This window comes from Zingiber officinale, chromosome 1B, assembly GCF_018446385.1.
Source record: "Zingiber officinale cultivar Zhangliang chromosome 1B, Zo_v1.1, whole genome shotgun sequence".
NCBI lineage: Eukaryota > Viridiplantae > Streptophyta > Magnoliopsida > Zingiberales > Zingiberaceae > Zingiber > Zingiber officinale.
The window spans coordinates 138,029,377-138,101,465 of NC_055986.1; the positions used below are offsets into that span (position 1 = coordinate 138,029,377).

Consider the following 72,089-nt stretch of genomic DNA (forward strand, 5'->3'; position numbering starts at 1 on the left):
TTTTTAAAATTAGCATCCCTTTCCTCTCCCATGTTGATATTTTATTTTTCTAAATCCAATCAATTCTCTTTCCTTCCCTTGTGATCGTAATCTCATGCTTTTCCCCTCCCTAATCAATGATTTTATTCTCTTTACCTTTCTAGTCAGTGATCTCACTCACTTCTACTTCCTTGTTGGTGATTCTATAATTTTAAAGGATGTTCGCCTCCTTCTTTGTTGGTGATTCTAATAAATAGAAAGTAGGAATTCTTCGTCCATTCAATACAAAATAATATTTTTTTTAAAAAAAAACTAAATTCATTCTCATGCTCTCAAGATCATCTTTTTCATTTTAACCTATACAATAAATTTTAAGCTATTTGTTTTTTTATTATAATTTATTATTTTTTATTGTTGATATCCTAACTAGTGTTGATCAAAAATCTAGGTGCTTTTATAGATGTTTATTCTAATTAGTCTAAATAAAAGTTTTATTTGTTTGCTATTTTATTATATTTGTCTAGGTAAGTAGCATCGGACATGATACCGATATCCTACTAGTGGATGAGCAAAGGAAATTAAGAAGAAGTCGAGAAGAGAAAATATCAAAAATAAAAAGAAACCTCCCATTCTCTAGGTTTTTATCAAAATATGAAAATTTTATTAAAAATAGAGAATTAATTTTCAAACAGCTAATTACCAAAAACATATTTTATAGACTTTAATAACCAAAGATAGGAAAAAGAAATCCTAATATATATATTACAATTTCTATTTTGTAAAGAATTGAAAAAAATCTAAAATAAAGAAAAAAAGTATTAACAGAGATAAAAAATAAATAAAATCTACTAATAGCTACTGTACTTCGAGTAGTCCTTTTTAACAATTCCATAAAAAACCACCACCAGACGTGACTCCAACTTGGCCAGAAGTCCAGCTCCTAGATTATCAACAAGAGCTTTAAGATTCTTATACAACAAGAGCTTAAGATTCTTATACATCTTCGAATAATTGCTACTATGGTCTGCTACATCTGACACATATTCCTTTATCTTGATATGGAGATTCAAAGTCTCCTTCTGTTGTTCATTAAGATCCAATCCCCGGCAAGCACTAAGCACTTTACTGACACAATCTTCTTCGAATCGTTGTCAATTTTTGTATATACGAAGGCATAGGCATCCTCAAGTTCATTACACCCATCGATTCCAATCACTTCTCCATCAATAGGAGGTTTATCCGAGATGATCTTTGCACCACCATCAACGAGGGAGAATCTGGCGGCTAGGAAGGAAGAGTTGACGGCAAAGATTACCTTGTCGACTTTATCATAGTTGTACACTGGCTTGTCAGGGCCGGTCCTGACTTTTGGGGCCCCTTAGGCGAAAAGAGAAAAGAGACCTCTATAAGAAAAAAAAATACTAATGTACAAGGGAAAATTTGCATGCAGTCCTTATTGGTAAACACAACTTTGCATGCATTCTCCATTGGAAAAAATCTTTCTTTTCACTCCCTAGTCTAATATACTTACCTAATTATATTGGCCCTGATATTTTAAGTATAAAAAGTCTAAAAATGAGTATAAATTCTCTTAAATTCAGTACATTAAATTAGAATCTAGTATATTTTTTATAAAATTGAGTACGATTCTTTTTCCACCTCAATTGCATGGAAAATATACTAAATTTTCTTTAAATGGTACTCAATTAGATGTAAAATATACTAGATTTTTTTTTAAATGATACTCAATTGGATGAAAAATATACTAATTTTTTTTTTTCCAAATGGTACTGAATTTAGGAGGAATTATATTAAATAGGAAAAAAATCGTACTCAATTTAATAGAAAATGTACTCGATTCTATTTTAAAATGCTGAATTTAATAGGAATTATACTTATTTTTAGACTATTTATACATAAAATATATGAAGGATAATTTTAATTAAACATATATTCTAATATACTAGATTTTCATTAAATGATACTCAATTGGATAGAAAATATACTAGATTTTCTTTAAATTATGCTCATTTTTGGACCCTTTGTACCTAAAAAATCTGAGGGGCAATTAGGTCACAATATTTGCATGAGGGAGTTGAAGCAAATAAAACTTTGCATGCAGGGAGTGGAAACAAAGTTTTTTATGAGTGGGGATTGCATGCAAAATTCAAATTGTGATTGGGGATTTTTCTCTACTTTCCTCAATGTACAATTTGAATATAGTTTAATAGAGAAATTTAAAAATGAATATATTTCATTTAAATTACGGTAAACTTCATACAAAATATATTTCTCGATATTCTTCAAAAAATGCAACACCATACAAAATATAGTTCCTAAGTTTCTCCAAAAAGTGTAATATCTATAAATACAAACAAAAGTATGAAATAATCATTGAAACAAATCTATATCTTCTAGCATTTTGAGAAGCAAAATCATCAATAAGGTCTTCAAAATCAAGTTTTTCTAACACCTCATTTTTAATACATGAAATTGTCAAGCCATTTACATTCAAATCATTATCATCATTTTCTCTCAATTCTTCCTGCTCATTCGTTGCATGATTATGATCATCATTTTCTTTCAATTCTTCCCGCTCATTAATTGCATGATCATTTAATTCTTCTTGATTACTCGATTGCTGCTCATTTGTTGCATGATCATTTAGTTTTTCTTAACTTTCTTCTTGTAATTCATCAACTGAATCTTCCATTAAAGAACTAACTTTAAAAAACTTACAAAGAACACCTTTGTGAGTTTTAATAATATGTTCTACTTTTTTCTTTTATTTTTTTTTTGACTCCAAGATTGATATCTTTTTTGGAAATATGTTTGTATTATAAATTTGAAGTGTAAAAATAAAACACATAAAACCAACAACAAAACTAACAATGAAACAAACACAAGCAGTGAAAATAATAGTCAAAGAACAATAAATCTTGGTTTATGCTAGAAGCAATCAATATAATATATTCTATGATAATTAAAATTGAGATAATTTATTTAAACTCTTTCAAATCTATAAGAAAAATCATAAAATATTGACTCTAATATAATATTAAAAATCAATATTGAATATTGATAATAAGAAAAAAAAAATAGATAAGTAGGTAACTTAAGTTGTAAGTTTATATATTGATGAAACTAAAATTTTAATTAGAGAATAAACTTTTCTAATTTAATTAAAAAAAAATCAAAGAAGAAAAAGGGAGAAAATTAGCGTTCAGGATTCATACTTTTCTCTTTATGGTCTTATGACTTGTGTAAATAAATTAATGAAAAAAGGGTTGTATAAAAAATAAAATCTTCGAAAGCAAAAAAAAGATCATTTACCTACCTTCATTTTTTTTTCTCTTTCTTTTCTTTTTTAGAATTCTTTCTATATATTTATTAAAATAATTCAACAATATATATATTTTTGGACCTTTAGTAAAATAATCCAATAAAATATATTTTTTTGATTTTTATTAAAAGAATCTAATTATATATAATATATATTATATATAAATATCAAATTTGGGGGCCCTTAAAAATCAGGGGTCATTGGCCGTCGCCCCCGGTGGCATGCCTCGGGGCCGGCTCTGTGGCTTGCTAATCTCTTCGGTCTTGTCTTCTAGGTCTTTCTCAGATGGCATACAATAAATTGCTTGATATAATTTGATAAAAGATTCATAATACATAACATGAATTATGAATAAATAAAGACATCAATAAATCAGCTAGTGTAGCAACAACATCCTGCTCGTCCACGATCATCTTCTTGAATTCATGGACAACAGAGAGGTTAGACATAAGACAATGTAGCAGCTGCATTCTTCACTAACCATTGCATGGTCGTCAACCTCTGCTTCTCTTTGTTCCATGCAGTCCTCTTATTGTTGGTGCACAAATTGAACCCTCCCACATAAACACTCTCCAACTTGAAGCTCCTCTCCTCCTCCACTATTTCACCCAGCTGATCCTCTGCGATAGTTGGCACCATGGCTCTCATAAGGAAACAGGGCTTCAGAAACAAAATTTTAAGACGGAATTAAAATTTGTTTTTGAATTAAGTCAATTAGAGACAGAATTAACAAGTGGCGGTGTAAGTGTACTACTCTACCGGCATTATATAAAGCAAGCATGAATCCGTTGGTTGCTCTTCAATCGGAACCGTTAACTTTAATTTTATTTAAATGGAAATTTTATGTCCGATCGTTCCAATCAAGCACGTGTTGCTCTCGAGGACAATGATAGGCAACTAGACCTATGATTTATTGTTATTTTAGGTAATTACGATGCAAATTACAGTTACAACTAGGTTAATAATTGCACTATATCTTGTCGGATCTAGAACAATGGTTATTTTAGTTATATGTAATTTGATTTTGATTCCAACAGCAATAACCCGGGTGAGAGTATACATCAACCGTCAAGCGGCGACATAATACATGTGTCTCCACCAACCATCAAGCGGCGACATTAAACGAGTGTCTCCACCAATCGTCAAGCGGTGACATTAAACGCGGGTCTACAGCCAACTGTCGAGCGGCGATGTTAAACGCGTGACTCCATCAACGGTCGAGCGACGACCTTAAACCCTCGTCTCCATCAACGATCGAGTGACGACCTTAAATCCTCATCTCCATCCACGGTCGAGTGGCGACCTTAAACCCTCGTCTCCATTCACGATCGAGTGACGACCTTAAACACGGGTCTCCGGCAAACCGTCGAGCGACGACGTTAAACGCGAGTCTATCTCAAACCGTCGAGCGGCGACATTAAACACGGGTCTACACTAAATCGTCGAACGACGACGTTAAACCCGGGGCTTCATCAAATAGCCAAGCGACAACGATAGACCCGGGTCTGCGCGGGCCGTTGAACAGCTAACTGCGAATAAGGGTTGGCCAAGCCCCCAAATTTGTAGATGAACGACCCATTCGGGAGAACGTATCAAAATACATCGAGCTTCACGACTTGAAAAGAAAGGCGAATCGAGCAGACACGCATACAAACCACGACCGAGCAGAGGAATTATGAGGCTACAATATGACCAAAGGAAGACCAAAAAGCAAACATAATAAGAAAAAGCTCCGTCGAACGACCAAGCATGCATTAATACTCTAAAATTTACAAAGCGGAGATTACAGAGATATCGATAGATCTCTTAGCCTCACTCTAGGCAATCTAGCACGTTGTCGGGCAGAGCGGCTGTCAGCTTATCCCATCTTATGACCTTACTAGTCACAATGGCCGGCAGGTGGCCCCCTCGCGAAGCTGACCGATCGTCCCTTCGATCGCCAAGTCGAACAGTTGAAGGGCCCCATCGGTGAATTTGTCACAGAATGCGCCTGAACGGAGGTAGACTTGCTTCATGGTTTCAAACCTACTCCCTTTAGCATCCTGGTAAATCCACAGCGCCGTGCGGGATCCCTCCAGCTCATCCTTGACGGCGGCTAGCGTGACATCCTTGGAGACAATTTGATCATGGAGGGACTTTTCTTCGGTCGAGCGACTGTTCCGCTTGGCCACCAAAAAATCTTTGGCCTCCTTGAGCTTCTGGGCGAGGCTCCGGGCCTCCTTGTTCTTCAATTCAAGGTCATTGATGGCTCGTTGCTTCCTGGCAGTGGTCGACTCTATCTTCTTGTCGAAGATGGTGACCTGTTCATTGAGCTGAGCCAGCATCACCTCCTGATCTGTGGATTTTTTCCACTCGACTTCCAGAAGTTTATTACTCTTCTCTAGGTCGGCCTTCAGCTTCTCGACCTCAGAGATCAACGACCCATGGGAGGAGGAGGCACCGCTCGAGACTTTGAGCTTCTTGAACTCATCCTCCAGGAATGCAAGCCTGTGGCACATGGCCAGGCTCTCTACCCAGTACTGTGGGTAAACAGGAAAAGGTTAGAGCCAAATGAAGGTAAGCCATGAGTTTACATTAAAAAACTTACTCCGGTGGCCATTTAGGTATAACTGTTAGCCAAGGAGTCCGGAGGTAGTATTGCCGCACAAGCCCGTGCATCCTCCCAGACTTCGGCGAGCGACCCCCGGATGATGATCTGGTGCTCGGGGTCCGGAACTAGGTGTTCGGCTCACTATAGTCCTCCGTTGGCAGATGGAGGATCGCTGTGACAGACCATCGGCCGCTTGGGGCCGAGTGAGCTGAGGCCTCCTAACTGGAGGCCGGTAGGATGCCGGACCGCATAACCTTTAGGGGTTTAGGTGGTGGTGGCATGAAGGCCATGGGCGATGCGACGACGGCCCCCTGCGGTAGCTTGGCCAGAGAGGGCGTCCGATCGGATGATGAAGCCTCCCAAGTTTTTGGGAGCAAAGTCGGAGTCGAAGTTTTGACCCTCTCGGCCGGCTGCGCGCCTAAGGTAGCAAAACGTGAAGATGGCTCCACTCGGCCCCTCTTGCGCCTGGTTAGTGGCACGTCAGAGGAGGCCGAGACCGATAGCTCCTCGACAGGTATGATGGGGCGTTGTGCGGACAGAGACTGTGATCCCGGGGCAGTTCCGTTGCTCGGTGCATGGCTAGCCTCACCTTCGCCCACCATCATGGGCGTCTCCTCGTTCAGGTCGAGCGGATCTTCGTGTGAGCCAACTGGTTGCAAACCTCGGCTCGTCAGCTCTTCGGTAGTTACTGCCTCGATTGCGTTATCCGTAAGCTTCGCCTTGCCAGCCATCCGCGTTGTAACGACCCGCCTCCTGGGTACTAAGCTGTGAGCCGGATCGCTACATTAACTACTGATGCTACTGTGCAGAAAACTGGGTAAAATAAAATTTTCGCTAACTGACTCTGTTGATCTGACAACTGATACACCCATGCTGTTATAAGGAAGGATTCAAGCCCCTCTCCGGTTGATGTACATGTGCTAAGGAGGATACTCGACCTCCCATCTGAGCTAGGAACTCGATCTAACTTCCCAGCTAGCTATTGATCGATCCACGGATCGATCAAACTTGCTGCGATTCTGTGCCCTGCTGGATCGGTCGGCATGACCGATCCAGGTGTGTCTGGATTGGTCTGCAGACCGATCCAGGCACCTGGAGACGCTGGGATGCTTCTGTTCGATGTTGGATCGGTCGAACGACCGATCAGATAGTATACAGTAGCATACTGTATGCCTCTGGATCGATCGGCTGACCGATCCAGGACCCTGATACTGCAACGGATCGGTCGGCAGACCGATCCAACTCTGATATGAAATCAGAGTTCCTGATTTCAGAACTTTCAGGCACTAGAACGTGCCACAACTCACAGACATAGGTTTTAGATACATGAAAAACATTCTAACATTAACCTACATGCGTCCTAAACTGGACAAACTGTGCATAGTTTTACTGGATTAAAACATTTAACAAGCTAAGGACTAAACCATAAGTAAACTAACAACGTAAATGCTGGAATTAAGCTGTTTAGACCCCTAGGATCTTTATTCCAAACCCCTTGCACACACACACCTCCATAGCATTGTCCTCCAGCCTCCGCTAGTCCACTTTTCTTTTACCTGTATCTGCAGTATAAGAAAAGTAGTACATGTAAGCTAAAGAGCTTAGTAAGAAACCATCTACCTCACAAAAACATGCAACGATGCATTTCATGACTTTTAAAACATGCTATTTGAAAACTGAACTGAGGATGGCAACATGGCATGGCATACAAAAGCATAAACTGGAACTGAAACATAGCATAGCATATAGATTGAACATGCTTTAAACTGAACATGGCATACTTATAAACTAAGCATGAAACTGAACTAGTCGTGCATATTTCTAAATCCGTACATGAACTCAAATCATATAAACGGAACCTGAACTGAACTGAAAGCTAAATTAGTGTTCTCATCATTGGTTTCAAATTTGAAAACTATACATATAATAGATGAAAATACTAAACATGCTGCTGGGGCCCTGACAACTATACTTACTGTGCGCGCATCCCTACGAGACCCGGGATTGCAAGTTCCGAATCCAGCATGGTTACTAGGTTATCTGAACCTAGGGACGACTGTGGGAGTCCAACCCATGTATATCTGATCCAAATACAGTGCCAACTGAATAAAAGTAAAATACTGAATACTGTTTTATTTTACTTTGCTGTTCTAGGTTATCTGAACCTAGAGCTAGGTTATCTGAACCTAGAGGCTACTGTGGAAGCCCACCCAATGGATATCTGATCCATATAGCTGTAATAACTGATAATAAACTGAGTAAAAATGTTTCTAATACGTTTTACATGCTGTTAGGACGCCTACTGGTGCATCCTTCTGAACTAGACATTCTACCGAATGCTTGGTGTGCACTGAGAGCACACCCTATAACTAAAAACTGTCAAACTACTAAACTAACGCCAAAACTAACAAGCGAGAGCAATTATACTGCAGGTGAGGGGTTTCTTACCTCAATCGCAAGGTTTTCTTACGATTCTAACCGCTAGGTTTTCCGGAAAACTGCTCCGTTCGACGAACCGCTTATGTCCTTGTGTTCCTCTCGCGGAGAAGAACCTTTTTCGTGTTGGAGTCGTCGCCGGATGGTAACCTTGGGACCCTAGGAAGAAAGCCCTAGCCTTTCCTTGATGTGGCGCCGAGAGAAGGAGAAAGAAAAGGAGGGGGCGGCGTGAATGGTCTCGGTGAAGAGGGATTTGCCGAACCAAAATAAAATAACCCAACTCCATCTTAAGTTTATTATTTATATTAAGTGGTTTAATGAACCCAACTCTAATATAAATATATTTGGTTCTCCTTTCTTTCAGCACGGCCCTGCTGGGTTCACCGGTTACTAAACTTATCCGTAAACCATAGGTCTCGGGTTCGATTCCCGCCTAAGCTATTTTACGGTTCCAATTATTTTTGCCACTTCCGCTACTCGGAAAATTCCGGAAAAATATCTAAAAATTCCACAAAAATCATAGAATAATTCTAAAATAAATTCGGGAATTTTTCGGGCTTTACAATCCCCCATACCTTATAAAAAGTTCGTCCCCGAACTTAAAACAATTCTGGGTACTTCTGTCTCATGCTGGCCTCAGTCGCCTCTGCTGCTGTGTGATTTTGCCAACCGACTTTGACTAATGGCACTTCCTTGTTCCGTAATTTCTTTACTGCTCGGTCTATTATCTGAATAGGCCGACTGTCATAGCTGAGATCATCACGGACCTGTACCAACTGGGGCTCAATCACCTGGGTGGCGTCTGGAATATGCTTCTTCAGCATGGAGACATGAAATACGTTGTGGACAGCTGACATCTCCTGAGGTAGCTCTAGCTCATATGCTACCTTGCCCACTCTCTTCGTGATAAGGTATGGTCCCACATATCTGGGAGCTAGCTTGCCCTTCTTCCCAAAACGCATGACTCCCTTCATGGGAGCTACCCTGAGGAAAACTGTATCCCCAACTGAAAACTCTAGGGGTTTGCGTCGTGTATCAGCATAGCTCTTCTGACGACTCTGTGCTGTCCTCCGCGAATGACCGCTGTGGTATCGATACTAGATCCGCTCAAGCTCTAGTTCCTTCTGTTCACCACTCTCATACCAGTAGATTGGTGATCTGCACCTCCGCCCATAGAGTGCCTCATAAGGTGCCATGCCGATAGTGGCACGATAACCGTTGTTGTATGCAAATTCTGCTAAACTCGGATATTTGCACCAACTTCCTTGAAATCTAGGGCACAAGCCCGGAGCATATCTTCGAGTATCTGACCATCTGTCTGAGGATGGAAGGCTGTGCTGAATTTTAACTGGGTGCCCATAGTTGATTGTACACACTTCCAAGTGTGATGTAAATCTCTGTCTCTGTTCGATATAATGGTTCGTGGGACTCCATGCACCGACAATCTCCTTGAGATACAACCGAGCTAGTTGCTCCATGGAATAGGATATTCGATAGCTAAGAAGTGGGTGATTTAGTCAACCCGTCGACTATTACCCGATGGCATCAAAACCATTCGTGGTTCGGTAATCCCACTATGAAGTCCATAGAGATATCCTCCCACTTCCATTCTCGAATCTGAATCGCAGAACTCCTCCTGTCGCCGATGTTCCGCCTTAACCTCCGAGTTAGGCAGATGTCGACGATTCTGGCGATATCTCGCTCATCCTGTGCCACCAAAATCGTTTCTTTAGATCCTGATACATTTTGGTGGAACCAGGATGCATCGCATAGGGAGTCCTGTGAGCCTCGTCTAGAATCTATTTTCGTAGTTCCTCCTGATCTGGAACACAAAGTCTGTCACCACAGTACACTACCCCACTGGCGGACACTCTGAACTCTCCACTTTCTGATTCTGCTAACCCTTGCTTGATTTTCTAGATTTCAGGATCCTGCTCCTGAGCTGTCTGGATATCATCAAGCAAGGTAGATGCTAAGGACATAGTGGAAAGCTGCCCGACTATAAGCTCGAGTCTAAAAGCTGTAATCTCCTTCCTTAGGGGTGGTGACATAGCTGCTAAAGATAATAAGGTAGCACTGGACTTCCTGCTGAGTGCGTCTGCTACCTTATTAGCTTTCCCTGGATGGTAGAGGATATCTATGTCATAATCTTTGACCAGCTCTAACCATCTGTGCTGTCGCATATTCAGATCCTTCTGAGTAAAGAAATACTTCAGACTTTGATGATCTGTATACACTCTGCACTGAGCTCCGTACAAATAATGTCTCCAAATCTTGAGAGCGAACACCACTGCTGCAAGCTCAAGGTCGTGAGTAGGATAGTTCCTCTCATAATCCTTGAGTTGTCTGGAGACATAGGCGATCACCTTGCCCTGCTGCATCAGTACTGCTCCTAATCCCAATTTAGAGGCGTCACTGTAGATGTCGAAGCTGTCTGTGTTTTCTGGTATAGCTAAAATAGGAGCACTGGTCAATCTCCGTTTTAGGTCGCTGAAGCTGTTAGTCCTCTGTCCACCGAAATTTCTTGTTCTTCCCGGTGAGAGTCGGTGGGGAGGCTATCCTGGAGAAGTCCTCACGAATTTCTGTAGTAGCTCGCTAATCCCGTAAAGCTTCGATTTCACCATGCCTCGGTCTCTTCCGATTACTTTATCGCTTCTATCTTGCTGGGATCTACCATAACACCATCCTTGGAGATGATGTGACCTAGAAAGGCTACATGATCTAGCCAAAATTCACATTTCATGAATTTGGCGTACAGCTGGTTCTGCTGAAGGATCTGCAAAACTGTCTTCAGATGCTCTGCATGGTCCTCCTGAGTGCTTGAATAGATAAGAATGTCATCGATGAACACGATGACAAACTTGTCTAAGTGTTCTTTGAATACTGCTCATGAGGTCCATGAAAGTAGCTGGAGCATTTCCGAAGGCATGACTACGAACTCATAATGTCCGTATCTGGTCAAAGCGGTTTTAGGTATATCACCTTTCTTGACTCTAACTCGGTGATATCCTCGATCCGAGGTCAATTTAGAGAACACGTGGCTCCTTTAGCTGGTCAAACAGTCATCTATCCCGTGGAGAGGGTACTGTTTAATTGTGACCTGGTTCAAGGCACGGTAGTCTATGCATAGGCGCATGCTTCCATCCTTCTTCTTCACGAACAACACAGGTGCTCCCATGGTGAGTGACTAGGGCGTATGAAACCCTTGTCAAGAAGCTCCAGTAATTGCTCCTGAAGTTCCTTGATTCTGCTGGAGCCATGCGGACGGTGCCTTGGAAATTGGATTTGTGCGGGAATGAGCTCTATCTCAAATTCAATCTCCCCATCTGTGCTAAGCCCGGTAGCTCTTCCGGAAGATCTGGTAGTCACAAACGACCGAACTTTTCTTTGGTCTTGTCCCGGCCGGTGTTGACTACATTTGCTAAAAATCTCATGCATCCCGAATCCATTAGCTGCTGTGCTTTCGGTCTGAGAGAAACTTCCGACTTTTCTCTTTGGTTTTCCCATGTACTCAAACCGTATTCCTTCAGTTGGAATATGACCTTGCTTCTGACTCTATAGAAGCGCCAGATCGATCGAAAATCCATTCCAAAGATGACATCGTAGTCATCATTTCTAACACTATCGATCATCAAAAGTTCTCTCGCTATAATGACCGGCACCGCCCGAGCCTGCGTAGATGCCATAATGTCTCCTGAGGGTAGTGTTGTCAGAAACTGGCTATTGAGTACCTCTGGAGGTGTTGCTAATTTCTCGGCAAATGCCCTGGATACATAAGAGTGGGTTGCCCCAGTATCGAATAAGACAGTTGCATTATGCTGTAAAATACTGATCTGACCTGTGACAACTGTCGAGGCATTTGCTACATCCTCTCTGGTCAGTGAGAAAATCCTGGCATTCGGGATAGCTATGGGGGCTTCTAATCTGCCCTGACTGATCTGTGGACCATCTAAGGCAGCATACATCTGGTGTAGCTGTGCTGGCTGAGCTCCATACTGTATCGGCTGAGGCTGAGAAAGGCTGTGCTTGTTCGGACACTGCTTAGCCATGTGCCCTTCCTGTCCACATTCAAAACAACCTCGCGTACCCTTGCGGCAAACTCCTGGATGATGTTTCCCACAAGTAGCACACTTGGGATGTCTGGAATGTTTTCCAGCTGGTCCTCCTTTTGGGTCACTGCTTGCCTTGCGTTTCCCTTTCCAGTTGGAGCTATGTCCCTGTTGTTTCTGCTGAGTACCTGAGCCAGCTTGTCCCTTGGGCTCTGTGGAAACCTGCTTCTGCTCGGTGATGCTGTGCTGATAGTGTTCGGTGATCAGAGCACTACTCACTAGCTCCTCTGTGGTTTGTGGCCTATGAACGCCACCAGCCACATTCATTGCGATCTCGGTCCGAGCATCTTCAGATCAACCGTACTCGTCCTTCTACGGTGACTAGTTCGGACACAGACGGCCAACTCGTTGAATTTCTTCACGGCCTCGAATCGATAGGTTGCCCGACGAAACTCGTAAACTCGCCATAGTGTCGGTTCGTGACTTGCATGTGAAAGAATTCTCAAAGAATTCTTTCTCAAGTTGGCCCATGTCATCTGATTTACTGGCCACTTCGATTTAATCCGCTCCCACCACATGCGTGCGTCTCCTGTTAAACAGAAGGAGGCACACTTCACCTTTTCGTGCTCTGGCCAGTCTAGAAGCTCTATTGTGCTTTCCAGTGTTTTAAACCATGTCTGAGCATTCCATGGTTCGCTGGTGCCTGAGAAGTTCTCGGGCTTAATTCTCTGCCACTGGATAAGGTAAGCTTCTCTCTTAGCCCCTGCTACTGGGGCTAGTGGGACTGGTACTGCAGGCTGAGCTGGTACAACCTCTGTGATTATTGGAGTCGTGAGGTTCGGTACTGGAGTGACTGGGGGAGTAGTCTGCTGGTTAGCCTTTAAGGAGGCTATCTCCTGTTATTGATCAGCTAGCTGCTGCTGTAGCTGAGCCACTAGTGCTGTAAGGTCTGGGCCTGCCTCATGCTGGGGCTCAGCCGCTGATGCTTTCTTAGCTGGACGTCCTCGTACTATTTTCTAAATAGCAGAGAACACATATATATAACTAGGCTATCATGTTATAGTTAACTACTGGTAACATGTTAAATACTATTACTGTAAACATGAATTAATTAACTACCAACATGAGAGCAAACATGAAGCACATATAACTGATATGAAAGCTGAAAACAAAACTGAGTGAGAGATGTTCTTACTTGGAAGCTGTAGGCACAATGCTGATGTGTGTGTAGGAAGTAAGGAACTTGCTCTGATACCACTCTGTAACGACCCGCCTCCTGGGTACTAAGCTGTGAGCCGGATCGCTACATTAACTACTGATGCTACTGTGCGGAAAACTGGGTAAAATAAAATTTTCGCTAACTGACTCTGTTGATCTGACAACTGATACACCCATGCTGTTATAAGGAAGGATTCAAGCCCCTCTCCGGTTGATGTACATGTGCTAAGGAGGATACTCGACCTCCCATCTGAGCTAGGAACTCGATCTAACTTCCCAGCTAGCTATTGATCGATCCACGGATCGATCAAACTTGCTGCGATTCTGTGCCCTGCTGGATCGGTCTGCGGACCGATCCAGCAGAGGCTGGATCGGTCGGCATGACCGATCCAGGTGTGTCTGGATCGGTCTGCAGACCGATCCAGGCACCTGGAGACGCTGGGATGCTTCTGTTCGATGTTGGATCGGTCGAACGACCGATCAGATAGCATACAATAGCATATTGTATGCCTCTGGATCGGTCGGCTGACCGATCCAGGACCCTGATACTGCAACGGATCGGTCGGCAGACCGATCCAACTCTGATATGAAATCAGAGTTCTTGATTTCAGAACTTTCAGGCACTGGAACGTGCCACAACTCATAGACATAGGTTCTAGATACATGAAAAACATTCTAACATTAACCTACATGCGTCCTAAACTGGACAAACTGAATAGTGCATAGTTTTACTGGATTAAAATATTTAACAAGCTAAGGACTAAACCATAAGTAAACTAACAACGTAAATGCTGGAATTAAGCTGTTTAGACCCCTAGGATCTTTATTCCAAACCCCTTGCACACACACACCTCCATAGCATTGTCCTCCAGCCTCCGCTAGTCCACTTTTCTTTTACCTGTATCTGCAGTATAAGAAAAGTAGTACATGTAAGCTAAAGAGCTTAGTAAGAAACCATCTACCTCACAAAAACATGCAACGATGCATTTCATGACTTTTAAAACATGCTATTTGAAAACTGAACTGAGCATGGCAACATGGCATGGCATACAAAAGCATAAACTGGAACTGAAACATAGCATAGCATATAGATTGAACATGCTTTAAACTGAACATGACATACTTATAAACTAAGCATGAAACTGAACTAGTCGTGCATATTTCTAAATCCGTACATGAACTCAAATCATATAAACGGAACCTGAACTGAACTGAAAGCTAAATTAGTGTTCTCATCACTGGTTTCAAATTTGAAAACTATACATATAATAGATGAAAATACTAAACATACTGCTGGGGCCCTGGCAACTGTACTTACTGTGCGCGCATCCCTACGAGACCCGGGATTGCAAGTTCCAAATCCAGCAGGGTTACTAGGTTATCTGAACCTAGGGACGACTGTGGGAGTCCAACCCATGGATATCTGATCCAAATACAGTGCCAACTGAATAAAAGTAAAATACTGAATACTGTTTTATTTTACTTTGCTGTTCTAGGTTATCTGAACCTAGAGGCTACTGTGGAAGCCCACCCAATGGATATCTGATCCATATAGCTGTAATAACTGATAATAAACTGAGTAAAAATGTTTCTAATACGTTTTACATGCTGTTAGGACGCCTACTGGTGCATCCTTCTGAACTAGACATTCTACTGAATGCTTGGTGTGCACTGAGAGCACACCCTATAACTGAAAACTGTAAAACTACTAAACTAACGCCAAAACTAACAAGCGAGTGCAATTATACTGCAGGTGAGGGGTTTCTTACCTCAATCGCAAGGTTTTCTTACGATTCTAACCGCTAGGTTTTCCGGAAAACTGCTCCGTTCGACGAACCGCTTATGTCCTTGTGTTCCTCTCGCGGAGAAGAACCTTTTTCGTGTTGGAGTCGTCGCCGGATGGTAACCTTGGGACCCTAGGAAGAAAGCCCTAGCCTTTCCTTGATGTGGCGCCGAGAGAAGGAGAAAGAAAAGGAGGGGGCGGCGTGAATGGTCTCGGTGAAGAGGGATTTGCCGAACCAAAATAAAATAACCCAACTCCATCTTAAGTTTATTATTTATATTAAGTGGTTTAATGAACCCAACTCTAATATAAATATATTTGGTTCTCCTTTCTTTCAGCACGGCCCTGCTGGGTTCACCGGTTACTAAACTTATCCGTAAACCATAGGTCTCGGGTTCGATTCCCGCCTAAGCTATTTTACGGTTCCAATTATTTTTGCCACTTCCGCTACTCGGAAAATTCCGAAAAAATATCTAAAAATTCCACAAAAATCATAGAATAATTCTAAAATAAATTCGGGAATTTTTCGGGCTTTACACGCGCTCTCATCATGACTTCGGCTGTAGGAGAAAAAGAAAAATCAGTTAGCATCAAAGGGAAAAGGTAAAATAGTTGCATACCTAGGCTGGTCGGGAGCCGGGTGCAGATCGGACTGAGGCCAAAGACGTAGAGAACACCCTCAAGCAGCAACTTGTGGATGTCGTACTTCTAACCGGACAGCATTGCCGCAGCATTTAGATAGTCTGATCGGCTCTTGTAGCTTTTCAGTGGGGGTTGAGGTGCCACTTCGAGCTGCCAGTGGGTTGAGAATTCCGACCGCTCGGGAAGACACATGAAAAAGAAATACTCCCACCAATGTTTATTGGAAGTTGAAATTTTATCAAAAAACACTAAACCAACCCTAGACTGGAAGAGGAAGGTCCCCGGCTCGGACAACTTTGGGTAATAAAAATAATGGAAGACTCGAGCCATAAGAGGGATGTCGTGCAGCCGAAACAAGATGACGACGTCGCACAGAAGATGGAAGGAGTTCGGCACGAGTTGAGTAAGAGAGATGCGGAAGTATTTACAAACTGCGATGATGAAACGATGGATAGGGAACCGTAGACCGGCGGTGAAATGGTCCCTGAATAGACAAATGCATTTGGTCAGCGGGGTATTTGGCTGATTGGATGAAGAAGGCAGAATGATCTCGTGGTTGGATGGAATTTCAAAGACATTTCTAAGGTCCTTAGCATCGCCCTCATCAAACCTAGACTCCATGGTGGTATACCAAAGTCCAGGGATGGGAGACGATGGCTACGAAGAGCTTGCCATCTCGAAAATAAAGGAAAAGGGGGGGGGGGGGGGGGAGTTGGGAGGCAGAAATGCAATCATAGGGAAAAAGGTCACTGGGGATCTTATCGGAACCAAAAACGAGTCAACTTCTGAAAAATGAACGTGAGGGGAAGATAGCTTACTGGGAAAAAGAGGGGTCGCCGGAAAAGGGAGACAGAGGATCGCCGGAGAGTAAAGTGCGCAGAAGCATAGAGGTCATTGGAAACACAACAACGAAAGTGTGGAGAAGGCGGCGACGCAACGAGCTCATACACTCCAGACTCGATCAACTGGAGCCGTCCGATCTAGGTCGCGGAAACCTAGGACGAGATCTCGTCATTGAATTCAAACTGCCAAGCGTTGCAATCAATGCCTGTCACGTTAGGCGTGCGATGGGCGTGACACATGGCATGCTACCACAGGTCGACAGTTAATGAAGGCGTGGGAACCTGTTCTGCCTTAATGAGAAGGGATTTGCACGATTCCCAAGAAATCGAGGTGATGTCAGCACAGCCCGTGCTCGCCTGAGATAGCCCAAGGAAAAAGTTCTACAAGTGCAAACCTTTGTCTATCCGATCGGATCGAGGGAGCATGCTTGTGACCTAGCGACAAACTTCAAAACATCGATCAGCGAGGATTGGGCCTATCCTGATCGGAGTCCATACAGTGACGAAGGTCGATCGGGAGAGAATCTGCTCACACAATGGTCCAGTCAGTCGGACTACAACCTCCTTCGACTAGACTTGAAGGGGAGGCTTGTCATACGGTGATGATGAGAGGCCCCACCCCGCTGTCACGGTGGAGGTCAATGGAGGTCAAAGTCAAGACGGTCAACGGATGGACGATCTTGGCCAGTCGGATGGATGGTCTTGGCCGATCAGGCGAGGCATATTCCGACCGTGGGTTAAGCACCGACCCACCGTCTTTGACACGAAGTAATCAAACCGATGCTCAAGGGACGCACAGAAGCCAAGCCGAGTGGCTCCTCCGCTCAGCCTAGCAGCAGACTCGACATCAGCCGAGCATGCGGACAGTGAACTGCTCACCGAGTGGATATCCCGCTCGGCCAAGCAATAGAGTATGTGGACAGTGGGCTTTCGGTCGAGCGGCCATCCCGCTCGGCCCAGCAATGGCCGGCACTTGGAAAGGGGGCTTTCAGCCGAGCGACTATCCTGTTCGGTGTGGCAACAGACACAAGGATATCAGAATCCTAACCGAGCGGCCATTCCGCTCGGCCAAGCAACAGACAACAGCGGGATATCCTTTGACATCCTTTTGACAGGCGACATGGTCAGATAGAGGATCGTACGGCGGAAGCTTCCATTGTCACTTCAGAGATACGCTCGGCCCGTTAAGGTACTGTGTCAGGGATACTTTACTGACATGTCTCTTCAGGGAAAGCTTGGGATAGTGTGCCTGCTTTAAGAAGCGTGCACACATGCTACATGAGCCCTATGTAAAGGGGGGTTCAGACATCGGCGAAGGGATGCTTTTCTCGTGATTTCTACTGTCGCGCTACAGTTCTCTTTACTTCTTCTTGCCTCGTCCGAAACTGACTTGAGTATCGGAGGGCCATCACCGGGGACCCCTTCCCTGTTTCGGCACTGACACTGCTTGTGTTATAGGCGGAAGCAAAGTCCACTGAAGATCAACAAGAATACCACATCCCTAATATCCATCTCCTCGACTTTCGAATAGGATCAATGTCATAATTGGAAAAAATATATCAATTTAACTCCATTTGCAAATTTATTAATTGGATTTAGTTGAAAGTTTTCAACAAGTCTGGTTCGATAAAAAAGTTCACCGTCTTAGCCAGCGAACAGATCCACTTTTGGGGAACAATTCTTTGTTTATTTGAGTGAAATTAAAGAAGGGGAAAATAAAAGTTAATTTGGTTTAAAATTTAAATCTTAAAATAGATCATTTTTTATTTTAAAATGCCTTATAGTAGAACGAAAAATTATTATCCGACCAACAATACCAAACTAAATCATATTAAATATAATATTTGATTTGCTTGCCCCATGTGTAAAACCTAGAAAAATATTAAATATTTTTTTAAAAAAATTAAATCAAGTTTGGAAAAATAGATTTCTCACACCATCACCATGTTACTCTGTTTGAGTAAAGGTAACACCAAGAAATCGATGATGAAATGTGAGAGACCAAACAGAATCAAATTGTAACTAAGAATCTACTGATCGATCAAGAAATATAGGCAACATTTACATCATCAAATTGATGGTCTTGCGTACAAACAACAATCGTATAGTAATCTAAAGCAGAGCATAACTAACAATCATCATCAAACCAACAAATAAGTGAATTGAAAAATTTCTTTCCTCGATTACAATAGATCCAGACGTTACTCGGCGTCCGGAAGTGAGAATCTGCAGAGGGGGCAAGAATTGCTCTGCTTCAGCCACTCCATCAGACACACTTCGTGAAACGGATGGCCGCAAGGCATCGCCAAAACCTGACTCATCTCATCGAAGTCATCGAGGCAGATGGGACATGAGCTATCTTCTCCCGTTGTAGTTACCATCTGAAGCCCCTCCACTGCCTCTGCAGACGCCGGCCACGACCCTCTGCCGAACTGGATGACGTCGACATCGTCGTCGTCCTCGAAAAAGTATTCATAGGTCTCCAGAGGAATCAAATAGCGAAGGTGGCTGTCAGAAGAGGAAGGAGCGTCGGGGATTTCAATGACGGAGAAGAACTCCACAAAGACCAACTCCGTGATCGGAAATAGGTCGAGCACCGCGTAGGTGTATGTGCGGAAAGCTTGAGCGAGAAGGTCGAGGTCGGCAGGGCGCACGTGATTCGCCGCGACGCGGTAGAACATCCGCTGCGTCTGCTCCTCCCAGGCGGCCTCATGGTTGATGTGGTAGTAAGGCTGGGGGATGGTGAAGTGGGAGTCCTCGGCGGCGACGTCGTCGGAAGAAGAAATTCTCCGCCGGCAAAAGTGCGAGATCAATTGGGGCGGCATCATGTCTTGGTCACCCGCCAAGAGCCGTAACACCACTCGCGCCTCAATGCGAAGAATAACGTCGCCTGCGTCGGCTGCCCACCCAGGAATCACCGTCGACGGGGCGGAGCTGTCTGCGTTGATTCTCCAAGTTAAAGGATCCATGAAGATGAAAAAGAAGAAGAAAGCGGTGGAAAGCTCTGCGACAAGTGACGGGGCATCGAGTTATCGATCGGCGGGCTGTCCGATATATAGAAGGCTAGCTCTAATGTCACGTGACGAAATCAAATAAAATCAGTTCTGTACGGAATTCTATTTCCAATTGGATTCCTATCTTCCGTATAATTAGAAATAGACAGCTGTAGTTAAAGAATTTTATTGGCAATCTGATTTCAATATCCTAATAAACTTAACATCTAAATGACATCAATTTAATAAATGTGTTAAAATTTCCGTTTACAGTTTCAATCTTTGACATAATATCTTGTACTTATTTGTAAGTTAGGGCATATAAATATGAATTAAATTTATTTAAGTGATCTAATTTATGATTATTAAATTTTATATTGTTGGATATGAATTTAATATATAGAATTTTTTAGTTTAACATGTTATCATCTATGCGCATGATTGAATTATTCATATAAGGGAGAGGTCCTTAAGAATGTGTTTGATTTAAGATTATCATGCATAATTTTAATTATGTGATTATTAGATAATCATATAATTATGTTATTAGAAATAAAACTTAACCTAATGTTATTTGATTGAATATTAAGTAATGCAATAAAAATTTATTTGTATGAAGATTTTAATGTATAACTTAGTATAGAGAATTGTATCAATCACTAACTAATAAAATAAAATAAAATATATATAATAATAGTATTATTATTATTATTAATGGTGATATATATAAATAAATAAATTTGGATAATATTTTAGAATTTATTATTATTTTAGAATTTTTTGGGAATAATTTTATTGGGCTTCTATTTAATTTAATCTAAGCAGTTAATTGCAATTAATAAAGTTTTAATAAAAACCTAAGTTTAAAAAAATCTCTATAGACCTTTTTTGTGAATAATAGGATCCTACTATGCTCAAAATCTTCAAATGTTTTTTTCTCAAATGTTGAATAGTAGCAACACAAGTCCGGCAGATAAGCTAAACAAGAAGGTACGTGCCTCCCGTCTTCTCAAGTAGAACCTTAGTTAACTATTAGATACACAATTGAAGATAGAGATTCTAAAGAATTTTATTTTTTTATAGATTTTGTATCAGTTTCGAGTGCAGAATCCACTTTTCTGGTTTCTGATATGAATAAAGAAGAGAGAAAAGAACCATCAGAAAAAATAAATGTCTTAACAAGAATATAAATACATATATTGCAATAAAACAAACAAACAAATAAACACTAGTTTAACAAAAGCATTTACTAGACAACCCTTCAAGATATCATTGGCAAATTTTGAACTATTGTAGAATGGAGAAGATGATTTAGCATCATCAAAAGTAACCATTGCTTCCAGCCAGTTATGCATGAAAGGCGTGCATCATTGAAGAGCAAGAAGTGCAATGAAAATGTTTCTTGATACATGAAGAGACTCAGCAATTTCCACCAATGCTCTCTCATATGCAACATGTACTTTCCGCAAATCCTGTAGTGCTAATATCTTCATGTATTTGTGCAAATTGTAGCACACCAATGGAATTGACAGGAGTGGAACAAAAGCATAAGGACTAAATTAAAGTGCTAATATCTTGCTGTATTTGTTGCTTGGGAATTCACTTCCTTGGGAGTAAAAACAAGGGTTGATAGAGCTGCACCTGGTAATTCAGCAGCTTCCAGCTTTCCTGGAATAAAATAAAAACTTAACCATGAACAAAAAGGATTCACTAGGTTCATAAATCCTTGATGTTGAACTATTTAAGCTTTTTCTAAAGGCAAAATCCATGTTCACAAAATCTCTATCAGAGAGAATGAATCCCAACAAACTATGTCTGCAGATGAAAACAGAGCAAAAATATGGATTCAAGGAAACCTAGGTGTTTGAGACAGAAATAGGACTTTAGACATTACCAACTCATGATAAAAGATCATAGCCACATAAATAAATGGAGAACTATTCTATGATCAGTGACCACTCTGGGGTTCATGGAAGGTATAGTAGGAATAAAATAAGTTATGGGTCAAACAATCAGACCAGTAGTCAGTTGGCCAACTGATTAGATGGTGGTTCAATTAGAATGGTATAGATAAATATATTAAAAATATAAATTAAACCACTTTAATCAATTACACATGATGCCTGGACGAATAGTGATAAAGTGGTTTCCTAGCAAAAAATGCTTAGCCTTAGAAACAAGGGATTTTAGGATTTAGATACATTCAATTCTACTACTAAAACCATACATAAGAAAGAAGATAAGGATATTCTAAATCAGATCAAACCATTAAACAATGAACAATAGAAATGTACCCAATCAGGCTGACTGGGGACAACTACATATAGAGGAACCATTATAGAGTTCAAAATAACCCAAAATTCACATCAGATGACCAAAAAAATAGCAAAGCTACCTAACCAAATTAGGAAAGAAATACAAATAGCAATCAAATGGTACTTTCAAGCAACACTTAACTATTTGTATACTATTCTCATTAAGCAATTAAATGCACTTTATTTTTCACTTTGCATATTGGTATTGTTCCTATATGTGCTCAATCCAAATGATTATAATTACATCAAAGGAAAAACAATTAAAAGAAGATAAAACTATGTTTGAACAATGTATATGAAGATTAATAGCAATCAAATGGCGCTTTAAGCCGACTTAAATATTTGTGTATTGTTCTAGTTAAGCAATTATATGCAGTTATGTAGTGGTGGATCAATCAAGAGAAATTAAGTCCAGGCTTTATCAAGAGAAAATAATTTCAAATCCTTGTATTGGTGGATATGTGAAACCATGTTATCCCAAAGATTGCGCAAACCATTCCTTGGAGGCCAGGAGAGTCACTTGGTCATGCTTAAGTTGGCAATCAGGTAAAAGCTAACTCAAAGACGGACCATAAGAGTATAAGTTAAGAAAGCCTCGCTTGCCTTGACGAAGGGGTGTAGTTCAACGGGGTAAAATTTGCAGCCCCAAGAGGGATCGGCGGAGGAGGCGAAACGGACTAGGAAGTCGATTCCCTTGACGAAGAGCGGGACGAAGCCAAGAGGGCAGCCTTCGAGCGCAGCGTGGAGCTCAATGAGGCCTTGGGATATCGTGAGGAGTCTGTTCTTGACGACGGGGCAGAGTTCTCGAACAGCCTGGTCGGCGATGGGGCGACAGGGGAGGCGAGGTAGGTGGCGATGGCATCGTGGGCCGCGGGGGCGTAGTTGAGGCTGAAAGGAGAAGATGCGGTGCGAAGATTGGGAAAGACGGCGGTGTTCGGCGGCCACGACGCTGTTGAACCCTGAGGGTTTAGAGGATCATCATTGAGATGTCTCTTTATTTCCCATTAGACTAAAAGGATTTAGCATCGTCAAACCTAATCCCCTTGAAAGACTAATCTTCTTTTACTTCCACTACTTCCTCAGGGGTTTCTAGATCGCTTAAACGGCGCTAAAGACAAAGACACTGACTGTTCAATTAGATTTTTTTTATCTTTTGTTTATGTTTTATTATGTTATGCCATGTTAATTGTTGAAATAAAGATTCATGATATTATGGCATCTTAGAATTCATATGATTTAGGTTTACACAATTTCCATCAATTGGTATCATATTCAAAAGTTCTGTACGTTTTCATAGTTTACAGTTAGGTTTTTCTTCGATGTATGTTTTTGTGTTGAAAGATCTTATGATAGAAAACCTAGGAAAGGCTTGTGTTTTCAAATTTGTAGCATTGTCGCGAAGAACATGAAGAACAACAAGCAAACTGCCACTTTCTTTGTTGAAAACTATCATGTTCGATCTAAGTCAAATTGCATTGGTGTGATCGATTGTCTTGGTCGGACAATTAATTACTAAGTCTTAAATAGAGAACAAGATCATTGGGAATTGATTAGCCTGATTGATCATTTGCAATCAATAGATTGGCAATTGAATTCGGACATTTGAATCGATCACTAGGCTGTCACTAATCAATTGACAATCTTGCCAATCGATCGATTACCTTGTCATGTGACACAAAATTATTCGGATTGCTTAGGTGAATCAATTACAGCCTTTAAATGGTGACAAAATTAATTGGAATTGATTAACCTAATCAATTGATGCAATCAATTGATTAGAATTTATTTCTAATCGATTAAAAATTAAAAATCATGACAAAATCAATTAGTCTAATCAATTGATTAGGAATTCGGTTTAATCAATTATCAACCTTATGATCATGATTGAGGTGGCCTATCAATTGACAATTTATGCCAATTGATTATCAACACTGAAATCAAATACAATTGGTTAATCAATTGGTTTTAACAAATCTATTACCATGGAATTTCAATCAATTGGAAAAGTCTGAAGTTGATCACAAAATCTTCTATAATCGATTATCAAGATCAATTGAGTGAAATCAATCGATTGACACACATTATCAATTGATTAGGGATCTTGAAGTTGCATACAATAAGTTTATGAATCAATTGTGGTAGTCAATTGGGTAACACCAATCGATTATCATATAGCATCAATCAATGGATAAACCTAATTGTTGAATAATTAAGGCTGATTAAGTGTGAATCTGTTTGAGTAAAGTTCCTAGGATTTTCTTAAGTCTCTCTACACATATGCTACTAAATTGAACTATTGTATCAGTCTAAAGGAAGACACTTTAGATACATCTAGTGTCTTTTGTGTAAATAGACGTATATCTATGTTAAAGGAAATTGACCAAAGGAAAATTATTTTTATGTCAAATATATGTTTCCGAGTAGCCTATAATTATAGAAAAAAATTATTTTATTTAGGTCATTGACAAAATTTATCGACCCAAAGGAAGACATATTGCGTGACAGATGAAAATTGTTATAATCTATGGACCAATTTATAGCTCATATAAAATGTCAAATTATGCAGATAATAGGTCAGCCCAAAGGAAGACTCATTTACAAGTGTCTTTAAGGCAATATGTAAGGAAACAGAGAACCATGACTTCTTGTCATTATGTTTATCTCCAAGAGCAAGATTTTGACATAGGGTTAGAAAATAATCCTACATCTTTCCAAGAGTTCAAACAATGCTCTTGTTGGTGCAGTTAGCACCAATGATTAAACTTAGATCTTGATGAATGCCAAATAAATTAAAGTTAGATGTTGTGTTATCTAATCTTGTTACCAAGTGTGCAGAAATTGACGAGTCTAGAGGACCTGCCACCAAGTTAAAGCCCAATTAGGTCTAAGGACTTGATAACTGACACAAAGTCCAGATAGGTCAAAGAGTGACCCGATATTTGGTGGAAAGTCTGGCTGGGTCTGCGAGACCTGATAGCTGGCCGAAGTTCAGTCAAGTTTGCGTACCTGACAAATGGCGGGAAGACTTGGTGGGTGAAAAGGTAAGTCAATTGACTACAAATGGTAAGTAAATGCAAGTCACTAGAATAGAGTGATCCAGTGAGAATGAGTCCTAGTGGGACTATAGGCACAGTCTAGCTTAGAGCCATTTTGAAAGTTGATCCGGTGGTAAGAACGGGGGACCCCCTGTTTGGGGAAGTCAACGCCACGGGGAGGTCAAAGTATCCGACGTCCGACCGGAGAAGCGGAGACCGGTCGGCCGAACGGGGTCACAGCTGAACCAAAGACGACCCGACGGGACTAGGGGTTCCGACGCTCGTTGAACAGAGGCATATGGCCGAGCGGACCCTCATGGGCGGAGGGTCAAAGACACGTGGAGGTCAACCCCAAGTTCGCGCCGAACGGAAGCATGCCGGGCCGAACGGAAGGATGCTGCGCCGAACGGAAGCATGCCGGGCCGAACAGAAACATGCAGGGTCGAACGGAAGCATGCAGGGCCAAACGGAAGGATGCCGAGCTGACCTGACATTCGGCCAGGAGCTTCCCGGGCCGGACAGAAGACAACCCGACCATGGGCGGGTTTCCGACGCTCATAGTGAAAAGGGTCACCTGGCCGAGCGGATAACCCGCTCGGCCGAAGCATAAAGCATCGTTGCTGTGGAACACTCTCAGCCGAGCACCTGGTCGGACCGATACCTACGCCCGGTCGGACCTATGCCTGCCGAGCGGCTAGCCACTCGACGCGGGAACAGAAGAGACAAGGACAAAGGAAACATCGGGGGAACATCTCCTGACAGCGAGTATGTTCAACGACCAGGCCATACGTAAGATCTTACAACAAAGGATCCCGCTGTCCCATCATAGATGTGCTCGGACTGTAGCAGTATGGTGTCAGGTAAGCTCTTCTGATAAGCCCATACCGAGGTATGGACAGAGGACACGTATGCACCTCGGTATGTGTGCCCGAGCCTCTTCACAGCTCTATATAAAGGGTCCTCACCCTTCGCCAGAGGTACGCACTCTCGGAGATTTGGAGCCACTTCTTCGTTGTTCTCTTACTTGACTTGAGCGTCGGAGGGTCGTCGCCGGGAACCCCTTCCCGGCTCGACTTCTTTGCAGGTTCGTCGGAGTGCCGTCCGACCGGCCGAAGATCTACGTCAACGACAAGGAGAGCACCACGTGCCCAGCGTCCGTTGATTCAGCGATTCTGACAGGATCAATTTGGCGCCGTCTGTGGGAACACACCTGCATCCGAGCGGAAGCAATGGACGAGGCTGGACGACCGCCCACGGTGATGCTCTCCACGAAGGAACTCGACGCTCTAATCAAGGCAAGAGCAGCTAAGCTCGTGGAGCAACAGAGAGAGAATGCGTAAGCCGAGAGGTTGAAGCAACAAACAACGTCAGCATCAGGTGGCCAGCGGAGGCAATTATCCCCGAGCGGAGGCAATGATCCTCGAGCGGACGCCTCCCGCAAGACAATGATCCAACCGACATTCAAGGGGGAGCACCGCCGAGCGGATGAAGATGGATTGGGACTTGGATCAACCATGAAGCGCAAATCATCTCCAGCCGTACCGAGCTGGGTGAGAGGTGCGCTGATGTAATTTTATATATATTTTGGTCGCCTATGTCCTTGTAATGCAGGAAGCAGAAATAATTAAAGGATGGCAAATAGTTTCGCCGAACGGCAGTGTCAAAATAGCGTCGAGCTCCGACGTTAAAAATCGAGAGACGAGCCGGCGTCTATAAACCCTCCGAGCGGAAGACCGTCGAGCTCCGACGTTAAAAATCGAGAGACGAGCCAACGTCAATAAACCCTCCGAGCGGAAGACCGTCGAGCTCCGACGTTAAATATCGAGAGACGAGCCGGCGTCTATAAATCATCCGAGCGGAAGACCGTCGAGCTCCGACGTTAAAAATCGAAAGACGAGCCAGTGTCTATAAACCCTCCGAGCGGAAGACCGTCGAGCTCCGACGTTAAATATCGAGAGACGAGCCGACGTCTATAAACCCTCCGAGCGAAAGACCGTCGAGCTCCGACATTAAATATCGAGAGACGAGCCGACGTCTATAAACCCGCCGAGCGGAAGACCGTCGAGCTCCGACGTTAAATATCGAGAGACGAGCCGGCGTCTATAAATCATCCGAGCGGAAGACCGTCGAGCTCCGACGTTAAAAATCGAGAGACGAGCCGGCGTCTATAAACCCTCCGGCGGAAGACCGTCGAGCTCCGACGTTAAAAATCGAGAGACGAGCCGGCATCTATAAACCCTCCGAGCGGAAGACCGTCGAGCTCCGACGTTAAATATCGAGAGATGAGCCGGCGTCTATAAATCATCCGAGCGGAAGACCGTCGAGCTCCGACGTTAAAAATCGAGAGACGAGCCGGCGTCTATAAACCCTCCGAGCGGAAAATCGTCGAGCTCCGACGTTAAAAATCTAGAGACGGGCAGGCGTCTATAAACCCTCCGGCGGAAGACCGCCGAGCTCCGGCGTTAAATATCGAGGGACCGGCGTCTATAAATCATCCGGCGGAAGACCGTCGAGCTCCGGCGTTAAATATCGAGAGGCGAGCCGCGTCTATAAACCCGCCGAAGCGGAAGACCGTCGAGCTCGACGTTAAAATCGAGAGACAAGTGGCGTCTATAAGCCCTCGAAGCGGAATACCGTTGAGCTCGCGTTAAAAATCGAGGCAGGGCGTCTATAAACCCGCCGAGCGGAAGACCGTCGAGCTCCGACGTTAAATATCGAGAGACGAGCCGGCGTCTATAAATCATCCGAGCGGAAGACCGTCGAGCTCCGACGTTAAATATCGAGAGACGAGTCGGCGTCTATAAACCTGCCGAGCGAAAGACCGTCGAGCTCCGACGTTAAATATCGAGAGACGAGCCAGCGTCTATAAATCATCCGAGCGGAAGACCGTCGAGCTCCGACGTTAAATATCGAGAGACGAGCCGGCGTCTATAAACCCGCCGAGCGGAAGACCGTCGAACTACGACGTTAAATATCGAGAGACAAGCCAGCGTCTATAAATCATCCGAGCGGAAGACCGTCGAGCTCCGACATTAAATATCGAGAGACGAGCCGGCGTCTATAAACTTGCTGAGCGGAAGACCGTCGAGCTCCGACGTTAAAAATTGAGAGACGAGCCGACGTCTATAAACCCTACGAGCGGAAGACCGTCGAGCTCCGACATTAAATATCGAGAGACGAGCCGGCGTCTATAAATCATCCGAGCGGAAGACCGTCGAGCTCCGACGTTAAATATCGAGAGACGAGCCGTCGTCTATAAACCCGCCGAGCGGAAGATCGTCGAGCTCAGACGTTAAAAATCGAGAGACGAGCCGGCGTCTATAAACCCTCCGAGCGGAAGACCGTCGAGCTCCGACGTTAAAAATCGAGAGACGAGCCAGCGTCTATAAACCCGCCGAGCGGAAGACTGTCGAGCTCCGACGTTAAATATCGAGAGACGAGTCGGCGTCTATAAATCATCCGAGCGGAAGACCGTCGAGCTCCGACGTTAAATATCGAGAGGCGAGCCGGCGTCTATAAACCCGCCGGCGGAAGACCGTCGACGTTTAAATATCGAGAGGCGAGCCGGCGTCTATAAATCATCCGGCGGAAGACCGTCGAGCTCCGACGTTAAAGAGACGAGGCGGCGTCTATAAACCCTCCGGCGGAAGACCGTCGAGCTCAGGCGTTAAATATCGACAGGCCCGGCGTTATATATCGGCGGAAGACCGTCGAGCTCCGGCGTTAAATATCGAGAGGCGAGTGGCGTCTATAAACCCGCCGAGTGGAAGACCGTCGAGCTCCGGCGTTAAATATCGAGAGCCAGGCGTCTATAAATCATCCGAGCGGAAGACCGTCGAGCTCCAGCGTTAAATATCGAGAGGCGAGGCGGCGTCTATAAACCCGGGCGGAAGACCGTCGAGCTCCGGCGTTAAAATCGAGAGATCCGGTGTCTATAAACCCTCCGAGCGGAAGACCGTCAAGCTTCGAGAGACGAGCCGGCGTCTATAAACCCTCCGAGCGAAAGACCGTCGAGCTCCGACGTTAAAAATCGAGAGACGAGCCGGTGTCTATAAACCCTCCGAGCGGAAGACCATCGAGCTCCGACGTTAAAAATCGAGAGACGAGCCGGCGTCTATAAACCTTTCGAGCGGAAGACCGTCGAGCTCCGACGTTAAAAATCGAGAGACGAGGCGACGTCTATAAACCCTCCGAGCAGAAAAAGACGATCAAGGGGACTCGTACTCGCCGTCAATATCGTTCGACCACCTACGTGTTCCGCTCGGCCCAGTACCCAAAGATACTTCACCAACATCCAGTGAATAACCTCTTCTGTCGAAGCAGAATATATTCGTCCGAGCGGATGGTATTTTCATGGCGCCGCTCGGCCGAACTGATGGTCCAGTCAGTTGGACTAATCGCCTCCTTCGACTAGACTTGAAGGGGAGGCAAGTGATCCGGTGGTAAGAACGGGGGACCCCCTGTTTGGGGAAGTCAACGCCACGGGGAGGTCAAAGTATCCGACGTCCGACCGGAGAAGCGGAGACCGGTCGGCCAAACGGGGTCACAGCTGAACCAAAGATGACCCGACGAGACTAGGGGTTCCGACGCTCGTTGAACAGAGGCATATGGCCGAGCGGACGCTCATGGGCGGATGGTCAAAGACACGTGGAGGTCAACCCCAAGTTCGCGCCGAACGGAAACATGCCGGGCCGAACGAAAGCATGTCGGGCCGAACGGAAGGATGCTGCGCCGAACGGAAGCATGCCGGGCCGAACGGAAGCATGCAGGGCCGAACGGAAGCATGCCGAGCCGACCTGACATTCGGCCAGGAGCTTCCCCGGCCGGACAGAAGACAACCCGACCATGGGCGGGTTTCCGACGCTCATAGTGAAAAGGGTCACCTAGCCGAGCGGATAACCCGCTCGGCCGAAGCATAAAGCATCGTTGCTGTGGAACACTCTCAGCCGAGCACCCGGTCGGACCTATGCCTGCCGAGCGGCTGGCCGCTCGGCGCGGGAACAGAAGAGACAAGGACAAAGGAAACATCGGGGGAACATCTCCTGACAGCGAGTATGTTCAACGACCAGGCCATACGCAAGATCTTACAACAAAGGATCCCGCTGTCCCATCATAGATGTGCTCGGACTGTAGCAGTATGGTGTCAGGTAAGCTCTTCTGATAAGCCCATACCGAGGTATGGACAGAGGACACGTATGCACATCGGTATGTGTGCCCGAGCCTCTTCACAGCTCTATATAAAGGGTCCTCACCCTTCGCCGGAGGTATGCATTCACGGAGATTTGTAGCCACTTCTTCGTTGTTCGCTTACCTGACTTGAGCGTCGGAGGGTCATCGCCGGGAACCCCTTCCTGGCTCGACTTCTTTGCAGGTTCGCCGGAGCGCCGTCCGACCGGCCGAAGATCTACGTCAGCGACAAGGAGAGCACCACGTGCCCAGCGTCCGTTGACTCAGCGATTCGGACAGGATCTGCGAGACCTGATAGCTGGCCGAAGTTCAGTCAAGTTTGCGTACCTGACAAATGGCGGGAAGACTTGGTGGGTGAAAAGGTAAGTCAATTGACTACAAATGGTAAGTAAATGCAAGTCACTAGAATAGAGTGATCCAGTGAGAATGAGTCCTAGTGGGACTATAGGCACAGTCTAGCTTAGAGCCATTTTGAAAGTCTAAGATGAGACCATGACTAGATCCTACTCTTGGTATGACAAGATCTAAGTTATAAATTGATCGTATTTTTAATGTGCTAACTTTATTTTATAGGGTAATTTTTGTTGCTTGAACCAACGTGTCTTGCAAGGAATCAAAGCTGCAAATTGACTGGAAAATTGTCTCTAGGCGCATGGGAAGGGTCCAAGCACCCGGAGGTTCGAGCGCCCTGACCGGGTCCAAGTGCCAGGAGGTCCAGGCGCCCGGATCGAGTCCAAGCGCCTGGACTGGCCTGAACCTAGGCACCCGAGCAAAGGAGTTGGTGCATGCTGATTGACCATCACATGTCAAAGTCCAAGTGCTCGGACCGATCTGGGAGCCCGGAGATGGATGAAGTTTCAGAGATAGAGCTTCGACTAAGCGCAGACACGTTAGCAGTCCGAGCGCCCTAACTGGGTCTAGGCGCCTGGACATGGATAAGTTGTTGATGAAGTGGGATTGGATAGGCTGTGATCCAAGTGCCCATAGATGCCTATAAAAGAGCACTCAAGTAGCATCCTTCAACAACAATTCTCTATGCTTGTACATGAACTTTTGCAATCATTTTGCTGCCTCAACTCCGCGCTGCTACCGTGTTACTATTCAACGACTTTCAGCTACTGTTGAAAGACCGACACCAACACACGAGCTCAACTAACTTCAAATCTTCTTGTTAGGACACTTCGACGAGCTAGAGAAGCTGATTAGCTCCAATCGCTTCTTCAATGATGAGTTGTAGTAGAAAACACTCGAAGCAATGCTAATATCCAGATTTACTTAATATCCACCTCAATAAGGTAACTAATACAAGGATCCACATAGAGTACACTCTCCACTATGAAAATACTCCTTCTTAAAAGTACTCTGGAAGTGGAGAAACCTCGCGTAAGCTCACATATAAGAAATGCAATGCAAACAGGAAGAAAATATGCAATACAAATGAAAACTTTGCTTGCTTTCTTGTAACTTGTAAACAACTCTTGATCGATTGACAAGTGTAGTAACACTTGTCTTCTAAAGCTTACGGATCGGTGATGAAGAGTGGAGAAGAAGAGTTGCATTTGAATTTTCATCGACGCCTTTATATCCCATGGATTAGGACTCTTAATTGATTGGCTTACCCCCAATCAATTGCCAAGTCAAATCCGAGGGCATCTAGCCATCTAAACCTCGCAACGGCTCTTTTCTTCATCACTTAATCGATTAGCTAATGGATTATAGGCTTTCTTAATCGATCACTCAATCGATTATGAAGCCCATAATTTTCTCACAATCAATTGCCCAATCAATCACACTCTCACGTGGAAGCTACCGTGCTTTGCAAAAAAACACCTCTTGATCGATCAGTCGATCGATCAAGAGCTCCTGCTTGTCGCGAAGAAATGTACCCAATCAATCACTTGATCGATTGGCGCAGGTCTTGATTTATTACCCAATTGATCAAACACCTTTCTATTTCACGAAGAAAGGCTCCCAATCGATCCACTGATCGATTGGATTTGGGCCAATTGATTACCCAATCGATTGGATTTGGGCCAATTGATTACCCAATTGATTGCTCCAACCCTAACTCCCTTAATTGAGTCTAGAGTTCCCTTGCCAACCTCTAGTTAACCATGACTTATTGGGACTTCTCCACCAAGTGTCCGACCAACCTTTTGATCCACTTGGAATTTGCCAACTTCCTCTTAGACTGCCAATCACCAAGTGTGGTCCTCCTTGATACAATTCGATTTTCCTCTCGCCTAACCATAGTTAGGACTATACCTTGTCAGCGTACGGTCCTCCTTGACTCACTTGGACTTCCCTTTACCTAACCACAGTTAAGGCTTTCTTTTGGCAATGTACGATCCTCTTTGATCCACTTAGACTTTGCTTGCCTAACCATAGTTAAGACTTTCCTTGACAACGTGTTGTTTGTTGGATCGATTACACACATGAGAGGGAGGGTGAATCACCTAGTTTTCAAAATTCTTTTTTTTTTTTTGCAGTTTTGAAATCACGAGTATGCATAGCGGAAATTAAAAATAAAATAATATAAAAAAAAACATAGGCTGTTTTACTTGGTCCGGAGTCTTCGGCGACTCCTACTCCAAGACCCAAGTCACGCGGACCTATCGATGGAGAATCCACTAAAAACCTCTTTTGGTACCTCTGGAAGAGGGAATCGAATACAAATAAATTTAGAACAAGTGCAACACCTTGTATTTATCCTTTTACAATAATTAAATACACAAAATAAATGTTACCGACACTTAGAGATTGATGTTGAAGTGCTCGTGTCGATGTCGGTTTGCCGGGTGTGATTGAAACTCCTTGGAGCAGTTATCGGGCGCAGTAGCTTCACAGCAAAGTCGTAGCAAGAGCCCAGAGCCCGGAGCAGTTGGAACTTCAAAAAGATGCATAGTAGCTCGAATAGTCGTTGTTGTTGAATGCCTTCTCGAGACAGCCTTATAAAAGGCATGGAAGGCACCTTCCATAATCATGGAAGGCACCTCCAATGAGGCAAGATCGATCCCGATCAGCTCGGTGCTTATCCATGAATTCGACCAAAATTTATCCTTCGGAAGGCGCCTTTCATAGCCATGGAATGTGTCTTCTATGAACAGTACGAAGACACCTTCGGACACTGTTTATCAGAAGGCAATTTTCTTCTGTTTTCCTTGTAAAACAATGTTAGTCCAAAATACCCTACAAAACCAATATTAGGACAATTTAATAATAATAAAAAGTAGTAATTAGTTCTTATCCTCTCATGACTAGGAACTAGTCAAGGTCTCAGCTTAGGGATCCCAAATGGACCTAAACTGGATCGACGCATACTGTCCCTTCAATTGGGACGTGTCCTCACTTGATCACTCTCCTCCAGTGACTTACCTTAACTTACCAGTTTGCCAGACATCCGGTCAGTCTGTCGACCTGTCTGGACTTCGTGCCTTGCAAAACAATGTTAGTCCAAAATACTCTACAAAACCAATATTAGGATAATTTAATAATAATAAAAAGTAGTAATTAGTTCCTATCCTCTCAGGATTAGGAACTAGTCAAGGTCTCAGCTTAGGGATTCTAAATGGACCTAAATTGGATCGACACATATTGTCCCTTCAACCGGGACGCGCCCTCACTTGGTCACTCTCCTCTAGTGAGTTACCTTAACTTACAGTTTGCCAGACATCAGATCAGTCCGTCGACCTGTCTGGACTTCGTGCCAACTATCCGATCTGTCCGTTGACCTAGCTGGACTTCGTACCAGCTATCCGGTCGACCCGTCAACCTAGCTGGATTCATGCCAGCTATTCGGTTACCCCGTCAACCTAGCTGGACTTCGTACAACTATCTGATCGGCCCGTTGACCTAGCTGGATTTCATACCAGCTATCCGATCGGACCGTCGACCTAGTTGGATTTCGTACCAGATATTCGGTCAGCCCATCGACCTAGCTAGATTTCCTGCACACTTGATCAAATAGTTAGATCACAACAAGGCCTAACTTAACTTGTCATTCATCAAAACTCGAGTTAGATAGTTAGTATAAATCGCACCAACAATCTCCCCCTTTTTGATGCAATGACAACCTGGGTTAAGTTAGAGGAAAAAAATGCAAGAATGAATAGACAAATGATATGGTTTTAAGTATTTTGAGTTTTGATTCGATTTTTTTAACTTTAACTTAACCCCTTTAATCCTCCCCCTTTGGTATTCATCAAAAACATGAATAGACAAAAGAAAAAAAAAATTGTTAGGGAAAGTAAGAAACTTTATAATAATTCTTAGGATTCCTTTGAGGGAGGAACAAGTATAACCATAAAAACTAGTAAAAAAAATATTTTACAAAATATGTTTAAAGATTGTTTTGAAACCACTTAGTCTTTCAAAATGATAAAGAGAACAACTTAAAAATTTCAAAATAAGTTTTGAAAAGAACCTTTTTCAAGGTGTGTTCAAGACATGTAAATCATATTTGAAAAACATTTAAAGATATTTTTCAAAATAAATTTTAAAACACTGTATGTTAGTATTTTCACAAGAGTAATAAAGTTGAAAATACTTTTAAAACCCATTAACTTTGGAAACTTTAATTGCTAAGTTTTTTTTTAAAAAAAATTAAAAACAAAAGGTTAAACTGCTAAGTGATGCAACATCTAAAATTGTTTTAAAGTAGAAAACAATTTTCAAAATAAAAGTTCAAGACATTTTAAAAATGAATATTTTCAAAATTTTGTTGGTTTATTTGTCCTCCCCCTGAACTTGAGATTACTTTATAATAATCTAATCAGCTATAAATTATCTTTAACTGTTTAACTGTTAGTTACTAACTAATTATTAAAAGATAGCAGTATTCACTTGATTAGTCAGGTTAAGTCTTTTTATCTAGTTATTGTTTGACTAACCTGAATTGCTTAACCCAATCACTATAAGTTTAGTATTTAATGCTCATACTTATGTTATTGTACTGATATAAGCATCTTAAGTCCAGGCAAGCTGCCTATGCATCTCACCCCTTTTCTAAGTTTGGCAATCACAAAGAAGGTAACCCTAATGTGTTGGTGAGATGCTCAAGTCCTAAATTTATAGGAGCATGCTTTCTATGAGTTCGATCTAGACTAAGGCTAAAATTGATTTGAGAATTCTAAAAATAAGGGAATTTTGAGAAAAATTGATAAGGAATTTTGCCCTAGAATTTAAATTTTTTGAAAAATGACGATCCTAGTCTACGAAACATATTTCTAATTTTAGCAATTAGACTAAAAGACAACTAACTGAAAATAGTAAGTCAAGTCATATACAATGCATAATAATGTAATATGATTAGGTCTGATAGTCATGCATAACATCGTCAGCAAGTGGTGTAGGGGTTGCTCAGGAGCACGCAGGGCCTGAACAATCTGCTCGAATTTGGTGGTCATATCATCTCGGAGGGAGGTAAATCCAGTGGTCATCTCCCTCCGGAGTGTGCTGAATCCATCCGAGACAGGCTGCCAAAGCTGCACGGAGGACTCCTTAAGTTGAGCAAGTCAATCCTCGATGGATAGAGAAGTCGAGGGTTGAGTCGAGGTCAAAAGCTGGTCCGTAGTCGGAGCATGCCCAAATATCTCCTCAGCCGTGAACTCTAGCCACTCCTCTCCCTCGACTGGAATAGGAAAGTCATCCCCGGTCTCGACTGGTATGGCTGGCTGTGGCCCACCTCTCCATACTAAAATCCCCTGAGCAGTGATGTCTATATGCACTAGGGCTAGCTGACGCTAACCAAACTTGTCATATGCACTAAGGGAGCTGGATGTACCCTGGGTCATATCTACTCCTATGGTCGAAAATATGTCTGTCAAGATGTGACTGTTAGAGTATATACTAAAAGTCTAGCTTTTTGTATAAACATTTATTTTGAAATAAGAATCACATTGGTCAAATGTCTGCATTTATATGCTAAGTGTAATTGTTCATTTAATTTATATTGAAGATAACATGGTGTGTGGTGTCACACAGAAGAACATATTATCAGCTCCTTATAAATTATAAATAGTTGTTCACAACCAAGATGAAATGAGATAAACTATTGGAATGGTTGTAGTGTAATTTGGTATTAGTTTATCTTGATTATAAAATTACACTAGTACACTGTAAGTGTATTGAGTAGGACCATTTGAGGTTGTTCTTTTTATACTGACTGATAAAAAGAACAAGACCTCAGTTATTATGGAAGTGTGTACTCTTAATCATGATATAATAACAAGCACGTATACTTAATATTTATTTCTTTAATTTATCAATGGGTGTGATTTAGTTTGTTAAATCAATAGGCCCGATAAGTTAGAAAATGATATTATTTATATGGTGTGTTGTTGATTATAGAATGAAACTGTGTCCTAGTATTCTAGGTTGATGATGCTCCCTTGAGGAGCTCATAAGGATTGTCATGTAAACCCTGTAGGTGGACTTAGTCCGATATGACAATAAGGTTGAGTGATACTACTCTTTGAGCTAGATATTAATTAAGTGAGTTGTCAGTAACTCATTTAATTAGTGGACATTCGATATCTTAAACACAGGGGAGACTAACACACTCATAATAAGAAGGAGCCCATATTGTAATATAGGATTGGTGCGATAGTGCAATAATAACTCTTTAGTGGTATGAGTTATTGTTGATGAAATTGAGTTGGGTGTTCGAGGCGAACACGGGAAGCTCAAGCTCATCGGGAGACCAAAACCAATTCCTCCTCTCGGTCCCTATTGTAGGCTCTTATTTATAAAGCCTTATATTCACTTAAAGTCAAGCTTCTTATCCATTTTATGGTGGCCGACCAAGCCAAGCTTGGAGCCCAAGCTAGGGTCGGCCAAGCCAAAGGATTGAGCCAAGTTGTGGCCGACCAAGTTTGGAGCCCAAGCTAGGTGGCCGACCACATTAAAATAAAAGGATATTTTAATTTTTAAAATCTTTCCTTTTGTGGAAGCCATGGTTTTAAAAGAGAGTTTTAAATTTTAAAAGCTTTCCTTTTATAGTTTTCTACAAAGGATTAAGAGAAAGGTTTGATATCTTTCCTTATTTGTAGTTAAAAGAAAGATTTTAATTTTTGATAAAACTTTCCTTTTTTGTAACCATCCACATGTTTTAAAAGAGAGATTTTAATTTATAAAATTTTCCTTTTATAACCAACAAGGGATTTAAAAGAGAAATTTTTCTATTAAAATTTTTACCGGAAATAAATAAGGAAGTTTTAATTTTGTGTTTAAAACTTTCCTTGTTTGGAGCACAAGTAGGTGGTCGGCCATGACAAGCATTAAAGGAAGTTTTACTTTTTTTGTTTTAAAACTTTCCTTTTTAGTCATTGACAAGGAATATAAGGAAGTTTTAATTATGTTTAAAACTTTCCTTTGTTTGCCAAGACCAATGATTATAAAAGAGATGGAGGGGTGCCTCATGAGATAACACATATTCTATTCCTCTCTTCCAATCCTTAGTGGTCGGCCCTTGTCCTTCTCTCATCTCCTTTTGTTTTCTTCCTTGGAGGCCGGCAACATCAAATTTAGTATTAGTTGAACCAAAAATTATATCATCTACGTAAATTTGGATTAGAAATATATCTTTTTCAAGGGTTTTTACAAATAGGGTTTGATCTATTTGACCTTGTTTAAACCCCTTAGATATTAGATAAGTTGATAAGCGTTCATACCAAGCCCTAGGTGCTTGTTTTAGTATATATAGGGCTTTCTTTAACCTAAAGACATGGTTTGGGTGGTCTAAGTCCTCAAATCCTTGGGGTTGACTTACATACACTTCTTCTTTGATGAAATCATTCAAAAATGTAAATTTTACATCCATTTGGTATAACTTGAATCTTGTATGTGCTGCATAGGCCAACAACATCCTTATGGATTCAAGTCTAGCTACGAGAGCAGGTCTCATCATAGTCTAACCCTTCTACTTGGCTGAACTCTTTTGCTATCAATCTAGCCTTGTTTCTTACTATTTCGCCCTTATTGTCTAATTTATTTCTAAATATCCATTTAGTGTCAACTATGGTTTTGTTTATGGGTTTAAGTACTAGTTCCCAGACCTCGTTTCTTTCAAATTGGGTTAACTCTTCTTGCATTGCTAATATCCAGTCTGGGTCTGGTATGACTTCTTCTATAGTTTTGGATTCAATTTTAGAGATAAGGGCTACCTGACTTAGGTTTCTATAAGATGATCTAGTTCAAACTCCTAGAGTTGGGTCACCCAAAATTTGATCAGATGGGTGATTGGTATTTATTCTTGATGGTCTTATATTAGGGTCAATATTAGGGTCAATAATTGGTTCTTGTGATTCACTAGGTTTAATTTGAACATCTTCATTATTTTGTATGTTTCTTGAATTAATATTTTCTATATTTTGATTAATATTTTCATTTTTTGAGTTATTATCTTCATCAAAAATTACATTAGTGGTTTCTTTAACTTTTAGGGTTTCTTTGATATACACTCTATAGGCCCTACTAGTTGTGGAATACCCTAAAAAGATCCCAGGGGTTGATTTTGATGTGAATTTTCCTAGGTAGTCTTTAGTGTTTAGAATGTGGACTTTACATCCAAACACTTTTAGATAATTTAGTATAGGTATTTTATTATAATATATTGCATAAGGAGTTTTATTATGAAATTTATTAATTAAAATTCTATTTTGAATATAGAAGACTGTATTAATTGCCTCATCCCAGAATTGACTATTTAAGTTATATTCATTTAACATGGTTCTAGCGGCTTCTTGTAGGGTTCTATTTTGTGTTCTACTAGACCATTTTATTGGGGGGTTCTAGGGCATGAGTACTCGTGTTTGTATCCATTAATTTCATAAAATTCAGTAAATTTATGGTTTTCAAACTCTCTTCCATGATCACTTCTAATCCTTTTAATTTTAGTATCTTTTCCATTTTCTACTAAGTTGCAAAAGGTTTTAAAGATTTCGTAAGTTTCATCTTTAGTTTTTAGAAATTTTACCTAGGTAAATTTTGAGTAATCATCAATTATAACTAAGCAATACTAGTTCTTGCTTAATTAGTGACTTGGCTCCATGTGAATCAAACAGGTCTAAGTGTAGAAGCTCAAGTATTGAGTTAGTTCTATTTAAGTTGGTTAATTTGTGGGTTGATTTGGTTTGTTTACCCTATTGGCAAGCTTTACAAATTATATTTTCTATAAATTTTAATTTGGGTAAACCTCTAACTAAGCCATTTTGACTTATTTTCAAAATGAGCCTGGTAGCCCCAGTCTTCTGTGTCACAACTTAATTTCCTCTTGTTGTGTCAATAGACACTTTAGTGAGGAGATTGGTAGGTCAATTATATAGATGTTTTTTTTCCTAATTCCCTTAAGTGTAATTTCAGGGTTTTCAACATTTTTAATTAAGCAATCAGTTTTTGAAAATGTGACCGAGTACCCTGAGTTACATAATAGACTAATACTAAGTAAGTTAAAATTCAGTTGATCAACCAATAAAAATTTTCGAATATAGAAATCGAAACTTAGTTGGATATTACCTGTTTTAATTACCTTAAGTGTTCTATCGTTGCTGAATGCAACTGACCCTAGGTTCTTGAATTTCAGCTTAGTAAATTTCAATCTGTCTCCAGTCATGTGTCTGGAGCATCCACTATCTAACATCTATTGATCTAAATCTTTATGCTCCTACACATAAAGTATTTGATTTGGTTCAATCTGACGGATCGAAAGATAGTTTGATTAAAATTAACCCTTTAATATTCCATCTCACCCATTCTAAATTATCAAACATGGTATTCCTATGGGTGATTCTGAGATGGTTTTGTATTTAATTAAGTTAATAATATTTAGGTTTAAGCTATGAATTGGTTGGGTCAATTTAGATTAGGTTAATTAATTGAGATTAATTTAATCAGTTTTATTAATTAGATTAGTTAAATTTATTAATTGATTAGGTTAATTAAGTGAGATTAATTTAATCAGTTTTATTAATTAGATTAGATTAAATTAATTGATTAAATTAAATTAGATTAGATTAATTGATTAAATTAATTGATTAGGTTAAATTAGATTAAATTAATTGATTAAATTAAATTAGATTAAATTAATTGATTAAATTAAATTAGATTAATTAAATTGATTAGGTTAATTGATCTAAATTTTACCTAAGTCTATCTCACCCTTTTCTAAATTATCAATCAGGGAACCTTATAGGTTTTTGTGAGATGATTAATTTAATCTTTGATTTAGGTTATTATCTAAAGATTATTTACATTTGAATTAGACTCAGGTTTTCCAATTAGTCAATTAAGTATTCATTTCAAAGATTGGTTTCCAGACTGTGGTGAGGCACTAGGCCTTCTTGGGTATGGGATCATCCATCACTTCTTGACAAAGCCTTTCAAAAAAATTGGATATTTAATTTTCCTTTAAAAATCCCTAGGTCTAACTAATCAAGTGTAAATCACGCTTAGGTCCTTATCTAGCCTAATCTAAGTATGTATAATAAAGGCAAGAAAAAACAAGCATCAAACAATTCTATTTATTAATAAAAATAGTCTTTCTATTGGCTCCCCCTGGATCATAGCCTCGATAGGGTCTATCAAGGTAATGAATTTGATCCTTGGGGACCCAATAATGTCCAAGTCCAACTTGATTGACCAAGTCTGACTTGGGGACCCATGCTTGGACTAATTTAGTTCTATTAACAAGGGATAAATAAAATTTATATTTTTGTTTAGCCTTAAATCCAAATCCGGATCGATTGTAAATGACTCGCTGTTTTCTAAGAATTAGATCAAGATTCTTAGAACCCAAGGCGAACTGTTCCAACGTATTCTTTAGTTCCTTAACTTGATTTTTTAGGCTAGAATTCTCTTCCTCAAGCTTTTGGACTTGAGTTGAGGTTCCAGTCTGAAGGAGGTCAGTCAAGGAGCTAGGGTTAGTCACTTCTTTAAGGGTTGTTACCTCCTTTTGAAGTGATTTGACCCAGACATTGGATTTAGCTAATTTACACATAAGGTAATTGACTAAATTATAAATTTTTTTTCTTGAGAAATACTTACAGTGGGTTTAGGTCGTTCGGAAATAGATACGGATCCGTTGCTTCTCTCGGACTCTGTTTTCGATTCACTCTCGGTCTCCGATTTGTCGATTTGTTCCCAGGCTGTCAGCGCAAGGAAGCTCGTCTGCCCGAGCTCTTCATCGGAATCTTCTGATGAGGACTCATCCCAAGTTGCTTGCAGTGTTTTCTTCTTCTTCTGCTTCTTTGCTTCCTTCTAGTTTTAACAGTTGACTTTGATGTGTCCCTTTTGATTGCAGTCATAGCAAGTTACTTCGAACTTCACCTTTGAACTTGTTTGTACTTTTTTGGATTGAATCACCTTTTTGATGTCCTTCTTTGTGAATCCCTTCTTCTTTTTGTAGAGTATGCGCACTAGGTTAACAAGTTCGGCTGCTATTTCGTCATCGTCTGAGTCTGGTTCTTCTTCAGACTCGGATTCAATCTGATGCTTCTTTCTATCCTCCTTTGCCTTGCTTGTACCTGCAATCAACGTAATACCTTTCTCGGTCGGACGTGCATTAGTCTGTTCATGCAATTCAAATTTGGAAAACAACTCATCTAGTTTAATTAAAGATAAATCCTTAGATACCTTGTAGGAGTCTACCATTGATGCCCACAACGCATTTCTTGAAAAAGCGTTGAGTGCGTACCTTATTACATCCCGATTCTCCACCTTCTGTTCGATTGTGTGGAGGTCGTTGAAAAGATCTTAAATGCGTGCATGAAGTTGGCTAGCCGTCTCACCTTCTTGCATTTTAATGTTATACAGTTTATTAAAAGTAAATAACGCTTGCTTACCTTCGTGTTGAAAGTGTCCTCGTGCAGCTCGATCAATTTTTCCCACAACTCTTTCGCGCTTGAGAACGGGCCGACTCAGTTCAGCTCCTCCTTGTTGGAGCAATCTAGGTGCCCTAGGTTTTGATGTTTGGGCAAAAGTTTAAGTTAGGTTTATTGTTGTATTTGATATGCATTGTGAGTGTGCAGGATACAGGTACAATAAGGAAAGTCCAAGTGTAATCTTGGCAGAGGAGAAAAGTCCAAGGATGAGTCTTGGCGATGTAAGTCCAAGTATGTAGTCTTGGAAACGTAAGTCCAAGTGTGACTTGGCAATGGATGAAGTTCCGGAGGTGAGGAGCCTCTTGACAAAGGAAGACCCGACAATAAGGACAAGGCCAAAGGAAGCTCCAGAAGGCAAGACATGAAGGATGGGGAGACATCCGAGGGATGCGATGTTGATGGAGGAGGCTAGAAGGCTAGGTCTAGGTTGGTCGGGCGAAGACGAGTGCTGAGTGATTGTACTCGGGGCGAAATCTTATGGTTTTAGGTTTCACTGTAGCAGCACTGTTATGACACTGTAGCAGCACTGTAGCAGTCGACTGGTACACTGTAGCAGTCGACTGGTAGTTGACCGTTGGGTAACGGTCTTCACTTAAAGGACCAGTCGACTGGTGTATACACCAGTCGACTGGTAGCGGGAAAACAACTTAGTGTTTCCCTCTCGAGCTCTATTTAATAGAGCTCGAGGTGCTTGGGCATGGTTGACGAAATAGACTTAGTTAAATCCTATTAGAGTCTCCCAAGCCTTCGTGTGATCGGTGTGCTTGTATTCAAATGTTTGTGGCGAGGTTTCTCCACCAACAAGGAGCTTGAGCTAGCCGGAGGTTTTCCGGGGAGTCATCCACCGACGGATCAGGATTGTCCACCTTACGGACAGCCGTGGAGTAGGAGTTTTATCTCTGAACCACGTTAAATCAACGTGTTAGGTTTGCTTTCTCTTGTTAGTATTTGTTTTTATATTTCCACTGTGCACTAACATTATAGGAAGCGATCAATTTGGGTGAGACGCTATTCACCCCCCTCTAGTGGGCGTCAAGGTCCCAACAAGTGGTATCAGAGCTAGGTGAGCTCTTGTTGGACTAATCGCCAAGGGAGCGAGTGCTAGAGGAAGAAGATGGAGTCGGAAGGTCCGCTATGATGGGACATCCGAATCCCACCTCCATACGAGCGCGAGGACTTCGACTATTGGAGGAAGCACATGGAGATGTGGTTCCAAATGAATTGGAACCAATGGATTGCGTTGGAGGAACCGTTTAAAGCTCCAGCGGACAAGAAGGGAAAGCGTCTTCGACGTCGATATTGGACCGATGAGCAAAGGGAGCAATTGGAGACGGACAAAGAGGTAATTAGAATTTTAATTAATTTATTACCTCCTAATGCGATATTAAATATAGGTGAATACGAGAACGCAAGTGACCTTTGGAAAAAGGTAATTGCGCTTCATGAGAGTCCTACATAAATCCAAGAAGAGAAGGAGCCCAAGGAGAAGAGTTCATTGGTCCAAGAAGAGAAGAACCAATCGAATGTTTGTTAGGATGTATACTAAAAGCCTAGCTTTTGGTATAAACATTTATCTAGAAATAAGAATCACATTGGTCAAATGTCTACATTTATGATAAATGTAGTTGTTCAATTAATTTATATTGTAAATAACATGGTGTGTGGCGTCACACACAGAGGATCATGTTATCAGTACCTTATAAATTATAAACAGTAGCTCACGACCAAGATGGAAAGGAACAAACCAGTGGAAGGTCGTAGTGTAATTAGGTATTAGTTTATCTTAACTATATAATTACACTAGTACACTTAGAGTGATTGAGTAGGACCATTAGAGGTCGTTTCTTTTATACTGACTTTATAAAGGAACAAAGACCTCAGTTATTATGGAAGTGTGTACTCTTAATCCTAATATAATAACAAGCACATATATTTGATATTTATTTCTTTAATTTATCAATGGGTGAGATTTAGTTCGATAAATCAATAAGCCCGATAAATTGAGAAATTATATCACTTATAGTGTGTGTTGTTGATTATAGAAGGAAACTGTGTCCTAGTGATCTAGGTTTATAATGTCCCCAAGAGGAGCTCATAAAGATTGTCATGTTAAACCCTGCAGGTGGACTTAGTCCGACATGACGATAAGGTTGAGTGGTACTACTCTTGGACTAAGATATTAATTAAGTGAGTTGTCAGTAACTCATTTAATTAGTGGACATTCGACATCTTAAACACAGGGAGACGTACACTCATAATAAGAAGGAGCCCAAAATGTAATTTGGGATTGGTGTGGTAGTTCAATAATAGTTCTTTAGTGGAATGAATTATTATTGATGAAATTAAGTTGTGTGTTCGGGGCGAACACGGGAAGCTTAATTTCATCGGGAGACCAAAACCAATTCCTCCTCTCGGTCCCTATCGTAGCCTCTTGTATATAGAGATTTATACCCACCACATACCCACCTTCTTACCCATCCAATGGGGCCGGCCAAGCTAGCTTGGAACCCAAGCTAGGGCCGGCCAAGACCAAGTGGATGAGCCAAGTTGGTGGCCGGCCAAAGCTTGGGTCCCAAGCTTAGGTGGCCGACCACTAGAATATTAAAAAGGATTTTTTAAAATTATTTCTTATGTGGATATCATGTTTTTAAAAGAGAGTTTAAAAAATTAAAAATTTCCTTTTATAGCTTTCTACAAAAGATTAAGAGAAAAGATTAATCTCTTTCCTTATTTATAGATTAAAAGGATGATTTTAATTTTTTGGTAAAAACTTTCCTTATTTGTAAATCATCCACATGTTTAAAAGAGAGTTTAAAATTTGAAATCTTTCCTTATTTTTTGAAAAGGTGAATTTTAAATTTTAAGAAAACTTTCCTTTTTTAACCATATTCATGATTTAAAAGAGAGTTTAAAAAAAAAATTAAATATTCTCTTTTATAAGTTTCTACGAAAGATTAAGAAAAGATTTGATATCTTTCCTTATTTGTAGATTAAAAGAGATTTTAATTTTTTAGAGATAACTTTCTTTTTATCCACATGTTAAAAAGAAATATTTTAATTTATAAAATTTCCTTTTTATTAACCAATCATGAAGGGATGAAAATTATTGGAGAAATTTTTTAAATTTCTGGAGACAACTTAGGAAGTTTTAATTAATTAAAACTCTTCTTGTTTGTAGCTTTAATATGGACGACCATTATAATTGATGAGAAGAAAATTATTTTTAATTAATTAAATTTTCCTTTTCAATGGCAAAAGAATTAAGAAAGTTTTTATTAAATTTTCCTTATTTGTCAAGACCAAGGATTATAAAAGAGAGGGTAGAGGAGGCTTCATGACTAACGACTCTATTTTATTTTCTCCCTCTTTTCTTCCTTGGTGTGGTCGGCCCTTCTCCTTTTCTCTCTTCCACTTGTGTGGCCGAAATCCTTTATCTCTTGGAGCTTGGAGGAGGTGGCCGGATCTAGCTTGAGGAAGAAGGAGAGAAAGCTTGCATCCCTTGGAGCTTGGTTGGTGAAAAAAAAGTTCTTCATCCTTTAGAAGATATGCTTGGCCGAAACTTGAAGGAATGAAGAAGAAGGTGCCTTGGTGGTTCTCGTCTCGGAAGATCGTTGCCCACACAACGTCCGGGATTAGAAGAGGAATACGGTAGAAGACCTAGAGGTTTTTGTTTGCAAAAGAAAAGGTATACTAATATTTAATTTCCGCATCATACTAGTTTTATTTCTTTGTAAAAATACCAAATACAAGAGGCATGCGATTCTAGTATTTCGAATTAGTTTTCGATGTTGTGTTCTTTTATTTTTCTTTTCCTTGTGATTTGATTGTTCTTTTTGGTTGACCTAAAGTTATTTAAGGAAATTAAATATTAGCTTTCCTTAAAAGGCTTTGTCTAGGCGGTGGTGGTTGTTCCCATATCCAAGAAGGCCATGTGCCTCGCCATGCAGTCCTGGAAGCCAATTTTGGAAATTAATATTTAATGGAATTAATAACCTAGGTGATTTGGATCGAACGTGTTAAGTTCCGCAGGAGATCCAAGTCTAAACCTAAAAGAACAAATAAATTAAACTTTGGATCAAACGTGTTAAGTTCCGCAGGCGATCCAAGTTTAATTTAAAAGAACACATGGTAGCTAGGAAAAGGTTCAGACCTTTGTATAAAATTTTTGTACAGTGGAATCATTAGGTTTTCCGAGTAGCAACCAACAATGTTGACACGAGTTCAACGTCCGAGGAGGAGAAGGAAGATGAGGAGGTATCATCCATATCTTCAAGGGAGGAAGAAGTGGAATCGTCCACATCTTCAAGTGAAGAGGAAGAAGAGCAATCCAAGGAAGAGGAGATCTTGGAAGCTCAACCCTCCACCTCAACTACCAAGAAGAGAACAAAGGACCACATCAAATGTTTTGAGTGTGGTAAGATGGGGCACTACAAGAGTAGGTGTCCTTCGCTCAAGAAGGTAAAAGAGGTAAACCCTAAACTCACTAAAGTTAATTTAGAAACTAATGTGAGTTGTAGGAAGAAAAAGGAGAAGAAACACATTAGGTGCTTTACATGTGGTGAGTGGGGTCACTACCACACTAAGTGCCCAAGGAGAGGAGAGCTCAAGAAATTGGTGCACTTGAAGAAGTGGGAGAAGAAGTGGAGGAAGAATGGAGGCTCATGTCAAGGGGGAGCTCCAAATGTAAAGGGTAAGGTAAACCCTAACTTGAATTCAAGTTCAAATTCAAATTCCTTCATGCATGTTAAAAATAATATGAATTATTTGCCCATACATATTTATGGTTTTAGATATAATGATAGGAATAGGGTTAATGTAGGTGATAACCCTAGGAAGTCATTTTCAAATGATAGACCTAAAAGGACCCAAACCACTTTGCCTAAGGGAAGGAAAGTGGGTGAAAACCTAAGCATTAATCCCAAGAAAGGGAGACATATGCCTAGGAAGGTGGGTAGGTCTAGGGATGTTCAAAATGGACATGTTGACTCTAGGGTTAGAACCCTAGAATTAGAAAATCAAGCCTTAAAGGTAAGGCTTGAAGAAATGGAGAAAGTTCTAGAGAGATTCATTATTGGACCTAAAGGACTTGACATGTATTTGGGTGGTAAAAACCCCAAAAATGTCAAATTAGGTCCCTCTCATGTCAAGAGGAGGTCAAGTGCTAGGGTGACACATGAAAATGACAAGGGAGGAGTGACAAAGGACAACGGAAAATCATCCAAGGTCTGTCATAAGAAATATGCAAGGGTGACATATAATTATGGCAAAGATGAGGTGTCCAAGGTTAAGGACAAGAAGAAATTAACCAAAGACAATGTGTCTAAGGTTAAGAAGGTGAGTTTTGTAGGCCAAGTGTCACCCGAGGTGCACCGAAGTGGCCTAGCCATAGTGGATGAGTCACCAAGGGAGGTGACTAAGGTTAAGATTCCTAAGGTGAGGAAGAGCCTTTGGGACCCATGGTAGATGGATTATCAAATGTGTCAAGTGGTTAGGAAACGGACTTAAGTCTCTAACCTAGTGGGTTGACACAATTGGGATGATATCATGCATGAAAATATGACATTGGGGGTCATATTGCATAAAAAATTAGTTTTTGATGTATAAATGCCATATAAACCCATGCTAGGGAAGTATTGTGGTTTAGTATGGGCAAATACATCAAGAGGAAGCCAAAACTAGGACTTTAGGTCAATGTTCAATTGAACTATTTAGCTAGTTTTGAATTTTATGTCAATCTTGGGATCTGTGATAAATATATTTTATATATATATTTTTCCCAAGTATACATGGATAAAATAGACCTCTCCACGAAATTTGAGATTTTTTGGAGGTCTGTAGAATTTTTGGTGCATTTCTGAAGTTGGTCAGAAAAGGTTAATTTTTACAGAAATATGGTGTCAGTCGACTGGTAACAATGTTTTTGAGCACAGAATGTCTTTGTAAGCTCATTTTGATGAGGGCAGTCGACTGGTTCCGATACCAGTCGACTGGTAACAGTGTATTTCGAACACAGAAGGTTCTGTGAGTGGAAATCGAAGGGGGCAGTCGACTGGTACATAGTGCAGTCGACTGATACCAGCCTAAAAGTGTCTTTCAACACTGTTCTTGACCGTGTCAACTAGTTTAAATGTATGAGATCCATGGGAGATAAATACATGAGTTTAGAGTCAATTTGGATGACATGTTTTAACAATTGGGATATTGTTGGAGCTCTTTTTGATGTATGGCAAAAGGGGAGAAGTTTAGGTTTAAGTGGGATACCTATACACCTTTGCAAGAAATCCTAGCTCGAGGGGGAGCTTAGGTGAAGGGGGAGCGATTGTTTAGGCAAAGGGGGAGAAGTTTACCTTTGCGGGAAATCCTAGCTCAAGGGAGAGCTTAGGTGAAGGGGGAGCCTAGGGATTTAGGTTACATTATTTATGCATGAGTTGATTTGCATATTTATTTGCATATGTATTGCATTTATGTTTCCTAACTTAAACAAGTTGCCAAATATCAAAAAAGGGGAGATTGTTGGAGCAATCTAAGTGCCCTAGGTTTTGATGTTTGGGCAAAGGTTTAAGTTAGGTTTATTGTTGTATTTGATATGCATTGTGAGTGTGCAGGATACAGGTACAATAAGGAAAGTCCAAGTGTAATCTTGGCAGAGGAGAAAAGTCCAAGGATGAGTCTTAGCGGTGTAAGTCCAAGTATGTAGTCTTGGCAACGTAAGTCCAAGTGTGACTTGGCAATGGATGAAGTCCCGGAGGTGAGGAGCCTCTTGGCAAAGGAAGACCCGACAATAAGGACAAGGTCGAAGGAAGCTCCAGAAGGCAAGACATGAAGGATGGGGAGACATCCGAGGGATGCGAGGCTGATGGAGGAGGCTAGAAGGCTAGGTCTAGGTTGGTCGGGCGAGGACGAGTCCTGAGTGATTGTACTCGGGACGAAATCTTATGGTTTTAGGTTTCACTGTAGCAGTAATGTAGCGACATTGTAGCAGTCAACGGGTTACTGTGGCAGTCGACTGATACACTGTAGCAGTCGATTGATACACTGTAGCAGTCGACTGGTACACTATAGCAGTCGACTGGTAGTCGACCGTTGGGTAAGGGTCTTCACTTAAAGGACCAGTCGACTGGTGTATACACCAGTCGACTGGTAGCGGGAAAACAGCTTAGTGTTTTCCTCTCGAGCTCTATTTAATAGAGCTCGAGGTGCTTGGCCATGGTTGACAAAATAGACTTGGTTAAAGCCTATTAGAGTCTCCCAAGCCTTCGTGTGATCAGTGTGCTTGTATTCAAGTGTTTGTGGCGAGGTTTCTCCACCGACAAGGAGCTTGAGCTAGCCGGAGGTTTTCCTGGGAGTCATCCACCAACGGATCGGGATCGTCCACCTTACGGACAGCCGTGGAGTAGGAGCTTTATCTCCGAACCACGTTAAATCAACGTGTTAGGTTTGCTTTCTCTTGTTAGTATTTGTTTTTGTATTTCCGTTGTGCACTAACATTATTGGAAGCGATCGATTTGGGTGAGACGCTATTCACCCCCCTCTAGTGGGCGTCAAGGTCCCAACACTCCTTTGTCAGTCGACATTAAAGAGTGCATATTTCTTTGACGTTGACTTCGACCTTCTTTATTATACTTGCGTCCCAGTTCTCGCATGAAACTGGTTTTCTTGTGCCGTCGAGTGGGAGTGTGATGCGGGTTTTGATGATCACCCACATCTCAAACTGGATTTGAAGGTAAAACTCCATTCAACCCTTCCAGTAGCTGAAATCTTCGCCGGAGAAGAGCGACGGTCAGGCTGTACTATAACCTTCTTGATGGGTCATTTTTTAGAAAACCTCGCACACAAAAAGACAAGAAGTTTTTTTTCAAGACTTGGTCTTGGATTTAGTAATGCGTGATTCAAGAAATTAAAATGCGAACTCGAGTGGTGTTGCACCAACTTCGAGAAAAAATTTGATTGTGATAAAAATAGATTGGAAGGCGGCAATTTTATCTATTCCGATAGACTTCGAAAAAATTGAAAATTACCACGAAAAAAAAATGCTTGAATGATGGTTTCACCAATTCAAAGCGACCTCACTCTGATACCAATTGTAAGATCGAAAGCGCTATAGGGGGGTGAATAGCCCTCGTGGCTATTTCGTTCATTTAAAGCAATCGAGTAATACGCAGCGGAATAGAAGTAATAAAAGAAATGACACGTTGGTTTTACTTGGTTCGGAGCCTGTGGCCACTTCTACTCTAAGGCACACGCTCGTTAAGCATTTACTTTGGGCAATCACTATAAGCTCAGAAATTTAAAATTTGAAATACAAGTAAAGTAGTAATGAAATTATACCGACAACGAAAAACACAGAATTTTAAAGCTTCGGGTCGTCAGTGTCTTATTACAGCTTTATCGGATCGTCCTTTGAGCAGTACATGGAAGAATGGTTGCGAGTTCTCCTTGTTCCCTTGCTGCTGCTCGAACTGGGCTTAAGTAGCCCTTGGAGGGCGCCTCCAACACCATGGAGGGCACCCTCAATCCCGCCGAAACTACAGCGTGGATGAGCTTCGAACTTGTCGCCGCTTATCCGCCTAGGGTGACTCCAACCGCATGGAGGGCGCCCTCCACCTGCGTCCAGGACGCCTCCAAGCTCCATGGAGGCGCCCTCGCGCCTTTGCTGTGGAGCTGTCGACGAGGGTGCCCGAGGCACCCCCAAGCTCCATGGAGGGCGCCTCGGGTACTGTTCATTCGAGGTAATCATGTCCGATTCACTTTCTGCAAAATATATTAGTGCAGAAAACTAACCATGCCCTGTAAAATAAAGTTAGCACAATATATACATGATAAATAAAATATTTGACAGTCTTCAGACTGTCAGGTTCTGATTTCAAATTTCCTATCTAGAAACCCTAGTTCGAACCGATGGCTATTGTTCCCTCACCAGGGAACATGTCCTCACCTACTCCACTCAGGAGAGTTTACCAGTTGTCAGACCGGTCCTCCAGACCGATTGGACTTTTGCTCAGCGCCCGAGGTTCCAGGACTTTCTGCTAGACGCCAGCTCCATGACCCGCCCAGTCTTCCACCGGATTCGCAACACCAGGACTTTCCACCTAAAGTCTCCAACACTAGGACTTTTGTCCGAAGCCCTTGACCCGCCAAGACTTTCCACCTAGGGTTACCACCTTCTAGGACCTAGGGATACCACCCTTTAGGGTTTTTCATCTGCCTAACCGCAGCTAGGACTTTTGCCTAAGTACACTTAGGACTTTCCTGCAAACTCATTCAAACACGTTAGATAACAAATAACCTTAACTTTGAACCCTTTATCATTATCAAAAGTTAGATTCGATCATCGAATACTTCTCGCACCAACACATTTCTTAATTGTTTTAATTTTTTGTTCTTCAATATATCAGACATTCAGACTACATTAAGTCATTCCTAATTGGGTCAAATCAAGATGGAATTTGTTCTAATTTATCTAAAAATGAAACTAAAATAATATCATGGACTAAATTAAGGCGAGATAATTAATATATATTAGCCATCACGCACACGTAATGTATGAATACGTGTAAATTATATAAATAAATATTTATTATCAAATAATTAAACAATATTATTCAATGCTAGTGTGATTTATTCTATAAAAATCTTAATCCAAAAATAAAGTAGAAATTATGTTATTAATCATACTTCAAGTTATGTAGTGAGAATGTCTTATGTCACTCGAAGAACCAAGGAGATAACGGATAAGATACAGAGATGGATAGATACGACTGTGATTTTTTCCAAAGAATCGATGAGATACAGATGGATTGATGTGTCTATATCGATATGCAGAAGAGTTAAAACAGATGAATTAATACGTTGTAATACAAAAAGGATAAGAAGGAGAAAACTGTAACAAAAATTGAAGAGAGAGAGATGGGAGGAGAGAACAATGAAGAACCAATGAGGATTGAAGCGGCGAGAAAAAGTGATGCAAATAGTAGAAATTAGATTATGCATCGGTGATTTGAAAAAGTTGAAATTATTAATAAATCTTAAAATTATTTTAGATATGTAAAGAAAAAAGAATATTAACATAACTTAATTTTAAGATTCATAAAATCAATTGAGAGATGATTATTAAATAGTTCAGATTCGTAATTAAATAATAAGATTTTAGACATTTATTCAAATACTAGTCATTAGTTGGTCAATAAATTAAAATATATATATAAAAAATCAAAACTAGATACTCAATTATATTAGTAATCAAATTAGGTAATTGAGCTAATTGAGATAGATCCATCAATTTAAATTTGTTGATTAACTCCATTTTCTATTAAGAAGCTAGTTAAATAAGAAAACATGTTTTAAAACACCAGATAATGTCAACATGTAATCGATAGCCACATTGGTTACAATACATAAGCAAATAAAAAATAAATGTGCGTTTGTAATTATTCATTGAACTCTTATTTTTAAACACTTTATGTATATTTTATAGGATAAAACAATGTATATATGTCTATGCAACACACATTCAAGAAATTAATTAAATAGTATAATGCTTTAATACTTGAAGCTACATTATTAATTATATAAATATAAAATTTATTTATGACTCATGTGACACCATCCATTATTTCAAATTACTCGATTCCTCATAGATGAAAAGATCGGATCTATTACTTGTAAACTTATTATCCACCTTAATTCAACTATTACTAGAGTTGAAATAAAGCAGATCCAAAAGAGTAAAGAAACCAACTTAGCGACAGGAAATTAATATAGTTTGGCATGACAATATTAAGTAAAATCCAACAGAAACATTTTGCAAAAAAATTACTGATTAGTGATTAATCACGAAGTCAAAAATATATTTACACAATGCCTGACATCAATATGCCCTTAATCATATATAATTGGAGGAAATGAAACACTAATTAATTAAACAGAGCATATATCTAACTAGTAGTCTAAAGAAGATCAGGAAGCATATGGATGAATGAATATTGCGATATGAACAATGAGGAGTCGCGGATCGTTGAACTGTCGAGTTACTATTGTTCTTCAGGAAGCGAGAAGCGGCAGAGAGGGCATGAACAGCTCTTCTCTAGCCACTTTTTCAGACACGTCGCGTGGAAGAGATGACTGCAAGGCATGGCCAACACTTGAGCCGACATCCCGAAATCCTCTAGACATATGAAACAACAGTCGGACTCCTCAGCGGTGACCATCTTCAACCCCTCCACTGCCACCACAGATGCTGGCCTGAGCACTCGACCGGAGTAGGTGTCATCGTCATCGTCGTTTTCGTAGTCATCCTCATAGTCGTCGTCCTCCTCCTCATCATAGTCGTCATCGTTGTCGTCATCATAATCATCGTCGTCATCGTCGTTTTCGTCGTCCTCCTCCTCATCATAGTCGTCGTCCTCCTCCTCATCATAATCATCGTCGTCATCGTCGTTATTGATGTTCATGAGGCCAATGAGGACCGAAGAATTTGTGTGAACGATAATGACGGAAGATGACTCCATCAAAACAAGATCCATCATGTGTAAGATGGCGAAGGAGGTGTACCAGCAGAATGCTCGTGTGAAAATGTCTAGGTTGTCAGGCTCCACTTGATCGGCCACCACATTCGTCAAAATCTCCCGTGCTTCCCTTTCCCATGCCTGCTTGTTCATGAGGACGTTGAATGATCTGTGAAAGATGAATCCGGCTTGCTCGACTGGGGTCACCCGAGGAGGAATCGTCCGCAGAGAAAAATAGATGGATAATCGGGGCGGTTCTATCGGCGTCGGAATCATGCGACTTTGCTGGATTTGTGCCCCTATCGTCATACGATGTCCCCGTGAGACGATTGAATGCAACGGAAGATCCACCAGAATGTCCTCCACAGGGGCAGCGTCGGCGGCCATCGGTGATGAAGGCGGAGAAGTGATTAAAAAGTACTCACAATGTTGATGAACTAGTGGTGCAACTACAATCTTCCGGTATTATATAGAGCAAACATATCTCCGATTTTTTCGTAAAAAACAGTTAACTTCAAATTATTTAAATAAATTTTGTGTTCTTCGATCTATTTTTTCGATAATTCCTCAACCACTCGTTACACAAGATAAATATAATCTAGTTCCGAAAACAGGGTTAGTTCGATGGGCTGCCCCCTTGCCCTCACTTCAACGGCTTTGGGTTATATTTTTAGGATCTAGGGTCTACCGTTTATGATCTAAGATTTAATATCAATTGCCATTTTTTTTTACATGTTAGGATTTAAGGTTTATGGTTTTAAATTTTATGATTTAAAAAAATGATAATTGATATTAAAAAAAACATAGACCCTAATACCACCCTAAAACCTTAAAAATATAATACGAAGGAGGTAGATCCTTTGGTAAAAAAAAAATCAAATGATGGACCATTTATAATTATGGTCAGATCATCGATCCGGTCGTGGTCACGATCCGGCCGTGGTCGGGATCCGATCGCGATTAGTTACGATCTCTCCTTGGGTTCATCGTCCTTCATGTTATAGTTTAGATTAGAGCGGGCTGTTGGAGGCTGCTCGAAGGTCGCCCGATCCCTGCTCATCGTCAGGCTGCCTGTCAACTTATCCACCGCCAACAGCTTCCTAACAAACTTAGTCGTCCACTCCAACTCAAATTATAATCTAGAAAATGATAAATTTAGAGAGAGATCATAATTAACTGTGGTCGGATTGCGGCAGGATTGAACCCAAAACAGTGTATTATTCCCTTAATTATGGGTGACTAATTACCTGATCAATTTCTAATTTTAGGTGCACTTTCATACTAGTTCACATTAGTCTTGCATATTAATTTCACTGGCACGTGTGATATTCTAATTTATTTTTTTCTCTAAAAATAATTTTCAAAATAATAATCTTTATTAGTGCTACATCAATATCTATTTTTTTTTATCTAATTTATTAGTCCTACAATCTTGAATTACACCAAACAATATCACCAATTAACCTATTAACCTTAATTAATCATTATCAAATTAATTATTAATTAATCATCTACTTAATTAATCAACTAATTATTAACCTAATTAATCAATCTATTAATAACAAATCTAATAAACGAATACTTAATGTTAATTAATCCGTTACCCTCGTTCTTCTCCTCTTCTTTCTTCTCCGACAGCGCAGCCTGCGGATGGCGGTATGCGGCACGTGGAGGTGGCGGTTGAGGCGGTTCACGACAGGAAATGCGGCGGCTGCTGGAGGCAGCAGCGATGGCTCTGGAAGTGACGACGGAGGCGATCTCCTCTGTGGGGAAAGAAATTAAAAGCAGCGTCTGCTGCCTTATCTCCTGAACCGAGCGTTCTCAGGCAAACCGTGATGGTGAGGAGGACAGGCGTCGACCGGTAGCTAAGCGCCGGCGGCGGCGATCACAGGCTGAGGAACATGGCAGCGGGTGTCGCGTGCGCGGCAGTGAGGGAGGCTGGCAGCGGCTCGCATTTGTGGAGAGAAGGAAAGGTGTGCGGTGTGGCATTTCGGTGCGGCGGTGAGACGGCGCGGTGAGGGTGCGGCCGGATTGCACGATCGAGGCGGTTTAAAAACAGAAGCTTAATGTTTTTATTTAAAATCTAAGTTAGTTGATTCAATCAATCCCTAATTTAAATAATTAAGATAGACTTTCTCAAATCCTAAGAATTATCATGTTCAATATGATTTATTCGTACATATCCATGAAATTGAACTAAACTAATCAAGTTTTTAATCTGAGATTGTTTATTTTTATATATTTTTAAACTAGTAAATTTAATATTATAAAACTATTTATTCAATTTGATCATTTTTATTTATTTATAAGTTTTGTCAATAGATATTATTCACAAACATCACATCTCTATTGCTACAACAAATATTAAAAAATTTAAATTTAAATATATTTACTTGTGATCGTCATTGTAATTTTGCCTATTTAATGGCCGGTTCCATCTGTGAAGTGCGAAGCGGTTCATATTTTCAATCCACGAGCCGTTGGGAGCGTCTCGATCGCCAGCAAGTACGGAGAGGCAGAAGCCCAGCGACGGTGGAGCGTGCGTTCCTCACACGACGCCCTTCCTTCCGGCGATTTTGATTCTGATATCGCTATAAAAACCCGCGCTTTGAGTCACCTTGAGCCGCATTGCCAGCCTCCTCCGCCTTCTCATCCGAGAGGAGCTAGCACAAGGGAGGAGGAGAGGAGCGAGAGAGATCCAAAGGTAAGGTTTGGTTCCGTTCCGACGTACGGTTCGCTCTCGATCCATTTTTTCTAGATGGCACCGATCTCCAGAGTTCCTCTCCTCCTGGCGGCCTGCTTGATTCTAGCCGTGGCGCTCGCCATTCCGGTCGCTCAGGCCCAGCTGGCTCCTGCCCCCTCGCCTACGAGCGATGGTGATTTGATCCTTAACTTTCTTTCGATTTGCTTCTGTGTCAATCTTAGCTTGGTGTTTTGACATTGATGTCTAGATTAAGCTCAAAGCCATTTTTTCCCCTTCAGTTTCTTGTGTTTTTCTATCCGTACGTTCTCATCTAAAGTTCCCATCTTTTGTAGAATTACATTTATTTCTCACTGCATTGTAAAATTCGTTCTTTTCCCCATCCTGCGAATGGATCGACCTGAATTTCAACAAATGCTAATAGAATGGGCATACTGTTGTGTGTCGTGCAGGGACATCGATCGACCAGGGAATTGCTTACGCGCTAATGCTGCTGGCCCTAGTGCTGACCTACCTCATCCACCCTTTGGATGCCTCCTCTTCGCACAAGCTCTTCTAAGCCTCTACCGACGAGAACAACATTCATTGGCTTGTGAATTGTGAAGGGTATTGGGTGTCAAGTCTTTTTTGTACCTAGGCTAGCTATGTGTGCATTCGTGTATGAGATTTGGAGTGATCGAGGAACAATCTTGCTGTCTGATCTCAACTTTTATATTGTTGATGTCGCTGCTTTATGGGCTTTCTCTTCCCTATATATCGTGAGCTTCACTGTGGTTCAAACGTTACGGTAAATTATTGACGGATGACTCGTATATGAGGGAAGGTCATGCGAGGGACGTCACGAATGAAAAGAAAAAAACGGTGAAAAAATTTTACGTAATAGAATTCTATTAAGATTTTTTTGTAACATAGTTCTGTTATAATTTTTCGGGTCTATTTTAATATGTTAGGGTTGAACACTATTTATAGGGATCATTATGAACATATTAGTAGGGTCATTATTACGATGAGACTCTTTTGTGTAAAAAGAATTCTAATAAAGTTTCGGTCATTTTGTGGAGTAGGCATACCGTCGAACCACGATAACTCTTCTCATTCTCCTTCTCTTTCTTCTTCTTCGTCGTGTTTTCTCTTTCTTTTGCATCTTTATCTTGTTGCTCCACGCAATCTTTTTCTCTCTTCCTCTTCTTCCATGTTAGAGGTTAAGAGGTGTTGAACCCTTCCTATTTGCACAATATTTGGTATCAGAGTAAGATGTTGATGGATTTCTTCAATATATCGGAGACGTCTTTTGTGAAGTTTCATAATATGATAAAGTTAAATCAAATCGGAAACTTTGGATTTGTTGGGGAGTTCGATGTGGTGTGTACTAAAACACGTTTTAGAAAACATGAGCAGTAGAATTAAAAACATAATAATTCCTAATATTACATCACACACACCACACATATATAAGGATACAACACGGCAATACATGACCATAAAATAAATTCCTAAAATAACTTTTACTCTAGGTATACCTGATGAATGATGTGAAGTGGAAACTGTTGGGACCGATGTGCCCGCTAGAGGGGGTGAATAGCGTTTCGTCACCCTTGCGTCGGTTTGCTTCGTCTTGTTGTTGTGCAGCGGAATACTCGAAGACAAACACTCACAATGCTAACGACTATGATTTACTTGGTATTCACCTCAAGAAAAGGTGACTAATCCAAGGATCCACACACGACACGCTATCTCTACTAAGAACAACTCCTTCTCGGTCGCAGCCGGAGGCAGAGAAGCCTCGTTCAAACTCACACTACAACACTTCCACAAGAAGAAGAAAGACAAATACAAATGAATACACTCTTCCTCTAGCTTACTTGTTGCTTGTAATAGCCTCTTGAACCTTAGGGATGCAACCCAAGAGCCTTCAAGAACTGGCTGTGAAGATCTAGAAAAATCGCTGTGAAAATCGGAGAGGAATCGCAGGAAAGAACGCAAAGTTCTGGCGAAGAAAACGATCTGCCCAGGCTTTAAACAGTGCTCCCATTCGATCGAATTCATCCCCAATCAATTGCCACGTCAGCACCGCTCCATCGTAGCCATCCATCACTTGCATCCTACGCAACGGTCACTTCCCAATCGATCGACCGATTGACCGATCGATTGGGACTTCCTGAATCGATCGCCTGAATCGATCGCCCTATCGATTCAGAACTTTTCTGTGCTCTCACATCTGCGTTGTAGGACCGTTGGGTCGCTAGAAGGGGGGTTGAATAGACCTGAAAAAAATAAACAAAGACCCTTCCCGACTTTTCAAACTAACACTTGTAAAATAATCAAAGCAGTAAATTAAAAATAGAAAAGAAAGAGGCACAGTTGTTTACTTAGTTACAACCGGGGAGGTTGTTAATCCAAGGAAAGGATGAAGCGCACTATCAATCTCTTTCAGGCGGAGAAGCCTCTTACAGCGTTGAAGCACAAAAAGAAGAAAGCTAATCTAAACAGTGGAAAGCGCACAAGTGTTTTTACAATTTCTGAACTGATTCTAAGCTTCTTGACCAAGGCTATATTTATAGCCTTGGTCGGGGCGCCTGGAAGGGGTTCCGGGCGCCCTGGGAGGATAAAACTTTATCCCCCCAACGTTCAGATCGCGTTTGATGCGATCTGGTCAACAAATCAGGTCCGGGCGCCCGGAAGGATTCCGGGCGCCCCGGAGCCAAAAGTCAATAGCGGTTGACTTTTTCGTCCAGGACCTCTGCTCCGGTTCGGTTCGGCTCGGTCCGAGTCTTCTATTATCCACTTGCTTAGGTGAACTCTGCCATCCGGAAAAGGGCTCACCCGAACCCAACTTCCGGTCTTCTCGAGCGAGCTTCCCTCCGGCTTCTCGTCCCTCGGAATCGCCGTGTGTTTCCTTCTCGTCCACCGATGTATTCATCCGCAGTCTTCGTCCCTCGGACGCACCGCATGCCGTCCTTCTCGCTAGCTACGTCTCTTGCTCCCCGAGCAATTTTTTGCTTCAGCTTTCGTCCCTCAGAACCACCGCACGCTTCCTTCTCATCCGCCAGTGTACTCTTCCGCAGCACCTCGTCCCTCGGACTGCCGTCCTTCTCGCTAGCTGTGTCTTCCACTCGATTACTTGTGCTCCTAAGCTCCTGCACACTTAGACACAAGGTTAGAAATACACATGACCTAACTTAACTTGTTGATCACACCAAAATAACCTTGGGGTTCCAACAATCTCCCCCTTTTTGGTGTGATCAACCCAAGTTAAGCTAGGGTTAAAAAAGATATAAAATAAACTTAACTAAATTTGCAATTTAAGTGCAAAAATAAAACAAGTTAATATTTTGGTCTACCTTTCCCTAGACTTATACTAATCCTTCTCCCCCTTTGATCACAAACAAAATGGGGTTTCAAGAAAAAAATTTAAGGGTTAAAGACTTAGAAAATTTTGAGATCCTTAAATATTTGTAATAATTTTCACATAAACAGTCTCTAAAAAAATTAAGTAAAATTTTCTAAGTGAAATTATAAGAAAAAAATTCTAACTTACAGTTTTGCAAAAACAATTTTTCTAAGAACTTTAAGCAATTTTTTTTAATTTCATAATAACTTAAAACATATCTTCTGAGAATTTTTCTAAGTATTAAAGAAAATTTTCTAAAAGAAAAGATATAAAAAAAATTTCCTAAGTTAAAAAAATATTTTTGAAAAAAGATCTTTGAAAATTTTTCTAAGTACTTAAATTTCTAAGTCAATTTCATGTAAAAGTATTTAAAAAATATATAGTTTGAAAAAAAAAATGTTTGAAAAACTTTGAAAGCATTAATCAATTCTAATTTTAATGCTTTGACAGAAAGTTAATTAAATATTTATTTCAATATTTTGGCTTCCAGGTCGTGGCGAGATACTAGGCCTTCTTGGTTATTGAAGCAACAACCACTTCCTTAGACAAAGCCTCATAGAGAAATTCATTGTTTAATTTTCTCACTGAAATCGCTAATTTTAATTTTAAAATTTAGTTTAAGCATGATTTAGGAACCAAATATAAGTTCCAACCTACTGGATTAACTAAAAAATTTTTAGGGACATATTTTCTTGAAATGTTCCTAATTTATCCCGGGTGATATTTAAAGTACCAATTTAAATTATTAAATCTTCTAAAATTGGTTTTAGATGAACATGCATAGTTTTTCAAGTTGTCTATTTGATTTTTTAAATTTTGATTTTCTAATTGTAATTTTTCGTTTTCCAATTTAGATTTATCTAATTCTTCTAAAGGGCAAGATTTAGCTAAAATTATTTTTAAATTTTTTATTTCTTTTTCTAATTTACAGCAGTCTTTAGTTAATAACTTAACAAACTTAAAAAGTTTATGGGAGGAAGAGAACGTACCTGACTTACCTTGTCGAGTTCGGTGTCCGTGTCTCCCCCTGAACTGTTGCTTTCTTCTGACGAAGCTCCCCCTTCATCGATGCTCTCGATGCTCATCTCGGAAGAGCTTGAATCGCAGTCGTCATCTTGATGACTCGTCGTTAGTGCGAGTCCGGAGAATGCTTCGACTTCCGATTCGGACGACGTATCGTCCCATGTCGTCTTTAGGGCCTTTCGCTTTTGGATAGACTTCTTACCCTTCTCCTTGTCCTTGATCTTCAGCTTGGGGCAGTTGTCCTTGACGTGCCCTTCTTCGTCGCAGTGGTAGCAGCGGATCATTCTTTTCTTCTTTCCCTGTCAATGGTTAGTAGATATGGATTTACAAAGCTTCTTGAATCTTCTTACCATCATTACCATTTCCTCGTCGTCGAGAGAGGATTTCGACTCTGGTTCGTCTCTCGAAGCTTTGAGGGTGAAGTTGTTCTTGGGCTCCTTCATTCCTGCACATTTTGACTCATGCACTTCAAATGTTGAAAAGAAATCTTCTAATGAAATTTTTTATAAATCCTTAGAAATATAAAAAGAATCTACTAATGATGCCCATTTGGTATTTCTAGGAAATGAATTCAGTGCGTACCTGAGTGAATCTCGGTTACTTACCTTTTCTCCGAGATTCGAAAGTCTAGTAATGATTTCTTTTATTCTCGAGTGCAGGTGCGCGACTGTCTCGTCTTCCCCAAGTCGTAGGCTGATGAGCTGATTGCAAAGCAGATCTCTTCTGGCGAGCTTGGCTTCGGACGTCCCTTCATGCAGATCGAGGAACTTCTCCCAAAGTTCCTTTGCCGAGTTGTAGTGCCCGATCCTGTTGACTTCTTGAGGTGGAAGAACGCTTAGCAGATGGTATTCTGCTTTACCGTTCTCCACGAATTCAGCCTGCTCCTTTTTTGTCCATTGACATTTTTCCTTACCTTCTAGAGCTACAAAGTCAGATTCCATTGTTAAAGTTAATTCAAAGTCTGTTGTAAAAAATACCTACATCAGATTCTTCCAGGTAGTGAAGTCTCCTTCGTATTTCGGCGAGTGGATGCTTGGTCCGGCCATTTCGTTGCTTCGTTCGGTGGTTAGTCCTCCTGAAGCGCCTCGGCTCTGATACCACTTGTAGGACCGTTGGGCTGGCTAGAAGGGGGGTTGAATAGCCCTGAAAAAAATAAACAAAGACCCTTCCCGACTTTTTAAACTAACACTTGTAAAATAATCAAAGCAGTAAATTAAAAGCAGAAAAGAAAGAGGCACAGTTGTTTACTTGGTTACAACCAGGGAGGTTGCTAATCCAAGGAAAGGATGAAGCGCACTATCAATCTCCTTTAGGCGGAGAAACCTCTTACAGCGTTGAAGCACAAAAAGAAGGAAGCTAATCTAAACAGTGGAAAGCGCACAAGTGATTTTACAATTTCTGAACTAATTCTAAGCTTCTGGACCAAAGTTATATTTATAGCCTTGGTCGGGGCGCCTGGAAGGGGTTCCGGGCGCCCTGGGGGATAAAACTTTATCCCCCAACGTTCAGATCGCGTTTGACGCGATCTGGTTAACAAATCAGGTTCGGGCGCCCGGAAGGATTCCGGGCGCCCCGGGCTGCTCTGGGCGCCCCGGAGCCAAAAGTCAACAGCGATTGACTTTTTCGTCCGGGACCTCTGTGTTGGTGCAACCTTAGGTCAAGGTTGATATGGTTGACCCGACTCGAGTTGACCTGACTCGAGTTGTATTTTGATGTTTGACGAGAATAGAAAAGTTGTATCTTGATGTTTGACAAGAATACAAACTTGGGAGATTGTGGGTGCAACCTTCGGTCAAGGTTGACCTGGTTGACCCGACTTGAGTTGACTTGTTTCGGTAAAGTCCAAGTATGGAGACTTGGCACGGGAAAAGTCCAAGTATGGAGACTTGGCACGGAAAAGTCCAAGCAGGGAGCTTGGCACGGGGAAAAGTCCAAGTATGGAGACTTGGCACGGAAAAGTCCAAGCAGGGAGCTTGGCACGGGAAAAGTCCAAGTATGGAGACTTGGCACGGAAAAGTCCAAGCAGGGAGCTTGGCACGGGAGAAGTCCAAGTATGAAAACTTGGCATGGGAAGTCGGAGAGGGCTCGGTAGCTTGTTCTCCGGACTAGGTCAGAGAGGGCTCGGGAGCTCGTTCTCTGGACCGGACGAAGTCGGAGAGGGCTCGGTAGCTCGTTCTTCGGACTAGGTCAGAGAGGGCTCGGGAGCTCGTTCTCTGGACCGGACGTGGAAGTCGGAGAGGGCTCGGTAGCTCGTTCTCCGGACTAGGTCAGAGAGGGCTCAGGAGCTCGTTCTCTGGACCGGATGAAGTCGGAGAGGGCTCGGTAGCTCGTTCTCCGGACTAAGTCAGAGAGGGCTCGGTAGCTCGTTCTCTGGACCGAACGTGGAAGTCGGAGAGGGCTCGGTAGCTCGTTCTCCGGACTAGGTCAGAGATGGCTCGGTAGCTCGTTCTCTAGACCGGGAAGGCTTTAGGGTTTAGGGCTGGGAAGCTCTAAGGCATTGGAACGGTCTAGTGACCGATCCAGTGATACTCTGATTGTCTGGATCGGTCTGGTGACCGATCAGTAACCAAACAGAATGTTTCTGTGGGTTAACTGATCATCGATCAGGAAACGATCAGAGGCAGAAAAAGGTAGGGGGATCGGTCTGTGGACCGATCCACCTATAGCTTGATCGGTCCACAGACCGATCAGGCTTCGAAGCCAACTCTCACAGAGAGTTGGTTGATCGGTCTGGGGACTGATCAGCCTAGGGCCTGATCGGTCCACAGACCAATCAGGGTCCTCCTGGACCGATCAGGATGGAGCCTGATCGGTCCAGGCTTAGCCGTTGTGACTCAACGGCTAGATTTCTGGATTCTTCTTTGTCTTCTTCGCAGGTGCAGGATATAAGACCGCTACAGTAGAAGAAGGAAAGAAGAACGACGCTTGCTGACTACGGTTCTTGCTCCTGCGATATGAGCTTTGTTGAGCTCCACTGCTGAAGCTTCGTGTGAGCTTCCATCGGCTGGTTTTCTAGCTGCTGTTGTTGGATCCGTGAAGTTGCTGCTTCATCAACGGACTCCAGTAAACAACGAGAAGACAAGCAAACTTGGTAGGGTGTTTTTACATTCATATTGTCCATTATTTTCTTGCTCTATCTTGTACTCCTTTATTGCTGTTGCAAAAGAGATTGTGGCGAGATTTCTCCACCCAGAAGGAGTTCATATTAGCCGGTTTTCCGGGGTCTCATCCACCGACGGATTGATAGGCTTCGTCCACCTTACGGACACGTCGAGGAGTAGGAGTATCATCTCCGAACCTCGTTACATCATCGTGTTTGAGGTTTGATCTTCTCCACTTTCATTTCTACATTGTATTTCCGCTGCGCTAACCTAAATTGTAGGAAGAAACGATAATTTGAGGTCGGCTATTCACACCCCCCCTCTCTAGCCGCTATCCGAAGGTCCTAACACTCTGCTCCGGTTCGGTTCGGCTCGGTCTGGGTCTTCTATTCCAGATCCGCTTGCTTGGGTGATCTCTGCCATCCGGAAAATGGCTCACCCGAACCCAACTTCCGGTCTTCTCGCGTGGGCTTCCCTCCGGCTTCTCATCCCTCGGAATCGCCGTGTGTTTCCTTCTCGTCCGCCGGCATACTCATCCGCAGTTTTCGTCCCTCGGACGCACTGCATGTCATCCTTCTCACTAGCTGCGTCTCTTGCTCCCCGAGCAATCTTCCGCTTCGGCTTTCGTCCCTCGAAACCCCCGCACGCTTCCTTCTCGTCTGCCGGTGTACTCTTCCGCAGCACCTCATCCCTCGAACTGCCGTTTTTCTCGCTAGCTGCATCTTCCGCTCGACTACCTGTGCTCCTAAGCTCCTGCACACTTAGACACAAGGTTAGAAACACACAGGACTTAACTTAACTTGTTGATCACACCAAAACAACCTTGGAGTTCCAACACGCGTGAGAGCTTCTGCTACCCAATTGATCGACCAATAGATTGACATGTCCCAATCTATCGCCCGATCGATTAAGAAAGCCTTTGTGCTCACGATTTCATATCTCAATCGATCGGTCAATCGATTGTGCCTTCCCACAATCACAGCACAGTCCAAATCGATCGACCGATCGATTTGGACCCTGTTCAATCGATAGTCCGATCGATTGAACACTCTGAACTTGACTCAAACTCAAGTCCAAAGTCCCAAACCCAACTTCCGGTCAACCTTGACCTGTTGGGTCTCCATGCCTAGCATTTGGCCACACCCGACCAACCTCGAACTAGTCTTCTAGCCTCCTCCATCAACCTTGCGTCCCTAAGATATCTCCCATCCTTCATGTCTTGTCTTCAGGAGCTTCCTTCGGCCTCATCCTAGTTATCGGGTCTTCCTTGCCAAGTCATACCAGGACTTACCTTGCCAAGACCACATGCTTGGACTTACACCCTTTGTCAAGATCACACTTGGACTTTCCAATTGCCTAGCTCCTCACCAGGACTTTCTCCTTTGCCAAGATTACACTTGGACTTTCCAACTGCCTGGCTCCTCACCAGGACTTTCCACTTGCCTGGCTCCTCACCAGGACTTTCCAAATGTCTAATATCCAGTTAGGACTTTCTCAGTCAAGTCTCCTGTCAACCTTGACCTACTTAACTTGTCTTCTCATCAACCTGGTCAACCCTTTGACCATTTCCATAACTGGACGATTGCTCCAACAATCTCCCTATATTGTCAAACATCAAAACTCAAATCTTGACTCAAGCTTGACTCAACTCAAGCTTAGTCAAACTGGTCAACCTTGACCTAAGGAAATTGCCCCAATAATCTCTCCTTTTTTGATGTTTGACAATACCTCTAAGTTATGCTAAATCTCATAGCCTTAACCTCTTCTTTATCACAAGGCTAAATCTCATAGCCTTAACATCTTCTTTATCACAAGGCTAAATCCCATAGCCTTAATCTCTTCTTTATACCAAGGCTAAATCCCATAGTCTTAACCTCTTCTTTATCACAAGGCTTGAATGAAGGTTTCCTTCATTCTCTCCCTTTCCTAGAGGGCAAGCTCCCCTTGCTTGGGATAAAGGCCTAACTTAACCTTCCATTCTCCCCCTTTGTCACACATCAAAAACTGAAAACAAACTCTTCTCCATAAGAGTTAACTCTACGTTGTTTACAACCTCATATGTTGTTAACAACCCCACAATGAAGATCTTAGATTCTTCATTGCTGCCTAAGCTCCCCCTTGAGCTCTACTTCACTTCACAATGCTCATCCTAGAGCATGCATCAACTTCCCAATGAAACTCTCATTTATTGTATTCAATGCTCCCCCTTGAGCAGTAATCTTCTTCTCAATGCTCATCCAAGAGCATTTTTCACTTTACCAATGAAGGTCTGATCCCCTTCATTAATCCAATGCTCCCCCTTGAGCAGTAATCTTCTTCTCAATGCTCATCTAAGAGCATTTTTTACTTTACCAATGAAGGTCCGATCCCCTTCATTAATCCAATACTCCCCCTTGAGCAGTAACCTACTCCACAATGCTCATCTGATATTTATCATCCTAGCAATGAAGATAACCAATCTTCCATTGTTCCCCAATACTCGACCCTGAGTATTATCAATCACGAAGGTTTAACCCCCTTCCAAGGTCCTTGAAAGTGAATTTTCATGCATTTAAGGAGTAACCCCCCCTAAAAATATGGTCAAACTTCTGTCATTGCACCAACAATGACTTGGAGATCCTAAATAGTTAGGAAAACCAAAACTTGAAGTTTTGAGGTTCAAAATTCAATAATGAAACTAAACCCTATTCTAAACTTCACCTAAGTCTACCTTAACCAATCCATACTTGCTTTCAACATAAAAACTCCTCTTAAATGTATATAAGTGTATTCCAAAGGGTTAGGAATGGTTAATGACCCTTGAAAACCAAAACTTGAAGTTTTGAGGTTCCAAAATTCGAAATTGAAACTAAACCCCATCCTAAACTTCATTTTGATTTATCTTAACCAATCCATACCTGTTTTCATCAAGAAAACTCCCCCTAAATATATACAAATATATTTCAAGGGATTTGAAATGATTATTGGAACTTGAAGTGGCTTAATGTGCTGAAATAAGGCTTTTCCAGCTATAATCAGACTTCCCAATCGATTGAAGTTGGGACTCAATCGATTGAAGCTACTTCAATTGATCCATTGATCGATTCCACAAGCTTCTGCTTGCAGAAATTCCCTCTAAATCGATCGGTTGATCGATCCAAACTGGGTCAATCGATCGACTGATCGATCCACTGACCCTCTGTTCACGGGAATTGGCTTCCCAATCGATCGACTAATCGATTAAGACCATCCCAATCGATTAGTTGATCGATTGGGTTTCTGATTTCTCTGAAATTCAATTTTAGCAAACTTCAAAAACTCCCCAAAATTCTACAAACCTCTAAAAATCATGAAAACTCATGTAGACATTATTTAGGGTATATTCTATTAAGGAAAAATAGTTTTTTTATGAAAATACTTCCTATTTTCAAAGATTGACACAAACTTGAGACATTGTAAAAACTTTAGTATTTTCTTCCAAGTTTGTATCTAACTTTTCAATGATGAATACTGTCAAAAGATAGTCTTCACCAAGGTTTTCAAAAATATTTTTAAAATATTTTCAAAACCAATATCCAACCATGTTCTTTGGGCTTAATGCATATGACTTGTACATTAGCTTTCCCAATGATTGGAAAACGCATAACTATGTGTTTTGATGAACCTAAAACTCAACAATATGCACTAAATCAACATCTTGAGTTTTGTTCACCATCCTAACATCTCACTTGTATCTAATATGTACTAAAACACATATAAGTCACCTTATGGTTCTTTGTGAGATGTATATTTGGTTTTACCCTAAAGTAAGGGATTATGCATAACTATCTAGGCATTATGAAACTTATGATCATCTACCTAGGATGTCACTTGGTGTCATCCCACTTGTTGAGATGTTTACCATTCATGATAAATGTCTTTTGTCCTTAATTACAAAGAAATTAATATAATGCATGATGTTACATGACATACATCAAAATAAGTAATTTTCAAAAAAAAAAATGTTATAGCTACATGATGTATGTATGACATGACATGGTATTTTTATGTTTTTCATACTAAAAATGAATACAAAAATAAATATGATGTCATGACATATGATGGACAAACAAAGCATGACAAATTAGCATAAATAAAATACCTAGCTTACATACACCTAGTTTTGGACCTGCCTGACCAAGCTTGATGAGGAACCGTTAGAGTTAGAGAATCAAGTCAAAATCGAATCCAGACTCGAGTCAGATCCAATAGAGAAGCCTACTGAATTAGGGGATACGCTTAAGGTCAGTATAATTTATCAAAATACCTCTATCAGTAGTAATTTAAATTATCTGCGTGATAATCTAGATAATTATGAAATTATCCCTAGTATGCTACATGACAATATAGATTTTGATTAAGTCAATCAAGACTTTGATCAAATTGACATCAACTGTGACTTGATCAAACAAAATATTGACCAAATCAATTCAGACACATTAATTAATTCAAAAAACTTAAAATTAAGTAAAAATTTAGAAACAATTAATTCAAATATTAAAATAAATTTGAATTTAAACAATAACGAAGTAGATTTAGATAAAATAAATAAATATCTTAATAAATTATTTAATAATCTAGACAATATCAATCTAGAAAATTCAATCCAAAACCAAGATAATTCAATTAATAAAAAATTAAATTTTAAAGATAAGACTAATCTAATAAATTCAACTAATAATATAAACTTAAAAGACAAAAAAAATGTAAGAATAAATTCAAACACTTTAATAAAATCAAAACCAAAGTTAACAAATTCAAAATTAAATATTAAGGATAACAACTTAAACAAAGATAATCCAGAAAATTCAAAATCAACAATTAATACAATATTAAAAGATAAACCTTTAAATAAATATAATTTAAACAATTAGAATTTAAAAACTAATAAAAACTTAAATACTAAAAATAATCTTAACTTAATAAAATTAAGATTGAAAGAAAATTTAAATATTAAATACACTCCTTTAAAAAATGACAATTTGACCAATTTAATTAATTCAAAATTAAAACTTAAATTTGAATTACAAATTAAACATTAAATCTCAAATAAAATTAACTTTAATTATATAAAAATCTTAAAAGGAAGATCAATAATTTATGGGGAGGTTTCAAATTAGTTGGCACCTCTAAAATAACAACTTACCCGGTAGGGTAATTAGAATTAGATTAAAAGAGACAAAAGTTTAACTTGACCTACGGTATTGGTGAAGTTTTTGATGATAGTATGTAAGGAAAGCTCTGTCTATGCATTATGTCTAGGAAGATATGATTTCGACCTAGTTCATTTGACTGAGTGGAACTAATTGAAGCTACCATTTATGGATCCTAATTAGTTAGATCAAGATTTTGTACTAAGTTCAGTGGATGAGACTAGTTGAAAAACCTCGAAATTATGGCTACTCTAATGATGTTTAGGTGACTCACCATAGCCCAGAAGTTTATCTAAAGAATGTCTATTTGTTGAGCCCAAAGATAAACCTGAATCTAACACAAGGTTAAACCAAATCCTGAAATTGAAGTTAACTCATCTCACAAAAATTATAGATACCCTGATTGAAAACATAGATGGGTGAGATGATTAAGAATTTAAATTAAGTTAAATTAAAATTAAAATTAAACTAAATTAAGTTAAAATTAAATTTAATTAAAACAAAATTAAAAGTAATTAAAGTAAACTGAAATTAAATTAAAACTAAATTAAAATTAAATTAAATTAAAACTAAATTAAAATTAAATTAAATTGGAATTAAATTAAATTAAAACTGAATTAAATTAAATTATATTATATTAAATTAAATTAAAACTGAATCAAAATTAAAATTAAAACTGAATTAAAATTTAATTAAATTAAAACTAAATTAAATTAAAATTAAATTAAAACTGAATTAAAATTAAATTAAATAAAAACTAAATTAAAACTGAATTCAAATTAAATTAAAATTAAATTAAAACTAAATTTAATTAAATTAAACTAAATTAAATTAAAATTAAACTAATTTATAAAAAAAACTATTTTAAAAATTACTTTTAAAAAAACTTTAAAAATCATTTTAAAAATTATTTTTAAAATTATTTTAATTTTTTAAAAAAAATTATTTTAGAAATTATTTTAAAAAACTTTAAAAAATAATTTTAAAAATTCTTTTATAAATTATTTTATAAATTTTAAAAATCATTTTAAATTTTTTTTAAAAAAAAACTTTAAAATTCTTTTAAAAAATTTAACAATTATTTGAAAAATTGTCTTAAAAAAAGGCTTTAAAAATTATTTTAAAAATTCTTTAAAAAAATATTTTAAATTTCATTTTAACATTAACACACTTAACTTAAAACTTAAATCCTAATTAATAAATAATCAGATCAATCAAAATTCAATTAACCTAAACTTTAAACTTAATTAAAAAAATAAATAATTAAAACTTAGTTATTTAATCTAACCTTATTTAAGAACTTAGTTGACTTGATCAGTATCTTAATTTAACCTAATTAAAATATTAACTCTAAGTCATTTTTAAATCAAATTTAACTATACATTAGTATGTTAATAAAAAATTTAACTTTACTTTAATTAAATCATAATTTATCTCAATTAAAGATTAACTTAAATTGAACTTTAACTATATTTAATAATTTTAGTAAATTTAACTCTCAATTAATACTGACTTAGTTAATCTAAGGATGAAGTAAATGAAAAGTTAAATTATAACTAAGACTTTATTCAATCAATTAACGCAATAAATTAATAAAAAATATATGTTGTTTTAATTAAATAAGTATTAAATTGAGTTAGTAGCAAATCATTATATTTAATTTGAAACTTAAATAAATAATTATAATAAGTATGTAGAAATACTTAAGAAAATAGTATACTGAATATGAGTGTTACTGACCCCAATTCCCTTAAAATACTTAGGTAGACAAATATACTAAGGTATTGAAATTAAACATACCCAAACTCTAGTACAAATTAAGAGAGAGTGTTAAGTTAAGGAGGATTATCAAATTCAGAGGGAGAATCAATTTATTTTTAAAACGGTTAAAATCCTTAACCATTTGCTTTAAAATAAAATATTTTAAAAGTTTTTATTTTACTTTGAAACTTTTACTTCCATTTTTTTAAAGCCTAAGTTCAAAAAATACTCTTAAACTTCCTTTTGAAAAATCTTGACTTTTGGTACTTACAAAAAGTTTTTTTGTCCACTATATCCCTTAGAAAAATGTTTTAAACCATTTATGTCACTAGATAATTTTGTTAAAATTATTTTGGCAAAGTTACATTAAAAATTTTTTACTCAAAGAAGTTTTTACAAAGCTTTACTTTAAAAAATTCTCTTAATAATAAACTCATTCAAAGTTCAGCTTGCTTTAAAACTTTCATTAAAAATATTACTTACCAATTTCTCTTTAAAAATTTTTCTTCTTAAATTTTTTTTGTTACTTTTGTATACAAAGCGTTTTCAAAAGGGTTTTCTACTTAGAAAAATTTAAATCTTTGGAAATAATTTTTGAAAAGTTATTAGTAATTATTTTGACACAACTACTTTGAAGTTTTTTAAAAATCTTTAATTCAAAAATTTTTTGTCAACAGTTAAGGATGCTTTTTAGTTGTTTATTTTCAAATAATATCAAGTTCAGGGGGAGAATTAATAACTTTAAATACTTTTTTAAGAGTTTTCAAAGCTGTAAACTTTTAGCCTTACAAATTTCAAAAGTGTTTTAAAAAGATAACTTTTAAAAATTAGTTTGACAACTATTTAAGTTTTGAAATATTGCTTTAAAAGATATTTTTGAAAATAACTTGGGGTAGTTTTCAAAAAATTTGAAACTCTTACTTAAGTTTTAACATTTTATTCATCCCTTATATCTTTTTCAAAAATTCTATTTCTTGAAAAAGGTTTTCAAATTTTTTTTCCTAGCCATTTTTCAAAATATTTTTTTTTAAAAAAAAATTGAACTTTCTAACCTTGAAATTATTTTTGTAAAAACTTTTATTTTGAAAACCTTATGAAAAATTAGTATATTTTGAAAACAATTTCAAATTTTCTAATTTTTAAAGTTAT

The 72,089-nt window shown here is 40.2% G+C and overlaps 2 protein-coding genes across 2 annotated transcripts; one reads left to right on the top strand and one right to left on the bottom strand.

Annotated features, from left to right (window-relative positions):
• Positions 1-19,083: 19,083 nt before the first annotated feature.
• LOC122042627 (E3 ubiquitin-protein ligase Iruka-like) lies at positions 19,084-19,851 on the bottom strand. The gene has a single exon (XM_042602832.1). It carries the CDS (start codon positions 19,849-19,851, stop codon positions 19,084-19,086), a length of 768 nt encoding a protein of 255 aa, XP_042458766.1.
• Positions 19,852-56,261: 36,410 nt separating this feature from the next.
• On the top strand, positions 56,262-57,169 carry LOC122002625 (arabinogalactan protein 16-like). The gene is made up of 2 exons (XM_042557897.1): positions 56,262-56,668; positions 56,946-57,169. The coding sequence occupies exons 1-2, from the start codon at positions 56,551-56,553 to the stop codon at positions 57,050-57,052; spliced, it is 225 nt and encodes a 74-aa protein (XP_042413831.1). The 5' UTR covers positions 56,262-56,550; the 3' UTR covers positions 57,053-57,169.
• Positions 57,170-72,089: the final 14,920 nt, after the last annotated feature.

Coding starts and splice junctions, on each gene's coding strand:
- LOC122002625 (XM_042557897.1), top strand. CDS start 56,551: ATGGCACCGATCTCCAGAGTTCCTCTCCTCCTGGCGGCCTGCTTGATT. Junction 56,669..56,945: donor CCCCTCGCCTACGAGCGATG/GTGATTTGATCC, acceptor TGTGTCGTGCAG/GGACATCGATCGACCAGGGA.
- LOC122042627 (XM_042602832.1), bottom strand. CDS start 19,851: ATGGATCCTTTAACTTGGAGAATCAACGCAGACAGCTCCGCCCCGTCG.